General features: G+C 34.3%; 6 protein-coding genes and 1 long non-coding RNA gene across 8 annotated transcripts; 6 read left to right on the top strand and 1 right to left on the bottom strand.

Annotated features, from left to right (window-relative positions):
- Window positions 1-10,753: 10,753 nt before the first annotated feature.
- Window positions 10,754-18,600, top strand: LOC138307318 (uncharacterized). Of its 2 annotated transcripts, none has more exons than XM_069247995.1 (4): window positions 10,754-10,989; window positions 13,896-14,569; window positions 15,922-16,033; window positions 16,496-18,600. In XM_069247995.1, exons 2-4 carry the CDS (start codon window positions 13,970-13,972, stop codon window positions 16,831-16,833), a joined length of 1,050 nt encoding a protein of 349 aa, XP_069104096.1. In that variant the 5' UTR covers window positions 10,754-10,989; window positions 13,896-13,969; the 3' UTR covers window positions 16,834-18,600. The 2 variants fall into 2 exon arrangements, with proteins under 2 accessions (XP_069104096.1, XP_069104097.1); XM_069247996.1 differs by lacking the exon at window positions 10,754-10,989 and adding an exon at window positions 11,482-11,503.
- Window positions 18,601-23,024: 4,424 nt separating this feature from the next.
- On the top strand, window positions 23,025-28,166 carry LOC138307345 (uncharacterized). Its single transcript, XM_069248042.1, has 4 exons — window positions 23,025-23,483; window positions 23,907-25,135; window positions 25,600-25,702; window positions 26,143-28,166. Exons 2-4 carry the CDS (start codon window positions 23,933-23,935, stop codon window positions 26,538-26,540), a joined length of 1,704 nt encoding a protein of 567 aa, XP_069104143.1. The 5' UTR covers window positions 23,025-23,483; window positions 23,907-23,932; the 3' UTR covers window positions 26,541-28,166.
- A 2,612-nt stretch (window positions 28,167-30,778) lies between these two features.
- On the top strand, window positions 30,779-34,037 carry LOC138307951 (uncharacterized). The gene is made up of 2 exons (XM_069248890.1): window positions 30,779-31,394; window positions 32,267-34,037. The coding sequence occupies exons 1-2, from the start codon at window positions 31,389-31,391 to the stop codon at window positions 33,293-33,295; spliced, it is 1,035 nt and encodes a 344-aa protein (XP_069104991.1). The 5' UTR covers window positions 30,779-31,388; the 3' UTR covers window positions 33,296-34,037.
- A 3,286-nt stretch (window positions 34,038-37,323) lies between these two features.
- On the top strand, window positions 37,324-39,063 carry LOC138307560 (uncharacterized). Its single transcript, XM_069248362.1, has 4 exons — window positions 37,324-37,709; window positions 38,088-38,133; window positions 38,428-38,499; window positions 38,621-39,063. Exons 1-4 carry the CDS (start codon window positions 37,398-37,400, stop codon window positions 39,052-39,054), a joined length of 864 nt encoding a protein of 287 aa, XP_069104463.1. The 5' UTR covers window positions 37,324-37,397; the 3' UTR covers window positions 39,055-39,063.
- A 14,881-nt stretch (window positions 39,064-53,944) lies between these two features.
- Window positions 53,945-57,607, top strand: LOC138307420 (uncharacterized). Its single transcript, XM_069248162.1, has 4 exons — window positions 53,945-54,427; window positions 54,575-54,623; window positions 55,505-55,570; window positions 55,868-57,607. Exons 1-4 carry the CDS (start codon window positions 54,110-54,112, stop codon window positions 56,302-56,304), a joined length of 870 nt encoding a protein of 289 aa, XP_069104263.1. The 5' UTR covers window positions 53,945-54,109; the 3' UTR covers window positions 56,305-57,607.
- A 2,422-nt stretch (window positions 57,608-60,029) lies between these two features.
- On the bottom strand, window positions 60,030-63,834 carry LOC138307837 (uncharacterized). The gene is made up of 3 exons (XR_011206048.1): window positions 63,741-63,834; window positions 63,151-63,201; window positions 60,030-60,698 (listed from the first exon to the last, which is right to left on the bottom strand). It is a non-coding gene; the product is annotated as an uncharacterized lncRNA (long non-coding RNA).
- Window positions 61,735-66,384, top strand: LOC138307836 (uncharacterized). The gene is made up of 3 exons (XM_069248740.1): window positions 61,735-62,132; window positions 63,494-64,025; window positions 64,608-66,384. Exons 2-3 carry the CDS (start codon window positions 63,990-63,992, stop codon window positions 65,181-65,183), a joined length of 612 nt encoding a protein of 203 aa, XP_069104841.1. The 5' UTR covers window positions 61,735-62,132; window positions 63,494-63,989; the 3' UTR covers window positions 65,184-66,384.
- Window positions 66,385-72,089: the final 5,705 nt, after the last annotated feature.

The raw sequence follows: 72,089 nt of genomic DNA on the forward strand, positions 1-72,089 counted from the left end.
ACAAAACAATTATTTTGTATCTATCACGTTATAAATTTCACAATTAAAAACTAAGAAATAAAAACAATGAAACTTACTGCATTGATACTTTAATAATGTGTAACATTTGTAAATCTGCTGTAAACACCCCTAGTTATATTAGGCCAAAAAATATGTCTGTTTAAATTTACCCGACCGACCCTAATTTTTTACCCCCGACCCTTATATTTTTTCTACTTTTTCTACAAAATAAAATTAAAAAGACCGGATTTCGAATCAATTCAATATTTGATGAAACAAATTCTTATGACAATAGGTATAATCCATATATCAATATATAACATAAGAAGAGCTGAACATGTTTACTGTGTTCATAATATTTCATACTGCCACAAATAAGTGCTAACAAAATCTGTTTTCAGTGATTCGCAGCAATCAATTTCATAACACATTTCAAGTAAATTAGTATTAGTCCAAAATAAATCTATAGTTGTAAAGCATGATGTAGTTTATTTGGACATTTTTAATTCATTTAATAACATTTTACAAAATTTTATAAACCAATATCTATGCATAATCAATATAGCAATATCAGTATGCAACAATTTCATGTTGAAAAAGAACTGCAGGAAAGTGTTCTACTGTGCGTAAAGAAATCCAGGAATGGAATAATCCGTTCAATAATATGTCAAAACTTCCATTTAAAGATGTATAATGTTTCCCCTTCCACATGCTAGCAAATACAGCCTCCATTTCGGATTGTAACTGTTCTGCCGGGAAATATATATAGAAGTCACGTAACTCATGTGGTCATGTGACAAGTCAAATATTTTCATTCATTTCCAAGAATTTAAATGAATATCAGTCATGTATAAAACTCCATGGATAATTCTTGACATATTGATCATGAACAATCTTGAATGTTTCATGGATTCATAAAACTTCATGAAGAGTTCATGACAGTCATTTGATGAATACTCATGAACTTTTTTTCATGAACCACAATCTGCTAATATTCTTGAAAATTCATGAATCATTCATGAATATTCATGATGTCATGATACAATCTCGCAGGGGTCCACCGAATAGTATAAAACAATCTAATTTTTTCGTGCATGCGTAATCATTATTCCAGTTCATAAAGGTAATGATATCACGGATTTTTTTCGGGCGCATTTAATTATTTTCATACTTTTATCTTGTTGTTGTATCAAAATATTAAATGAGAAGCTTAAACTTTTCAATGGAGGCAATGATGTAATGTAAGTAATTTTTTGTAATTGAAATATATTAATTCATCTGCTCCTGTTTTTGATAGAGAAAAGATGTCATTTGTCAGCGGTGTAACATCTTCAATAATATTTCCAAACATTCCAAAAACAAAACATCAATAAACATTCTATTGCTTATTGCTCAATGTTCACCTACTATTTATATGTAACGAGTTCTTCTCTGAATGTATGATAACTGTATTCCCTACGATTGGGTGCCGAACAACTTTCACTTTAATGTTCAGGACTGTTAAATATACAGAAAAAATATCAACCACATCTTGACAACAAATAAATGCATACTCCCGTTGTCAAAACATACGAACTGCACAAGGTCTGCTGAATGGGCCTTGAGGGTATACATAGAAAACAAAATATGTATTTGTCCTTAATTATCTCTGTTGCTGTTTGCAAAAAAAAAACAGGTGTGCATTTATCCGTCATTCCCGAAGCTGCTGTACTACGACCTCGAACGGGTGGAGAGTGTGTATACAACCTGGGAGACGTATCTATATATATATATATATAACTATAGATTGGGTATGCTGAATGTCGAGGACATTCCAGGAAATATGTGTCACTAGGTATAGCTGCCGACTTAACCCTTTAAACCGTGCACTGTAAACAGTATTTGATAAGATATCAGTGATAGTGGTAATGAGTCATCTAACACGCTATGTATAACAAGCACAGTGGGTGCTTTATTAAGCGTCATGTTTTTACCTGGACAGGAGAAGTACCCTGGACAATAGCCCGATGCTCTACCAAATGTGCAATCTGGTCTCCGACGATCGAGTCGGATCACTTTGGCCTACACTACTATCAACATACATGGGAAGGATATATATATAGTCTCTGATGTATTGAGTCATTGTTTCAGACATCATTTCAAATTCACCAATTCCTTACGTGTCATTTTTATTTTGATTTGCGGTTATTACAAATATGTGATTAAAGGTGAAATTAGCAAAGTATTGTAGCGATTTTCACAACTATATTTTCTGGTTTGTGTGAAAGCCATTTGTTTCTAAAAAGTTGTTGTTTCGCAGATCTATGGCAAGGGTCTAAAAACCTAATGATGAATTTCATATTATCTATAACATACGAAGAGGTATCATAAGTAACATCTTTACATTGTACCGCTCTACAGTGATCAAATGGAACATTTTATATTATACATTTATTGCCGCCCTGGCGGTAGGAAGACATGACGATTTGTTTACCCAAGGCATGTCATATTTACAGAGGACTGTCTAAAGAATTAATAATGTATATAAACACACGTAAATGTTTTTACACCCCAGATAGGTCATACAAAACATTTTGTGGCACAGCAAGAAGAAATCATTTATGTAGTGACTTACCAAATCATCATAACATTGCGATTTATTTAGAGAGTTTGATATCAAATACACTGTATTTCTAATTCGGGATAGCATTGGTATGAAATTCCAGTGTTTACCTTATAATGTACTTGAACGAACTCCTTTCAGTGAATTTTCAGTATAGCTTTATTTCAAAGAAAACCATATCATTTGTAACTAAAATGTCTGTATTGACCTTACTGGTGTAGTAAATGACAAGGAAAACTCAGTGAGTTTTCAGTACAGGCCTCTCTCTTTATATTGTAAGTGAACAAGTGTATTGAGTTCCGGGAGCGCCACCTGTACTGTACCCTGATTAAATCATATGCAGCAAGGACAAATTAGGAGTGCAGTGGCGTAAAGGAATAAGAACGATAGTATCTATACCAAGTGATCTCGTATATTCTTAAGGGCGATATTCAGTTGTCATTGGGTTTTTTTTCAAATAATTTAATTAGGATCGATGCCACGAGCCGTGCTGAACATATAGTTATGGTGGAGAGTTGATCCATGTAACAGCGAAGATCAGCGAGATCTGATAACTACTTACAATTTATATAATTATGGACCAACATACAACCATTTTAGACGTTTTAGGGGTCTAGATCAAAAATCGATAAAAATCATACTCTACAATATACGTAAAGGGTGGAAAACTCCCCGACTCAAAACTTCTACTCTACCCAGCTTACGCGGCTAAAACTCACATTTCTAACATGTCTTCCTAAAACAGTTACTGCCGTTGGAAAGAGCGATAATGTTCCTTTCAAAATCATCCTTCACAACTACACAAAATGCCGTCACTAAGACGATAGCAGCCCTGTTTCAATAACAATAACACGCAAATGTCTTGTGGAAAATCATACATAAACAACCACTTTCTCATATATTACGCATGTGCCTTTGTTGCGGGTTGTCTCACGTGAGCTTACAATGACAGAGGTGGTCCCGAAAGAGAGCATAATAACTTTTTCATTTCATGTTAGCCGATGGAGAATGCACTGTGAGGTGTCGCCTCATGCATAATCGTAATACAAACCAAATGGCAAGAGTTAATTAATCCACTCCACTGGCCGTGAACAACTTCCATCTTTTTAAAAAAAGTGTTATTGTAGTTTTAAATCTGTTGGATTATTAATTCACAAATTACAGTACCTACCAAATTGACTGTAGCTGACCCTGGTATTGACTAACCCGCAGCTGATAGTTGAGCCATAATCAACAATTTTCCCTACATAATGAAAGATGTTTGTAAAATTTGATATTTTGTTATTTTCAGTAAAATATCAAGTTTTTTCAAGAAGGTGCTCTAGGGATTCTTATACAGTAACGTAGCAAAAAATGGCCAAACCTGTCAAAATCTCCACGTTTTCATAATTCATGCATATTCGGGATGGTAACCATGACAACTAAAGCTGCAAAATTAGAAAACTTGGATGTACTACATAGTTCAAATACAAATATTTAGATACTTAATAACAGTTTTGAAAAATTGAAACGGATTTGGGGGCATAAGCTAAAAAGGGTCAAAACCATACATAATCCTTTGATATAATACATATCTTAGTGAGTAGCATCATAATACCGTTAGGAGCATTAAGCAAAAAATGGCAAGAATATAAAATTATACATACACGTGACCGTACGTGGATATAGCAGAATATACGCCAGTGATGTCTTAAAATATACGTGTTTTTGACAAGGGTACTCTCGAGAAAGACAAAGGATTCTATGTATGGTTTAGACCCTTTTTAGCCCCCAAATCCGTTTCAATTTTTCAAAACTGTTATTAAGTATCTAAAGTGTATATTTGTATTTGAACTATGTATAGTTACATCCAAGTTGTTTTGCTATTATTTTTAGCAGCTTTAGTTGTCATGGTTACCATCCCGAATATGCATGAATTATGAAAACGTGGAGATTTTGACAGGTGTTGGCCATTTTTTGCTACGTTACTGTATAAGAAACCCTAGAGCGCCTTCTTGAACAAACTTGATATTTACTGAAAATAACAAAATATCAAATTTTACACATTTTCATAATGTATGCAAATTTGGAATGGCATACTACAGCTGCGAAATTAGAAAACAGTCATTACAGGTAAATTAGGTATGTACTACATTTGTTAATTAAATCCAACGATTTAATAACTAAATAACACTTTTAAAAATTGGAAGTTGTTCACGGCCAGTGAGTGGAAATTAATCATGCCATTTGTTTATACATTAAGCATGAGCGAGACCTCCAGTGCAATCTCATCGGCTAACTGAAATGAAAAGTTATTATGCTCCTTTCGGGACACCTCTGGCATTAAGCTCACGACAGAGACACCCGCAACAATAGAACGAATATACGTACCCGGCCTTCTATACCTTTCGGCCGGGTACGAATAGGTTCCTATGTCTCGTAGTGGAGCACTGCCTCCGAAAATCACTCGGGCACAGTTTTCTATACTTTTTTGTAGGTTTCCAATTATTTTAAGCGTATACATGCATTTACATATTATTTTTGTCTAAAACAAACATAACTACCATTTTTAATATATACCGTACCGCTCACAAGACGTCAAATTCACAACTTGTGGAATTGCCGTATAAATTCCCTTCAGAATGACCTTCATATGTATTATGTAAAAAAAATAATGATCGATGAGAATTTGATATTTTATATAGCTCAGTTCTATTCCCTAGTAGGTAAGCGATATCAAAAAAGTACGATAAAATGCAAAAGAAACGTTTTATAATGGTTTGTATAATCATTACTTTGCTCCATTAGCAGTAATAGGCACCAATTGCAGCTCTAAAGACGACACCATTTTCTGTCTAAAAGTCTTTTGAGCTACAATATTGCAGCTACCGCAACAAAGGCATGAGTAATATATGAGAAAGTGTTGTTATGATGATTTTCCACAAGACATTTGCGTGTTATTGTTATTGAAACAGGGCTGCTATCGTCTTAGTGACGGCATTTTGTGTAGTTGTGAAGGATGATTTTGAAAGGAACATTATCGCTCTTTCCAACGGCAGTAACTGTTTTAGGAAGACATGTTAGAAATGTGAGTTTTAGCCGCGTAAGCTGGGTATGTAGTAAGGAAGTATTTGAGTCGAAGGGGAGATTTTCACCCTTTACGATATTTATGAGCAGTCTGATTTTTATGCGATTTTTGGATCTCTGACCACTAAAACGTCTGTAAAATGGTTTGTATGTTGGTCCTAGTTGTAATTATTAAATTGTAAGTAAGTTAGCCTGTCTCGCTGATCTTGCGCTGTTATATGGAATCAACTCTCCACCATTACTATATGTTCAGCACGGCCTTCGTGGCATCGATCCTTAATTAAATTATTTGAAAAAAACACCCAACGACAACTGAATAATCGCCCTTAACGGCTATACGAGCATCACTTGAGTTATAGATACTATCCGTTCTTATTTCCTTTACGCCACTGCCCTCTAATTTGTCCTTGCTGCATTATGATTTGTTAATCATGGGTACAGTACAGGTGGCACTCATACCGGAACTCAATTACCCATTGTTCACCTTTACAATATAAAGAGAGAGACCTGTACTGAAAACTCACTGAGTTTTCCCTTGTCATTTACTACACCAGTAAGGTCAATACAGACATTTTAGTTACAAATGATATGGTTTTCTTTGAAATAAAGCTATACTGAAAATTCACTGAATGGAGTTCGTTCAAGTACATTATAAGGTAAACACTGGAATTTCATACCAATGCTATCCCGAATTAGAAATACAGTGTATTTGATATCAAACTCTCTAAATAAATCGCAATGTTATGATGATTTGGTAAGTCACTACATAAATGATTTCTTCTTGCTGTACCACAAAATGTTTTGTATGACCTATCTGGGGTGTATAACATTTACGTGTGTTTTATAAATTATTCATTCTGTTGGACACGAGTCTCGCTGTTAATATGACATGCCATTGGGTAAGAACAACATCGTCACTGTCTTACATTCGAGCACTGGGCGGCATTTATTGTATAATTTTAAATTGTTCCATTTGATCACATGTATGAGCGGGGTACTATGGCTTACGAGGGTGATAATCTAGGTTAGCCTCATCGTATGTTATACGATGAAGATTGTTATTAATCTTTAGGTTTTTTGACCCGTTGCCATTGATACTGCGAATAACAAAACTAACTTGTTTATGTAACAACTGGACTTTCACACAAACCATGAATAATATAGTTGTGAAATTCGCTACAATACTGTGCTAATTTCACCTTTAATCACATATTTGTAATAACCGCAAATCAAAATAAAAATGACACGTAAGGAATTGGTGAATTTGAAATGATGTCTGAAACAATGACTCAATACATCAGAGACTATATCCTTCCCATGTATGTTGATAGTAGTGTAGGCCAAAGTGATCCGACTCGATCGTCGGAGACCAGATTGCACATTTGGTAGAGCATCGGGCTATTGTTCGAATATCCAGGGTACTTCTCCTGTCCAGGTAAAAACATGACGCTTAATAAAGCACCCACTGTGCTTGTTATACATAGCGTGTTAGATGACTCATTACCACTATCACTGATATCTTATCAAATACTGTTTACAGTGCACGGTTTAAAGGGTTAAGTCGGCAGCTATACCTAGTGACACATATTTCCTGGAATGTCCTCGACATTCAGCATACCCAATCTATAGTTATATATATATATATAGATACGTCTCCCAGGTTGTATACACACTCTCCACCCGTTCGAGGTCGTAGTACAGCAGCTTCGGGAATGACGGATAAATGCACATCTGGTTGTTTGCAAACAGCAACAGAGATATTTAACGACAAATACATATTTTGTTTTCTATGTAAACCCTCAAGGCCCATTCTGCAGACCTTGTGCAGTTCGTATGTTTTGACAAGGGGAGTATGCATTGATTTGTTGTCAAGCTATGAGTGATTTTTTGCTGTATAACATGTTTAAAAGATAAGACTGATACAATGCAAATACAGCTGATCGTTCATTTAACAGTCCTGAACATTAAAGTGAAAGTTGTTCGGCAACCAATCGTAGGGAAGACAGTTATAATACATTCAGAGAAGAACTCGCATTTCGTTACAAATAATCAGTAGGTAAACAATGAGCAATAAGCAATAGAATGTTTATTGATGTTTTGTTTTCGGAATGTTTGGAATTATTATTAAAGATGTTACACCACATTGTTTCTCAATCAAAAACAGGAGCAGAGGAATTAGTATCTTTCAGTTGCAAAAGTTACTTACTTAAACATTGAAAAGTTTAAGCTTCTAATTAAGTTTTTGATAAAATAGATATATAGAAATATTAAAAACAATCAATTGCGAATGATAGAAATCGCATTTAATCAAGACTACTGTTAACATGATATTCAGATATAACATCAATACACATTCATACAAATCTAACATTTTTTTTTTTTTCAAATTCTAATTTCTCGGTTATCTTTTCTGCAATCATACATACTGACGGATAACAAACATATACACCAATAAATAAAAAAAAACAAAAAAAAAACAGAGATATACAGTGAGGTTGGGCTTAAGATGTACTGGATGAGGTGGAGGAGGCGGAGGAGTTATATAACTTTGTCAAATACGGTATCGTTGGCAATATTGATAATCATTTAAAGCTTGAAACAGAGTTAAGACTGCTCACTTATTCAACAAACATTGATAGATGTACAAGAACATTAAATTAAAACCAGTTATTGTTTATATGTACTGACATATTACCACATGATTTCCACCTTTGGGTCGCGAGTTCGAATCCTATGTGGGGCAGTTGCCAGGTACTGGCCGCTGGTCGGTGGATTTTCTCCGGGTACTCCAGCTTTCCTCCACCAACAAACCTGGCACGTCCGTAAATGACCCTGGCTGTTTATAGGACGTTAAATTAATCAAACCAAAACCAAATATTGTTTTTAAAATGTGGCGTGTAGGTACTAAGGAACATGAAGAAATTATCGGGAAATGAAATTGAACCTGCGAAAGGTCAGTTTGTGTTTGTGTTTTTACGAATAATATAAACAAAGATAACTTTGGTAAATACAGGACAATAGACCACTTCATAACGCGCAAAGAGTTATAGCTCTTCCGTACCTAGATAGGCAATACTCGAGATAACCAAAGCATTGATAACAGCGATGACAATGCGATGACGCCGCATCTGTCAATGACTTACTCTCCAGTGTGTACGATGGAGCTTCCCTAGTAACCACAAGATATATGTATGACATATTGGAGAACTTATTTAGAGTATGTAGACGGTATTAATTGTCGAAAGAGAAATGGCCTTTATTCAAGACAAATATAGACTATAAAAGTGGCGGTTCCTATTCCTGCTCAGCGCTACAATGACGGTGTGGGAAGACTGATCACGACTGATCACCGACACAGATTGTAAATGGCGCCTGTTTCATACTCTTTCATATGACAATACCATGAAATCGACATTCACAAGACATTCACGATCACAATTCAACATTGAATGTATGAAATTACGTAATCTTGATATAAGGTAAAACTCAAGAGGACGTGAGAAAATGCGCAATATTTGCAATACAGCAGGTAAGAAATCTGGATACAACGAAATTGTTTTAGTAGGAACACTGTTAAGGGGATCAGCGAATTCGCATATATATATAAAAGGAAACAAATTCACCGCCCTTTTTCATAATTCTAACTAGCTTTGTTTTGAGTGAATGAAGACACTTAAAGGACACAACAATCAAGCATTTCTCTTTCGAAAATTGATACTATCTAGTTACGCTAAAGGGATTGAATAAAATACGACCCTTCTCAAAGTGGCGAACCCTCAACTCTAGGCCAACGTGAGAACGACAAAAATGATATTCCGATTTTTGTCTCTTTCTATGGTGATTCCGTTATACCAAGGATAAAACACGAACATATCACTATCTCAAAAACTTACATACACGAATGAACAATACGATATTATGAAACAAACACATAAATAAACTGTTTGTTAAGTGTTTGCATCCCAAGTTGTAGGGTATGTTTCTTAGTTTTGTGTTTATTATTTAATCATTATTTCTCTTTGTTTTTATACTAAATCTTGGTTTCTGATTGGCCGATTCTTTTTTAATATCACTATGAAAAACAATCCGAGAACTGCGCGAAAAACAATATTAACATGACATCACAATAGAACGTCAATAGAATAGTACGTGTAAATATATTTTATTTCATCACGTAGTCCAGAAAATTAATTATAAGCATTGAAGTCACTATTTTCTATTTTCACCGGGCTATGAAATAAATTTTGTTTGCAAACTTTTGTAAGAATCCGCTACACGGATTCTCAGTTTCATATCCTGATGAAATTGAAAAAAAGTGATATCAATGCTTAAATATATTGACGTTGAGGAGAATCTTTTATAAAAATATATAGGTTATTTGAGATCATTATTCAGTATGTGTCCTTTATATAACCAAGGGTGTCTGCAGCAGAGTTACAAATGTTATATATGCACATTATTGAAGCACCAATGCAGTAAGATTATTTTTTGTGTTTTTTGTTTTGTTTTTAATAGTGAAGTTATAACGTGATAGATACAAAATAAATAAAAACTTTTTTTCAAAGTTTACCTCTGTGTGATTTTGTTGATCTCGCGTAGCAATCAATTTGAACTATTATATGTTATGTATTTTCGCTTTGTACTTTCCTTTTATTAATCAATAACTGATGATGTTTATGAATATTATATTTGCAACCCAACAGCGGTTAGCCCAAATATTTTCATACACATGTATTATGTTATGTCATTTTGTATTTTGTGTGGCTTGTATGAAGTATTTTATTTTTACATACAATAACATTTGTGTCATATTATGATGCTCATTTTAATTCAATTCTGTACTGTTATAGCCATTTGTTGTTTGGAGACCTGCATTTCATATTTATCTATTGTATCTAGCAAAACTAAGGCTTCTGTTATCTTTAATTTATGTAATACTATATACAGCTTAAAACGATAAAGAACGTTAACTGTTAAGTTATCGTTCCGTAGAAAACTACAAAAATGACTTCGATATGTGAAACTGTCTAAGATCACAGTTCTCCGAAATCCTCTATTTATAACCTGTAGTCAGTACTGTACTGAGGAAATACTAATTAAATGTCTTGGTCTACGTACGGAATACAAATACTTCGGTACTTCTCTACTTTAACTTATGTTCGAATAAAAAGTTTGTTGTGCAAGTGTAACTTCAATGGTGCATCCGGCCCTTTTGTTAATTACAACTGGTGAATTAAATGTGTATGTGCTAAAACGAAAGTGGATTTTCCAGGTATCACGTAACCATATTGTTTGTGTCGCACATAAACAGAAGACACCAGGTGAGTCTAATTAATGTATTGTAACACATGCCATTTAATGCAATTTATTTCATCATGTTTACCTTAATCAGTTACAACAAATATAAACAGTTAAACGTCGATATTTGAATGGAACATTATACAAGTATACTGTATCAGCCAAATACTATCTCTGTGGCCCTGTTTAAACTAACAGTGTGAAGATTAGCGCAAAGTTTGTTAATATGGCATTAAATGATAGCGAATCAAATAGATCTTACTTTTAAATAAGTATAATAATATTTGATATATAATAATGTTTAGAAGTTATATTACATTAAATTGTGTCACATACACGTGTTTACAAAAGTGTCAGGTATCTATACATTGTATGTAACATTTAACCAGTGTTTAGATCTTAACTTACCTGTGTACTATACAATCTTCAACAGTCTATTACTTTGTATGTATGTGATAATATAATAACTACACACTCCGCACAGGTACAATAATAATACAAATTAATATTCTTTTCTAGCTAATACTTTATATTACGGTAATGGTGTACCATTTTCTTTCATATTAAAAATAAACTTGTATTGCCAGCTTGATAGTGAAAGATATGTTTTTCGTATGTAGCCTATTACTAAACTGCTTACTTTCTTCGCCCATTCGGCTACAGTAATTAGTTACCAAATAATGTGGTTGTCTGGCATATTGCGATGTATGAGTAGCTTAGATACATAGATAGCTTACCTTCTCTGACATAACGCCTTGTAATGCTAACAGTAGTGTGCTTCTTCAGAGTAACAAATTTAATGCTGCAAGTGCTAGCTAGATTTCCAGGAAAGTCAACTCTCTTGGATATGACATATTTTAGAGATAGCATGATGACTGATAGTTTGACTGGACTTGAGCTATACCAGAAATAAGTGTATACGAATTTTGTGATTTCTGTGTAATATCTACAGAACGTATTATGACCTAGTAATTAGAAATATTCAAGTTGTAGTAAAACATCACAATTAACAACAAAACATATGATACATTGGTACATTAAACTCTACAATATTTCTATAATGCCAATAACACACATCATGTTTTATACTAAATACGACTTTCTGATTGGCAGAAGTTTTTCTTCATATACTATGAAGAAAAAATCCAAGAATGGCGCGATAACGCGATGTTTTCATGACATCACAATAGAGACGTTGACGTTGCGTATTGACAAAGAAAAAATAATCCTTTGGAAAATCAATGGCATCGTACGTTCAAACGTATTTTTTGTTATCAAGTAGACTGAAAAATTAATTATAAGCATACGCGGATTCACACAGTATGCAAACAAATTTCTTTCACACACGATGAAGGTTAAAAATAGTCAATGCTTAAAAACTGATGTCTGAATCGTAGGCGACTTCATTTCACGTTCCCATGCCTTACGGTGTTTACGGCGAACAACCAACTAAATTCTTTTACATAGACTACAGTGTTTAAGTTTGTTAAAGTTTTGTAATGTATTATTAAAACAACTGAATATAAGTTAGCTACTGTGTTCTATAATCAAAGTCTAGGTTCTCATACTAGATAGAAAAAAAGTTTGGGTTCTTCAGTTCCAATTCCATCAAAAATCAGGAGCAGTTCGCACTAAAAAATCCTAAAATTTTAACTCTTTTACCTATTCATTATCATAATTGATATCTTGAACCTAAATTTCTATCTGAATTTCCAAATTCATACCATGGTTATCTAGGAATAATTACCTGTCAGAAAATATTTTTACTTTCAAAATTCATATTTAGTCAGCCAATCAGCGGCCGGGTCAAAATTGTATCCTGGACTCAATCAAGGGCCATTTCGAAGGTCTTTTTTCGTTAAGTTGAATGTTCCCTTTAGAAGCTGAGTTGTAATCGTTTCCGCGGTCATAACTGCTCGCGAATTTAAATCGAACTTGAAATGTGGTCACACAAGTTGGTTAACAGTACCGCGTCAGTATTGAACATCATTTGAAGACACGATTAGATCAATCATGGGATTAGGATGGCCATATTGGGCCGCGGTGGATGAGTGATATCTCGACATAATATACCACAAGCCTTCCACCTCGGGGTCGCGAATTCGAATCCCATATGGGACAATTGCCAGGAACTGATCGCTGGTCGATGTTTTTTTTCACCGTGTTCTCCGTGTAATACGAGTTAGGGGCTATCAAATAGATATACTTCGTAAACTTGGCCGTAAGCTTTGACGTAAACTAGTGTACATAACCCTGCATGTTGAAAATGGTCAAGATATGAATGGCTTGTGGTGTGTTCAAGATTAGTATACGTACACAATGTATTGGTATTTAACTACAACTTGCTATAAAGAACAGCTCTAAAACACAGACTCAAAATAATATACGAATTTATCAGTTTTAACCACAATGCTGTATTAAAACATAACATACGTCTCTATGTTTGTGATGTATGCGTTGTGAATAAACATTGAGGAAGTGATTCGACACAAGTTACCATGAAATGACATAATGGAGATATTCCTATTTTAGGACATGTATTTGTTGTAATTACTGACCTGGTTTTCGGCTCTATGTATTTATTACATATAAATGTATAAATCACATAAATTACGTTACAGTTATAATTGATATTAGATAAGGGTATTTCTCTTTTTAAGAATTGTTTTAATTTTAAAAATTATTACTGTTATAGTGAGTTATTTAGGTGCTTCAGTGTGCCGGATGTGTATATTATTTGTGTATATTTTTATGATTATTTTGAGTTTGTTATCTTATGTGATCGCCTTTATGTTCTTCTTGAATTGATTGCCCACCTTGTCATTTGAATAATATGTGAAATTATCATCAATATCTAAACTTCTTAATTGATTCAGCGTGCAAGAATTTATCATTGTAGTAAACTAGCGTTATTGTTTTGTTTTTGCAGTGCCAAGAACTCAATCGAACTTCGGTTGTTATTCTTATTCTAAATGATAGAAACAATGGATACCACGCAGCATAATGTACGACATAGTTGATGAAGAACACACTGATTTTCCAGACGCACAGTTGCCTCGATCCCATGGTACACAACGTCAGCACCATAGGGACAATACATATCTCCAACCCATTTACACCGAACCACATACGAATATACAACCACCACAAGTTTGTACGAATTTTTCATTAAGTCAACGAGAGACAAACACAACAAATGGTTTATTGGACTCCGGCTTCAATGGATACCTCACACCTACACATAAAAACCGACGACGACGTTGCAATGTAAAGACAAATACTCTTCTTTATAAATTCCTGATATCATTATTGCTAAATGTTGCATTTATAGCTGTTTTTACTACTTCGTTATACGATTTCTTAAATTGTTGCACTGGAAACTCGCCGCCGAATCATCAACCTCATACACAGCTTCCACAAGTTGTGTCTCAAGGATACGATATATGTTTCTTCAACCAAGGTGGGCGATGTACTGGTGAGATTCCCACACAGGGAATGCGGGCCTGGTATGCAAATGGCTACTCAGACATCACACATCAGGACGACCACCCAACATTGTGCTGTTATAAAAAATCAAAGGCTATTAAGCAGCTTACATATCTTGTAAGTATGGCATACAATATGATCATAGGAATACATTAATGGTATGAAATATATACGTGTGATAAGATGTTCTGTCTGAACTAATAATAATGAATACTTTAGAAATGTATAATTTAAAGATGCTTCACCACCGACAGAACATAAGCAATACCCATTATTTGAACAATAATTGGCACACAAAAATACTATAAAATAATTTGTTCTGCTTTTGGTGCATGTTCAATGAGCACGTCCTTCCATTTAGGACATAGTGTCATGATTCCTTAGGGACACAATTAATTTTATGGTATAGAGTAAGTGCAAGTAACTTTTGAAACTGAAGAAAAATAATACTTGGCCTGCTATTGTTTTTGATAAAGAAAGATACCATTTGTCAGCGGGGTAGCATCTTTAATAATATTTCCAAAAAATAAAACATCAATAACAATTTCAGTTGCATTTCATGGTATACTGATTTAATTCAGAATATATATGAATGGGTGCAACTAAGTTGATATTAACGTGTTTTAAAACAAAACGCTATATTTTATGAGTTATCGATCTGATTAGGAACAGTAAAATCGTTTGTTCTCGAGTGGTGCAGTGGTTACACTACTTGCCTTTCACTTAGCCGGCCGGGGTTCGATTCCCGACACGGGCGTAAAATGTCAGGGGTCACCTGCTCGATCACGTGGGTTTTACCCAGACACTCCTGTACCGTCCACTCTAATACCTCTCGTGCTTTCAACCGGTCCACCAAAGTGATTTGTTTAAGATATATAATTTTTTTCGCAACCAATATAAAATATATACAGTTAAACTTATATTTGGCGTATTTTTCATACTCACAAATCAAGATGAGCTTACAATATCTTGTTCAATATTCACCGTTTAATGCTACCAACATTTTGAGAGTGACAATACTTTTAATGCTTAGGTTTTAATTTTACAAGTACAAATCAAATATCAAAATTATCTTTGGCAGTACTGCCAAAAATGATTATAACTGCGTCTATAGTGAGGAGGAATGAGTACATACGATAAGAAAATCAAGCCAAGCTGTGGTCTACAATTTCGTGAACATTTTATAGTGTTATTAGTAATCGAAAGTGATTTCTGCTGTTATTTTTCCATCTAAACATACGTAAAGGCATAAAAACATCTATTTTGAAGTTCATATTTTTTGTGTTGTAACTCTAGAATATAAGGCATCTGAAGTCATTTGAATGATTTTCGTAGCTTAATCCACCAAACTTTATGGTATTCATTAGATTAATGAAGACACAATGATTAGTCAACATGTTCGCCCAGTTATTTTACATATAACTTTAAATATTTGAATTGAATCAATTGATGGTGATATTGTCTTCCAGATGTTGTTAGTAAAAGCCCACAACAAAGTACGGAGGGTATGTCTGAATTGTTCTACACAACATATCGCCCGATCAAGTGACTTATCTACTGCGTGCAGTATTAAGGCTTCAGGTAATTTATATACTGTGGTACAAAGTCAATCAGCATCACATTTGTATACCTTCGCTTAAATGTTAAGATGTGTTCCTACATACATGTATATAGGTGTTTTTTCAACCATTATCCCGGAAATTGTGACACCATGTGCCAGAACAAAATACTGCGGAACTAACAAATGCTTACATATTTCATTTTAATCGTTCTTGTTTTTATTACTTGGTAAATTTCCCACAACACGAACTTGCAATTTCTTTCTTTAGGCTGTAAGGGGAAATGTAATTTTCGTTATCCTTGTGTGCCAAATATACTTAAATATTATTTAGATGTAAAAAACAATATCTTATCTAATTTCTAGAATATATATTTACCATAGAAGAGAACTAGCATAGGCTGTCGCTAAATGAAACTTGTGAATGGATTCTTTTTAAGGTATCGAAGATTTGTATATATTACTGTATTGTTTATGTCTCACAGAGGAGAAGTTGAAACTGATCGTTGATGATTATTCTAACAACGTCTGTCATCAAGGGGGCATACGAGTGAAGAGGACACGAGTACATTTCATGTATCTGTATTTGGCGATAAATTGCAGCCTCCATGGAAATAATGTCATCAAAGCCGGGGTTAAAGTTCAGGATCAACTCATTGCAGAGACTGATATGAAATGTGACACAAATATAGGTGTAATGACCATTTCTTTGTTTTCGTTTCGAAACCTAGAAGAGGAGACAGTACTTGTTCCATACGTATCACATACAAAGTGTGTTCAATCCGATACAAAGAGTAATAGATTCGAAATATTAGCTGTATAGTTGAACCGAGGAACGAAGAATATAATGCTACATTTAATTCAGACACAAAGTACATAAGTAAGACACTATCAGAACAGTCATACTCGATACTCCAGAGTTTACTATTACTATTTAGCCCTGGACTATCTAAAAGTAAAGCTGGAGGCAATAGAACAGACCGGGTGATTTAGTTCTTCGATGTACATCAAAATATTTATATAGCGGCACATCGTATGTGGTTGACTGTGTGGCTTTGATGTTGGACGTCATTTTCTTTTTTTTTTCTTCTGAACTGCTTTCATTCAGTTTCCCTATGATATAGTCCAGGAGTGGACATAACGTCAGTAATAGTAACCCCTGGAGTATCGAGGGTGCAGAACTGTATGCCTTTTTTTAAACCTACCAATATGGATTGCCGCATATATACAAATGTTTTATGTATGTAACTACGAATCTGGAAAATTTGGTACTACGAGCCACAACAGCAACTTTTGCATTAAGCTTAGAATAAAGTTCTAAATGCCATTGCATTTATGGTTGTAACGGTACGGGTATCGATATTATTAGATTGACTATGACATGGCTGACATGGCAATAGCGCTCGTGCTCCAGTGTATATAATGTTAATCTAATTATCGGAACCCCGTGAGAAGAGGCAGACTAACTCATTCTTATTCATGCATCTTTTAACATTTATCTGCTTGAAATTGAATGTGCATGCAATACTATGAATGATACTCTTGTTCAATAGTGTTCCTGAATATGATAATAATGATATAATCTTTTATAGACATTTCACCATTGAAAAGAGGACATGCTATGTATACTGTACATGTAGGTAAAACACTTATTCAGTGCGATTGAGCTCGAAAGGCCTTCCATTGAAGAGCAAATGTATATATATAATGAATAAAGAACATACCATCAATGGAATTATGAACTACATAAATACAAAATAATAAATGTAAATGTTAATATAAATCCGCCTCCATATATATATATATATCACATATTGTATGGTATTATTTCGTGTGGACTGATAAAAATGGCAGACGTAGACGTTATTAAATTCAGTGCCATATTTTTCTTTACACTTACATTGTACATGTACTGTATTACTAACAAGTAATTTTATATAATGTAAATCATTTTATTCGTGTAAATAAGAACTCGAATGCTTAATCAGATGTTTCGTGAATGTCAGTTATTGCCTCTGATCACGGATAGGCTGACAATAAGGAAGACTTGTATGTATGGATTTAAAACATCCGTTCTGCATACATGTTATTTAATTTCTTTTGCAAAAATGCTCAACAAATATCGATGTTTTACATATCCTACTACTTGTTATACTGTATAACATATCGGTTCAAGTATTGTATTGATATTACCCGATGTACATCTCATTTTACACAGAATAAGGTACTGTAAACGTCCTTGTTTAAGTGGTAGTTTTATTTTAGCGTTCTCGTCCATTACTTCTAATCGCGAAGTCATGTACGTTATGTACACCACTAAATTAAAATGGCTGTTTTCTAATATACATCCGGGCTAATAAAGCATGATTGACGAATTTTCGAATTTGCACTAAAATTTGACTATGATGACCTAAGTACGTTTACGGTGCGTTGAATGATATTTTCTCAATATTTGTATGTATTCATATTTTACCCAAGGAACATGCGAACCTATCTGAAAATGCTTTTTATGATATTTGAAAAAAATGGTTCGATTATACATTTGTATCTCCTTTGAAACCTTTATGTAATAAAATGAGTTTCGTTTAAATTCTTAATTGTCAATTATTTTTTTCGTTACTTCATTTCAAAACGAACTAAGGATCATTATGGCTTATGTTTTACAAAAAAAACTTATTTATTCATTAATTTATTCATTCATTACCAATAAAGACTTAAAATTTCACAAAAAACTGACGAGGACATAAACAATAGAATAAGCACCAACAATATCACATTTAACAGATTGTTTTATATAAATTACACATCTCCTAAGAAATAAACATGCACGTATATAACTAATTTGATTAATGCACATGCACTCAATGATGATATGATTGCAGTATGTACCTGATAACCTTTTGAGTTAGATGTATCTCGTAGACTTGTTACCACATGCACTGTTTCACTCTAGCCGTGACATTTACTGTTGTGTTGACACCCCCGGGAGATTTTCATGTGGAAACACTAACCATCCTAGTAGCTCAGTCACAGACGGAATCGTGTCTATTACATTTTCATAGTTTATACAGTGTTTTATGTATGTGTACTCACTCATTAAGGTTTTTTTTACATATTCCAGAATACAATTTTTAAACGGATTTATTAAATCATTAATATCAGTAATGATGTCCAAATAAATTATCAAATACGTGTGTTGTGAGATACATCGTAAATAGCCCAATACATTGTATTTCAATGAGACATGCATTTATTTGCAATCATTTAATTTAAATAGAATAAACCGATTGCACAATTCCGAGTCATTTTTTACTGTATATACATGGTTTTCTTTCTGTACAATGTAATCTGAAGATTTGTATTACGAGAACTACTTATGTAAATATAATGTCATTGAGGATTTTGCTTTGTTATATTTCAAGTGATCTGTTATTTCCATATTATCTAGACTGTTATATGTAAGAGGTTCTTTCTCCGTCCTAAAGTGACACTTCCGTCAAAACGCTTTACGTAGTAAGTGTACTGACACACATTTCTGTTTTTCTCTATTGCATAACATTTTTCTAGCCTTCTAATATTTCAAATAAGTACACTATTCAACATTCACCAATCAGAATTGGTTTTACATGATATTTTTGGTGTCTAATGCAGCACTTATCCTTGCGAGATGTTGGAATTTGAATTTTCAAGGCCAGATTTAGAAAACCTCATATAAAATGAGCGCATACATATAGCGTTTTTATTACATAACTTCAGTATCTCGCTTCCTGATAGATCTCGGAAGACAAAACAATATATTACTAGTGCGCAGGCAATGCCATTCGCAAATCCGTACGGCTTGTTATTGTAATTATTCTGATATCACAGTCAGGGAATATCGAATAAAGCCTTCTAGTAAGTAACGTTATCCATGTGAAATACATCTGCGCTTTCTCTAAGTGTGAATGTACACGTATGGTAATTTCCCCCTGGTTGTAACTGAAGCAGGGTCGTTCCACGAAAGAGAAAACATCTTTCAAATCATGGTCTCAGTGACATATTTAATCAATCTTCCATTGCCGTTTGTGCGTGCGTTTTAAGTCAACAACGATTATGGGAACATATTTGTAGTGGGAAATACCACATTAGACACATTATATGTAGACAAATTCCTTGATGTGTCCATTTTACATTCTTCTCACATGGCATGACTTACTTTCATTGACCAGTTGTGTGGATTTATTCGGCTCAAAATTCTAGATATCTAAACCTAATCGAAATATCATTAGCTGTTTTGATGAGATAATTTTTTGCAAATAAAGATTCTATCACGTTCGATTTTCGCGGATTTTGCAGTCAACCTAAATTCACCAAAGGTTCTTTTCGCGAATTTATATCTATCAGATTTATTTTAATAAATAGCTTAATCGTGCATATCATTTTTTGTGAAGTTGAGCTATTATGGTGTTGATTGGATTGCCATTTTAACCCATACAATGCTTTGTAAAATACCCACTATCTGCGCAAACCTTTACCCACACGCATATCTGAGCCAAGATTGTGTTATTAAAATACGCGGAAAAATCTGTTTAATAAGGAATTATCACTTCATGATTAAATATCTGTTTTGCCTAGAGTACCCTATATCAGTTACATCTTTTCCTCGAAACACAAGGCAAATGCTGACAGATAGATGTCACCAAACACCAAATGGAAGTAACACAACATTCATATTCCGAGGAATAATCAGCAGTATCATATGACGAAAACAAGCTTACATATTGTACATAGACAACGAGATTTTTCATACATTATCAGGAAGATCATTGTTAAATAGAATATCCATAACTTACAATACAATTACTACTACCTATCGTCACTTTAAAAACCGGGACCGCATGTACACAATAGGAAATTCGTAAGTCATTAACTCCTTTGTGTCTACCAAGGAAATTGTGTTTCACATTGTATAATCGGCATAACGACACTGACAACAAACAGTAAAAGTTTTATGTCAGGTATCCGTATCATACTGGACATTGCATGTATCTGATTAGTTCAAAATATAGTGACAACGGTTATGTAAATACAACAAACGGATACTGGACGAATTTACAGTAAAACAGTTTGTTTATATACCTACATTGTATGTATAGTATAATCGTTACTAATTTTAATTGCAAAGCACCTCGGAATTTACAAATTTAGTTCATTACGTGCTTTATCAGGAAGTTCTTTAACCACACGATTAACATATATATACCTGACTACATGGTGATATATAATACAGTATCCGGGGTGAATAGTTCCTAGAAAAAAAAACCTTTGTGGTCATGGTCTGTGAGAGCAAATCTTAAACGAACGTGAAGCTTGGACCAATCGTGGAATAGTAGAATGACTCATATGAGCTCAAATAGACAGCTGTACTAAATAATCCTTTTTTTTTTTCATTTTCTTGTTACATATCTGAAATCCGAGGTCGGGTACTTTTTTACCATTTGGTATCATTTTGTATTTGAACTAAAAAAATCTTTATCATCATGCCGTGCATTTTATGTTAAATACAGTCCATTACCTGCGTTATTTTTTTTTCAAAAGAGTCATTAAATACTTGAACACTTTTGTACCTTGTGTTTGCTATGATAAAGCGTTATATAAATATTGATATACAGGATCTGGGGTAGACTTTAAACACTGAGTCATGCCAGGTAGATATCACCAGTTGTATGACATGTCTCCCTAGCTACACTACTGACACTGTCTATTGATAGAGCGTCTGTCAGTAAATGACTTAACTGTCAGAGAAAAGCAAAACACACAGGCATGATATTTGGATATATATTTTTGTATATTCTAAATTTAAGAAATACCAATAAAGTATATTGACGTACACTTGTGTTTGAAGAGTGTCTATAAGTAAATAATTCCCTACAACATTCAGAGATGTAAGTATCAGCAATGACATGTGAATACACTTCTGATCGATTATACTTAAACATATGTCTGGTTAAAATATATTTTCTACGCTTCTCATGTCAAACTAGATTACTTATATTTTCTTAAGTTTAGTAAACGTATGCAAGCTCATTGAAAAATCAAAATTATCTAAAGAATGATAAAAGTTATTTGACAATCGCATTATTCAATTTTACATGCACCTTGCAGAACTTCGAGGAAGTTCTATGAGAGTGTAAATACGTATGTAGTAATTCATCCATCGCTTCACCTAGGTATCCGTATGCTTATTATACCTACATGACACCTATAAAGACTATGGGATCCGTACCTGGTTATCTATTATAATATAATTAATTTTTCTTTGTTTTCATTCCAAATCTGGCTTTCTGATTGGCCAATAATTTTTTTGCATACCACTATGAAAAAAAAAATCCGAGAATGGCGCGAAACCCCGACGTTATCGTGACGTCACAATAGAGACATTGACGTTGCGTATTGATTCGGAAAAAATAATCTCTTAAAAAAACCACTATAATGTTACATTTAAACATACTTCATTTCATCAAATAGAGTATAAGATTAATTATAAGTATTGATGTCACTATTTTTTAATTTTATCGGGTTATGAAAAAATTAAAAAATAGTGACATCAATGCTTAAGTGAAAATACTGTATATCATAAACAACGTGATCTTCATTTTATATTGTGTGTATAATGGAATTATTTTTTAAAAAAAAAACCACTATTTTATATTGTATATTAACAAAATATTCATCGATATAAATGAAATACTCTCTACATAAACGTTACTAAAAGCTATGATAATACGTAATCTGATATTATATCATGTACATTTTATATATATAAACATTAATTATCAACAGGTAGAAAACGGTGACAGGTCATATATTTAACATGTGATTGTATTCAGATACATTTAAAGCGAACTAAGATTCCATTCGGCCATATATTATACACATTGATATACACAAGGTATGAATATGGGGTTTACACATGTGATATTATGTGTGTATTTATACAGGCAAACATATGATGTCTATATATAACAAGTTCAAATTTCACATGTCTACATCGTTATTGTGAGACTTTAACTGTAAAAGACAGATATAGTCGATGTTACGGTCTATGGGTTTATGAGTGAAGCACTAAACGTAGTGGATATGAACGTGAGTGTTATGATACAGAACGACCTTGAGGTGGGTAGTCTATTTGTATACACGCTTGTGTTGATAAAGAATTAGGCCACATGCACTGACTGCAGTTGTAAACATTGAACATTATACCAAAACATTGCGTTTGTGGCTTTGTTTGATGGGATGGAATATTGATGAATTGTGGATTTCACGGTGATTTTACACTTTAATTCCTAATCTGTACTTACTCGTCGAACAAAGACTGGGGCCAGGATTTCCAGATTTGTTCTGTGACGTCAGATTGTCGGTAGGAATTTAGTTCAGGGGAAGACCGCCACATGAAGGATCGTCGCGAGGCCGATCTGCTCCATATATCTGTCTGTGAGTATAAGCGACACTTCTTATTGCATCAATTGATTTTTGTTTTAAATTGCCAAACCCGGAGATTTGCAAAAATGATGATATTACGGTGATTTTGATTGTAATAGAATTAACAGACAGCGGGTCTTTACATACATATACATACGTATACAATGCCCGATGCCGAAAACGAAAGTAATATGTTTAAACTACCATTCACGCGATATATGTTAACAATATATAGTAAAGATAAATGTAATGTAATGTTGTATATGTGTACATCTACACATACAACCACATTGTCTTAAACTTACTGTGATTTGATATTCAATTTTCCGAGAATTCAACTTTCATTTTGTCTTCATTAAACTGAACGTTCTGTTAACATATCTTTTATGAGAAGAAGCGATGCTGTTTATGACTAGGAACTCGTTTCTTTTGTAGAATGTAAAGATGCTAAGGAAAATCCGATGATAGGTGCTACTACAATGACGCATCCACTTCCCAGATATGCTAATGTCGCACCAAAGATACACGGTGAAAGGGAGAGAAAAACATCAGCTTGTGAACAGAAATTTAACCCGCCGACATGTGAAAGGGAGAGAAAAACATCAGCTTGTGAACAGAAATTCAACCCGCCGGCATGTGAAAGGGAGAGAAAAACATCAGCTTGTGAACAGAAATTAAACCTATCGGCGTGCCAAAGTGAGACAGTTCCATCTGTTTGTGGTAGTGGCAGCACACCATCGGTTAGTGGATCTTGTAAATGCAGCAACTGTCATGATTCTGAATCATGTAGTAGCTGTTCAATTGCAAACGGCGGTTACCTACGAGCAGCCCCCGAGGATAGACCGCCAGTACCATGCAGACAAAGACGGTTCACGGATGATTTTTCTCCAGAAAAATATTTCAATGAAAGTAATATCATACAACACGATACTAAACGATTAAAAGCGCTTGATATTCCACTTCCGTTGCCATCGGATCTGAACAATGATTCTGTGTTTCTGAACGAGCCATTCCCTAACCGTCACGGCCCTCAGATTGGGCCACCGCCACTACCAATACAACCACATGTTACATCAAGTCATAAAAGGTTTAGAGAGCCTCACCCCACCCCAGCACCCCCTGCACAACGAGGATTATCCTCAAGTCAGTTTTACAGAAAACCTTCTGATGAGTTACCTGTTCCTAACCGATCACTGTCCACTCAACCTCTCATCCACGATCACTCTATTGAAGTGACAGGGAAACCTAACCTTGAACATAAACTGGACGACCTCTCTCATCTCACTGTAACGTTACCAAAGAAGAAAAGTGATCATAAAAAACTAAACAGACAAAAACATGAACCAAGTAAAAACAATGTACTGATTAAAATCGGAACAATTATTTCGTCAGTATTGCTCATAGGGTTAATGTATATGGTCGCAAAAAGTGTCAGGGAAATGTTCTTCGTATCTCGTCATCACATTAGTCGTCCACAACATCTATGGAACTATTCAGAGCCAGCCGATTCGAAGCTCGACACCACTATATGTTTTTCATGTGAAACTATGAAGGAGTTTGAGAGACACCAGAGTCGGTTCGATTTATATGGTTTTAAATCGGGCGATAAAACACGACACTGTTGTGTAGACCAATTAGGTCACTTGAAGTGGTTAGTTAGCATGGTAAGTACAAATGTTTACCTCCGGTTAGTAAAGTAATTAGTTTCTATATTAAAGTCTTTATCATGTTTATAATTAAACTTCTAATAGACGATAGTAACTGAGGTTGTAGATCTGTAATTGTTTTCTCATCTTTTTATTTTTCTTTATTATTATTTTTTCTTTTATTAACGATTGCTTTATATCACCTGTGCTGTTTTTGTGTATGGTGAATATTCATATAGCTTAGATTAAAGGGAGATAATACGTCGGACTAGACATCGTAACAGACAAAACCTATTGTTGGCTAAACAACGTGTGAATGACACTTGATTTGTAAAGGAATAGTACCCATAGCTAAATATCATTTCGTAATTCGTTACGTTAAAACAAAACTATAATCCAGTTATTGCCTCCCATCTAATGTAACACATGTTTCGCTATCTTTCAAAGACATCTATTCCAAATATGTTTGATTATTCTTGTAGATGAAAACAAATGAGATTTTGAAACAAAAGGAGACAAGCAAAAATACAACTTCAAAGTCAAGTTGCTCAGTAAAAGTTACCATGGTGCAAATCACCAATGATGGTAAGTACAAAGGACTATCATTTCTTATATATTCGAAAGACATTTGATCTTGAAAATAGTACTGATTAATGAATGGGTTATTATTCAAAATGCTTTTTGTAAAACTTTGCTGAAAGCTTTCAAACTCATACACATATTGAATTGTACCATCTAGCCCTTATATTATAGTAAATTCCGATGATTGTGGGTTCCTTCATCTTTTCATGATATTCATTATATGATTACTACATATATCATTGCTTTACATAGTGTCCATTAAGTGAACGTTAATATCTTTCTGGAATACACTTAATTAACAAATGTCTTTTACATTTACATATTGATAATAAGAACGTTTTCTGTTAAGTAGCATACCGGTCCCATTCTTAATGAATATTGTTTGCTTATTTTCTGAGTATCATTATTTTATACATGTATATGTTTTTCCCTTTTTATTTCAGGCAAAACAAGCTTGACATTAAACAACACAAGAATGAAAACGTTTTGTAAAGGTGCTCCAATAAATGTGACAAAGAACTCGTTAATGGTTAAGAAAGAAGGCATGTATATGCTGTATATGACTATGTCGGTAGTCCTTAATCCTGACAAAGTCAACGAGGCTACAGGACATAAGGTACTTAAAGCATACATTTCGTGTAGTAAATCTAAAAAGGGAAAATGCATTGAAGTAGAAACTTTGAATAAAACACAACCATTGGTGGACACACAATACCACGTGTTTAATATTTACACCGTGAAGCAATTCACAAGTGGAGAAAGATTCTACCCTGTGTTGTCAGAGCCAAAATATATCTATCCGTCCGAATTAGGTAATTTTATTGGTGTCGTTGAACTATGACATTAAAGTTAGATTAATAAACTCTGTTATTATTCATTTTTCCATTCAAAAGCTCGGACAAATTCAATATGAGAAAGGTTCAATGGGAACTATGCATTTGTCTTATAAGACATCGGAAAGGAGAAAAAGTACATCTTATGTCGTACTACAAATGTGAGAAAGGTATTTAAAATGTAAGCCGAAAAAGAGAAATACATCATTATTTGATGGCTATACAATGAGAAAGATGTTTGTTTTAATACCCATTCATAAATGTACCCATATTGCAGAATATTAGTCAATAATTGAAGTGTTTCTTACAATTAACAAGTGAACTACAACATTGTTGATATTGTGATATATAATACATATGTGCCAATACTGTTTTTCTATTATCGTCAACATTTAACTATGACATGAACTGTATCAAACTGCTTAAATGTAAGTAATTACATTTTGCAATTTCAAATGGTCCCTATGGCTATGCATAGAGTTAAAAAATATTTGCGATTCATATGTTACCGTTTGCTAAAGGTTTATAGTCATATTTTAATTCCTTTTGTCAAAAACAAAAGTGTTATGTACTTTTACCGCATAACAAGAACAGTGACCCCCTCAAGTTATAAAAAATGGCTTATTTACAAAATGTTCGTGTCTTAAATCTGCGTTTGTTTATTGATATAGTGAAAAAAGAGAGTGAATAAATGATGTACTTTATGATTACTTTGTACGTATGTTCAGCCACTACTGGGTGCTTCTGTTGCTCAATAGACTTTCAGATTAGGTGCCATCTACACCTCTACTACAAGAGAAGTGGTTTAGCCAGTGTCACATGTGGCATATTTATGGAATACACTAGTGGTCTTGACAATCAGTGTGATATATAAATATGATACAGATAAAACGCATGTTTTTGTTTATTTTTATACAATGGTTTACTAGTAGAACAATAAGCCAATATTACATGTACATAATTCACACAATAATAGATATTGGTCGAAAATCCTTAAAATATTTTTATTGTACGGTATTAAAGAACAAAGTTCTTATATCTCATCTTCATCTCTTTGCTACATCTCATTCATGATAAGTATGAAATACATACATAATGTATATATATATAATATCAAATGCAAATTGCATGCTCTAAACATTAGTTCATTATGTCAATATTTATTTATTTTTATATTTATGTTATATTATGAAAGCGATAACAAAATTGATAATTGACACAATTCTAAATTTTAATAACAATTTATTTTGCTCAATAAAAAATATTCTTTCACACACTAAAAATTTCTTACTTTCAACTTCATTCAACTTCATATATCAATGAATTAGTGTATACGTATAATGTGAAGTTCTCACTCAGCAGTGAACCGTCCTAGTCATATGGTTGTGTCCAATCACATTACACACATATATATAGTGCCAACCAGCAGACCGTCTGTTAATAATTAGCCAATCATAATCCACCGTATGTTTTAATTAGTACTGTAAAAAATTCGCTCCACTACATCTACGTTTATACGTGTGCCTGTTAATTGTTTTTTTTAGTTAACTCCCTTGTTCATGGCCTACGCCAAACGTTATACATGTAACACATTTGTAAAATACAGTGAATAAAATATCACTTTTCTACTCGTTACATGTTTGTTTGATTCAATGTTAGTATGGTATCTGCGTTTTATTTGCATCAATTAAGACTGGTAAAATATGAATCAAGTATTCGATCCTCTTATTACAATCGATAATGTGATATACCAGATAGGTTTAACTAATTAAACTAAAAAGTTCTTTATTTTTAATGTTTAGTAATGCATAAACAAACACAAGGGAAAAAGAACAACTAAAAAATCACACCTCAAAGATAATTTTCTTTTACGACCTTGTAGTTATAGGGTCAAATAAAGGAGCCTTGTTTGAAAAAATCTACCGTACAGCGCACAGAAGACAAGAGACTAGCTCCGTACCTAGCGATATATATATATATATATATCTATTCTGGGTATACCGTGATCACATGTAGTAGTAAGGGTTAAAGCACAGGTACTCGTTTCTAATATAAGTATAATACTGGGTCAAGGTCTATAACTCGGCCGGCCATATAACACTACCCAATTTCAGAAAAAGTATGATTATTAACCAACCGTATAGGATATAATAATAGGAATACTCTCAATCGACAGCCAGATAATTTATCTTTAATTTGGTATATGATACAATATATATCATGCCGTATAAATGTCACTAGGAATCCAGAAACATCGGAAAACAGCCAGATTTACACTGGTCGGACACTGTGGTGTCCTCCGATAAACACGCCAGGGCTCTAATGGGTAGCTCAAAAACCACTGCATGTCAACATTTCAGCTTCATAGGAATTAAAGTTTGGTAAAAAACAAACTTACAGGTATGTTAGTGTTTATCTATATACCATCCATTTCCTCAATACAGCCTTTTGAAATTTCCGATTGAAAAAATGTGTGTCTCTAGCCGTCATGTTGATATGTGTGTAGTACATTTGTTTTCTCGGCGTTGATTGGTCAATTAATTTTCGAAAGCCAATCAACGCCGACAAAACAAATCTACTGCACACATACTTACATGGCGGCTATAGACATAATTTTTCAATCGGAAATTTCAAAGGGCTACGTTTGGCAAATGGATGGTATTTATCCAAGGATTTACTAACCGGTAAGTTTGTTTTCTACCAAACTTTCATTCTTATGACGCTGAAGTGTTGACATGCAGTGGTTTTTGAGCTACCCATTAGAGCCCTGGCGTGTTTATCGGAGGACACCACAGTGTCCGACCAGAGTAAATCTGGCTGTTTTCCGATGTTTCTGGATACCTAGTGACATTTATACGGCATGATATATATTGTATCATATACCAAATTAAAGATAAATTATCTGGCTGTCGATTGAGAGTATTCCTATTATTATATCCTATACGGTTGGTTAATAATCATACTTTTTTTCTGAAATTGGGTAGTGTTATATGGCCGGCCGAGTTATAGACCTTGACCCAGTATTATACTTATACTTATATTAGAAACGAGTACCTGTGGTTAAAGGGCATATTATAACTCTGCTCACCTCGGTCGGCTGTTGTTGTTCTGAGAAGTTCTAAAACCTGCTTTCACTTTTGTTAGTTACCATGCACTTGATATATGACTGTCGCTGTAGGCGTGATCGTTAAATGAGACCTCCTAATAGCTGAATTTAATCTTGATTAAATACTCAGTTTTGTTCGTATCCATTGTTAATTTGTCGTTAAAACATATTACAAAGAATAACAAATATTACTCAATAGCTCATCTGCCTTGCTTATTTAAAAACATCGCCTACAATGGGATACCCGGACAGGAAATATCTCGAGAATCAACAGAGCACATATGAAAGAAAACACATCTTGTGAATATCCAAGTCTTTTCTATACAACATGTATCATATCACCAATAAGTAGGTCAGTTAGTGTTCTAGCACTAGTAAGTGTGTATCAACGACCAATTATGTTTGTGTCTCGGCCACAGGGGTTATGTGACACTTTTTGGAGTATGTCATATCAAAACATTGTGGTACAGTATTCCCGCTTATTTATTAAAAAAAATTGGCCGTCTGTATTATGGAAACCTATTATACATTCACATTAAGCTCAAGCGGTGTAATAACAAGTTGACCTATTGCTCAGTGCATTTTACTTCAAAAGCTTTATGTATGAAACACTAGCCTCCGTGCTATAGTAATACATTAGTTTGGCTGCGGCTAACCGCAGACACTAAATATAATCAATCTTGTTTCCCGCCTATAGCACTTATAACGCCTAGTGAGCCACAAAACCACAATATTTATCCTTCCTTTGAGCAGGCATCAAATGTGATTATCGGAATAACCACATAGATATAAGAAAAAAAAAGTTTATTTATGCGGGAATTTTTAAAGAGCTTAATAAAGTAAATAAACAAATAATCACAAAAATGGCAGTGCAGATATATATCCAGATGAAGTATATTACTTATTTGGGATATATACATGAAAAATACATTTGTAATATGTCTAAACATGTACCAAAGTGTAACATATGACAGAACCAGCGTCGTAATAGGAACAATTACGTGACGTCAATAATTCACGAATGTGACCAATGTGCTGCTGACCGGTTTTTAGTAAATATATCAATAAGTGTGATCGGGTGGTGTGTAGTAGTGATGCCGCTCGCTTTTCGCCTAGCTGACCAAGGTTAGATACATATACCCGGCACGGACGTGAAAAGGTTATGAATCACCTGCCCGATCAAGTGGGTTTTCTCCGGACACTCCAGTTTCCTCCCACACTAAGACCATCGCGCGATTACATTCAGGCAGTTTGGAAATATGAAGTAAGTGTTGTCCCTGTTAGATTAAATGTAGTGGTCGCAGTTCTTCGTCGATAACTTGCAGTGGTATCACAAAGTAATATCTCAGGTGTGTGAGTCATACTGTAAAGTTGTTTAGACAAGGTGATTTGACAGGCATATAATATGTGGATATGTATATTTATATATCATTATTTACCTAAATATCCGTATGTTACGCTACATCATAATAGAATAACTTTTTATTAGTATGTATGTAGTAACCCATTGCTATCCTAGAAAGAGAACATGCCACGGACTTCATCAGTATATGTAATCATGTAGTTTCATTATAACTTAAGCGATTTGAAATAAATCGTTTTACGGGTATGAATGCAGTGCCAGTTATAATCATTTGTATACAAAATGAACTGTGCAAAGGTATGTCTCATATAATCTGGGAATACCATGACGTCAGTAAACCGGCTTCCGGGAGGTGCTAGGACTCTTTGGAGGTTTAAAGCAATGTGAATGCAGGTATGAATACATTTGATTAATTCTGTACAAAAACTTCGCTTAAAGGTACGATAGCAGTTTAAGTGAGCCGTTTTGACGCTATGTAGATAGATACACATGTACTTGTTATACAAACATATTTTCATGTTTATATCTCGGGCAGATTGCAGGTATTGTAACGTTAGGTAAAAAGAAAGTAAAACTATGTTGTGATTTACAAGCAAGTGTTTCAAAGTGCTGTATCGTGTTTATTTTTATTGCTATGGCGACAACTTTTATATAATCATATAATTATATGTTGTATGTGTCCGAATTGGCGGAAAACTGACATGTTATTTTGTCAACTGTAATCTATTGAAAACCATGGGGTTTAACGAATGATGTAAACACAAATGATGCCTTATTAACGTTATTAAAAACACAAACATTATGCAATGTAAATTTTTTGTTGTTATGCCAGATGTAGTTTAGATGGAAACATACCTGCAAAAACACTCTACAATTACTAATAACACTGTAAAAATGTTCCATGAAAATGCAGAAAACAGTTTGGCTTCATGGTCTGACCGTATGTACTCATTGTAGTGCACTGTATATGTTATATAATGAATTTGGCAGTTAATCATTTTCTTTGTACTTGTACATTTGTACTTGTAACATTAAAAACTATGCATTGAAAGTATTGTAATTTTCAGAATGTTGTTAACTTTTTGTGGTGAAGAACATATTAAAAACTTATTTGTAAGTATGCGAAATATGTCACATATAACTTAAACATTTTGAAAGGAGAAGTTAATCAGTGAGTTAATCATTCAATGAAAACATTACGTGAATATTCCTTACACATTAATATTTTTATTGACAGTTTAGTAACTCATTTATTTATTTCACAGAAATCATATATCAGTTTTAAAACGATGATGGCCTATTCTGACGAATGCTATTTGAGTCCGGAGTCACCTGGGGCTGAACGCCAGCATGTATGTAACTGTCCATATTGCCTCGACGAAAGAGGCGAGTCCAGCACTCGCTCCCCTCTAGAACTTCCTCCAGCTGCCTGTCACAGCAGTTCCGACTTCTTTTCACCAGAGGAAAACTTTGTCGATAGAAACATACAACTCACTGCGTCAGAGGTAGAAAGTTGTGAAATGATCGAGCAAGAACCAATTACACCTCGCTCTTGTCGTCCTAATGCATTCCATTCTGAAGATGTCCTAATTGAAAGACATCTTCAAGATATTCAATTGAATCTGGTAAGACATTTTAGTGAAAATGAACAAAATCCGCAACATGTGTCACAACATCATGTACTCCAAGTGTTTGGGACGAATGTCACGATGACAAGAGAACAGACAACACCGATTTGTGACCATAACAACATTTCACGACATAAGAATGTTGCAACACAAACACCGTCATGTCGACTAAATCATATTAATTCGAACGTATCGTCTAAATCATTTTATAGACATGTTACAAAGAGTTTCGAGAGACGGTTCGCAAACTTGCGCCCAGCAAGCCGGCATCAGCTGTCGGCAAATGAAGAGGCGTGTGATACATATAGTGAGGCTTCAAATGGGGATTTCTTTACGTGGAGGTTGCCTTTTCGAAAATACAATGTCCTTCCACCGTCTCGACATGTTTATGGAGATTGTGTTCGGTGTCAGTCCACTGATGCGCCATCAATAGGTACACAAACAATTCGCTCCTGTCAGTGCTGCCATTGTAGATCATCACGTGGGGGAACATCTAATTCAGGTTCAATGCTTCGGCCTCTGGTGTCTTACCATGACTATGAAGTTAAACGGGGAAGGGCATGTATGACTATGTGGCAAAAGATAGGATTATGTATCCCGATTATAATGATTTTGTGGCTTTTGTTTTTCGTCGCGGAAAATACCTTTAAAAAGTTTTACTCATGATATATCTTTTTTCATTGTAGTAATAGAGTTGGAAAAACATTATTGATTTTTCCCGCATCTTCTTAACTGTTGGCAACAATGATCCTTACCTACGATATCAGGTATATTTTTGAATAAGGACACGTAATTCAGATAAACATAATGGTTATCTAAAACTAGAACTTACAATTCAATTTGTGAAGAAAAGAATGTGATCATTATTTTTATATCGCTGAATATATTTATTTATTTATTTTTATGAAGAATAAAAATGTGCTAACTATTAAGAAAATATGTAAATGTTGTTTTTGTGTCATCATTCAGCATTTCTGTTTGAACTGTTTACATTGACATTCATGTATAAATAACAATATTAATCATATACAATAGCATGAAAATCAAAACGTTTGGTGATCGAGTGGTTTACTAATGGTGAATGCCTTTCACCTAGCCGACCGGGTTCGATTTCCGGTACGAACGCGGAAAGGGCCACCTGCCCGAAACGTGGGCGTTCTCCGGACAATCAAGTTTCCTACCATCGTAAAAGCCTTTGCGAGCTTATATCATCGCCAACAAAAAGTTAATGTTTTGTGAAGGTAATTACTTGAATATGTATTTGTCGTTTCTGTTTCCTATCCCGATCCAAAACAAAACATGGCGACAAGATGTCGACATTATTGCAAATATGTTTGTCTTTCGACGCATATGCTGAAAAGCGATCTGTTTTCTCTCAGTGTCTATTACAGTAAAACCATACGGGATACTTGGCTGCAAGACAAATAAACATCACAGCTAATTAATGTCAATTGTGATAATAAAATGATTTATTTGTTCATGCTTCTTCTATTATATCAGAATTGAAGGAATAATGAAAAACTGTTCCTAACTTTATAGTTAAACCTCGATGTTTCGAAGTTCAAAGGACCGACTTTTTTATCGTGATGCAATTCATCGAGTGTCAATTACCTATGGTTCGTAACAATTGCCCCGTAAAGAAACTTCGATTCACATAAAACTTGGATTCATACATTGGTTTGTTAGTAATATTAAGTAGTAAAGAACCTATTCGGAACCAAGCAAAAAGTTCGATACAGCGAGAAATTCAATTCACTGGAGATCGAATCATGGAGGAATGACTGTATATTGAAACATTAAGTATGGCTTCTACTTCAAACCTTTATCAAATATGGTAGAAACACTAAACCTTGAATTACGTAAATTCGTTAAAATGGAGTATTATAATTATTCCGAGTGTTAAAAGCCCTATATCTATAAATGGCATGATAACGTATAGAAGTACAGATATTTTAGACGAAGAAGGAGACAATGATGATGATAATGGTGATGATTATGATGTTGATGTCAATCTTGATTATAACTGAATTTATAATATGTAATAATTAATGTTTATTTGTTTTCATACTAAATCCGACTTTCTGATTGACATATTCTTTTTCGAAAACCTCCAAGACTGGCGCGAAAACACGACGTTATTATGACGTCACAATAGTGACGTCGACGTTGCGTATTGATTCAGAAAAAAAAATCCATTTGAAAATAAATGGAATCGTACGTTTAAACGTATTTCATATTATCAAGTAGTCTGAAAAATCAATTATAAGAATAGATTTAACTATTTTTGACTTCATCGGGTTATGAAATAAATTTTGTTTGCAAATTTTTGTGAGAATCCGCTACTCGGATTCACACAGTTTGCAAACAAAATGTCTTTCATACCCCGATGGAGTTAAAAATGCTTACATCAGTTCTTGAATAAAGATTAAAACAATAAATTGTGACATACCATTTCAGCCTATCACTGCTCTTTAAATGTAGTGTTTGAACTCACAACAATGTACACCAAAATGACCAGTTGACCCCCAATATGAAGGAGATGAAAAGAAGACTTGGTAATAAAATCAACATAATGCTAGGTTTACACTATGTTCTCGGCGATCACGGTAGCCCCGTTTGCCCGAAACGTGGTGCGCCGTGGAATTTTGGCTATTTTTGTCTCTGTATTCAAGTTGAGCTAGGTCTTGTGAAGTTTTGCCACGGTCTTTTACGGATGACGTCATGGACCGTGGATATTCGGGAAAGTGCTGTTCCGGGAGGTTAAAGGTACACTACGGCTTTAGCACGGTCTATCAAGGATACCACTACGTTCTCACTAGGCCTGTTACGATCTGATGAGGTCTGCTACGTTTTACACGTTTTGATCAAGCTCCGATACGTTTTTCATGGTCCGCCAAGGCTTACTAGGGATGAAAGTCTGATACCGGGATTTTTTTGAAGCAAATGAAACAATATTTATTGCCGAAAATGTCATTTCAAACACATTTTAATTAGAAATTAAATTTGGTATGAATATATAAATATTATAGCCAAGTGTTTTTACGCCATTGTTTTCTGTAATGGTTAATCACTTAATCTGTCTTTTGCAATAATAGCTTTTGTATAATTTGATGGTTTTAATGTGTTTGATAATGACTATTTCTGTTTAATAATACAAATAATCCATGAAGTAGCAAATATGTACCAGGCCAGGCAATGATACTTCATCAGATATTGGTTGCAACGTAAAACCGTAATAAGACGTAACACGCCGTATCACGTCGGGCTTTCAATCGCTACAAGCCGTGATGTGCCTTGACAGAACGTATCGAAACGGTTATCATCCACCTTAGCTTTCCGTCAAAACCTTGACAAACCTTGACAAAACGGCACAAAACGTGCAGCCAATCTGCATCAACCGTGATAAAACGTGGAAAAAACGCAACAGAATGTCACAAAACTTGAAATCACCGTTAGATTCCGGGAAACGTGCTTGCTGCCCGTTCCACCACGGACCGTCTGGAAGTTTTGTTACGGCCTCACACGCATTGTTACGTTTTGTTACGTCAATCCCGTTTTATGACGTCCTGTGGCGTTTACCATCTGTACCGTGACTGCCGTGGCAAATTTTTTGACAGTTTAAAAATCTGGCACGGCATCCAAGGTAATCACGACCGCTCACGTTTGTCTATCACGTCCTTCTGCGTTGTCTCAAGTTGTCTCGCGGTCACCACGTTTTGTCCACGGTGGCCCGAAACGGGGCTGCCGTGGCCGCCGGGAACATAGTGTAAACCTAGCATAAACATTCCATATCAGTTTAGACACGTATATAGTCGTCAGTCATCTTCAACATAACAGAAACTTCATATAGCAGAACAGCCACTCTCAAATCACACTTTGTTTTATTGTTACAAATGATTAATTGCATTGGTTTAAAACGTTAAATTTGTTTTTAACAATGAAATTACGGTCAAATAGAACAAGCAATATATATATGTATCTTTCCTGTCAGACGACGGTGAGTCAAACCAAGTACAAGTTCACGTGATTTACCTCCCTTGATAGTCATTATATTAGAACGTCAGGATGTCTAGCAGTAATTTAAATGGAGATACAGTCGATTTTGTGTCATACGTTCTGTTACTGTTTTCCCAGTTTGAAGCCTTTCGAATCATTTGTTTTATTTATTAATTGATGTGTGTAATTTGTTTTACCAGTATCAGGAACAAAATACATTGTTGTAACATATGAAATGAACAGATGTTATATCATAATTTCTAATATTTTTCATTACATTGTAGTATGACTAATTCCAGAAATGACAAAACCATAACATATAGTAATAGTTACACACTTTTAACCCGTTGTATTCACTCAGAACAGAAGCTTATGATACCATTTTAACATAAACATTGCAACCGAAAGATAATGTCTGGAAATATGAGTCCAAATCTCTTCATGTTACAATCTTTATTTGCACAACATCGGACTCAACATTCTTGTGTAATAAACAAACAGACGTTGTATAATTTCGATAATCTTTATATTTTACCCTTATTATCTACAGACAATGCTTAAGTACCCCGACAGGTCATTGTCATGACGTCGACAAAATGACATCATACACACTTGTGTATTATTTTTATAATATTATCATTCCCGGAATTACATAATGACCTCGTTTCCCGGTATTTTTAGCAGCCTTATACTTAAAATGCTTGCACCATACCTCACTGAGCAGAACAATTATACACAGAGAGAAACAATTTCCTGGTTGATAACATGAAACATGTCCAAAGCGGTACAGAGTCGTTTAACTCGCGTCTTTCATGTTAGTGTTTTAACAAATTTCGTGTTACTAGCTGCATTAGTTGTACTATATATAGTTCGTCAGACAGTCAACAATCGGTCGCCACCGGACGCAACAGCGGCGCCGGAAATTGGCGCCCAAACAGAAATTGCGGGGCAAATATGTCTGCCGTGTGACTTCCGGGGAAAGGAGACAGTTGCTACGCTGTATGAGTTTGTACTGAAGACTGAAGACAATGATACCCTTTGTTGTTTACAGTCTGACGACCGTCTCCAGGAAGTTATCCTACAGGTGAGTGGATCAGGAGGATATAAAACATTACCCTAACAACTCAAAACATGTATCGAGGATAATTGTATACATTGCTGATACATTTAATAAAGAGATTGTCGACATTTAAAATGTTTCTGAAAATAGTCATCAGATTTAAAATAAATTATGAGTTTCTTATAGTCTACATGTAAATTAAACTATGTTGATATGCTCACCATTAAGCCTTGATACAGTATAACCGCTTATGTCTTACCTAGATCCCAGTCAATTTCGGCATAAAGGTATGGTATTTTACTTCTTGTACAAATTCAACATTTTTTTTAATAATTTAAATTTTATTTTATTTACACTAAACGTTTTGTTTAGTTTACGCTCTATGTGTTTGCACTTGTATAGCTAGAAGATCGCAACAGATACGGACGGCGTCCTAATCAAGACGAGCGTAAGTTTCCATTTTATTCACATGTCTTGATCTTTTGTATTTCTATATCATGAATTTCAAACTAAACTTTCTTATAGCTAAAATTGAAGTACACATCTTACCTTATATTTCCTGCATCACAGCATGCATTTCAACGTCTGGCAAAAATATTTGATATGACCAGCTACTAAGATTGATCTACTATAGTTATTATTTCCTTATTTTTTTTTTTTTTTTTTTTTACTTTATTTCTAAATATTGCTTTGATATTTGTGGATGGATTTAAAATCATCAAAACGCTGTCTTTAATTCCAGGGCCACTCCACTGGTGGACGGGGAGAAATTTCGCCGCACATCTTTACGCTAATGATATCCACCCTGGTCAAAGTAAGTACATTGTAGATCTCTCTCTAGGTCTCACTTCAGTTTATCCCTGATTATGCTAATAGCATGTTGATACGAAATTAAAAACAAATATATTTTGTAATGATTACTGTTATTTCCATAGATGTATCATGGAGCCTGCGGGACAGCAGTACCTCGTTCCTACGGAACCTGACATTGAGTACTGACGGGAGGAAGCTCTCTGTTCCTGCCATGGCAGGTGCAGGAATGTACTTCGTCTATGCTCTGTATACATTTGACTTCAGGACCGCCGCCACCACCGTTCCAGCCCCAACAGGTGTCCACAACATCTACAAGGATCGTCCCAGTATCATCAACAGTGAGAGGAAGAGGCTCTGGACCGCCAAGTTCGGAGGAGATACCACAGAGAGACGTCAGACAAGCTTCCTCTGTGGAATTATCCACCTGAACATGTATGATACCATAGAAACCGAGGCCATCTCATTCGTACCTGGACAAGATTGTACAACTAAATATATCGACAGATCGCCGTATTCTAACTATTTTGGAATGTTTAAACTATTAGATTTGTCATGACTCTCAAAATTGATGTTATTTTTTGTTTCCTTTGTATTGAAAAATCTGAATTCATTAAAAATAGGTATATACCGAATTTAGTTTTTTTTGTCTAAAACAGCTATATTTTAGAACTGGATCTTTTATTTTTTTTAAATCATTCAACTAATTTTAGTTCACATTCTAAAATTACATCAAATAAATGAGAGAAAGCGATAATGAATGCAGGTTTTTACTTTTACAAGACTTTTGCATTTTTCATTAAAGCAACATACAAAGAAAATAAGAACTCAATCATATTGGATATTTCATGCACTCACATATATAGCACCGAGTTATTGCAAATATTGAGACTACAGAAGTCGCCAACGTAATACAATTTATACTTTAAAACACAAATGTAAATAAATGTATATGGTTTTCGTTGATATCTTCTTTAAAATTTTCACATCTCTCAAGTTCACAAAATTAAAAATCAACATGCATTAAGATTTTAACGTCCACAGTTCATTATTATCAATTCGCCATCAGAAAGTACGGTGAGAGTGTTCCTCAGTCGACGGTACATTACAACTGCCACATTCAAATTTTGTTTTTTAACTCTTATAACGTAAACTGTGAGCGATAATGATTGTTCTATTTAAAACATCACTTGCAAATCTGAGAAAAGAACAAATAAAGGCAAAAATAACATTCAATCATAGAAATGAATATCACTGAAAATTAAAATAGGTCAGGCGTACGTTCTAAGGATTTCTGATCTCACATATCATTCGTGGTTTAGAACTGACAAAAGAAATGCATGTTCAGATACAGAATCTACTTACAATACTATGGAATATGTACATTTTTTGATTATGTGTAATTCGATAAATACATACTTGCATACGGTAGTTATACAAACTATACAACTTAAAATATATTTCAATATTTATTTTTTTATTGTTTACACCAATTTACAAAATATACATAATATTATAATTAGCCTAACTAACGATCAGAACTTATTATTGATTGGTTGAAATATTCAGAAATTGATATATCAATTAATTAAAAACCAAAAACAGTGAATGATTTATATACTAAACAGACAATTCAATAAGTTTAAACTGAGTTCATCAAAACATAATTTTGTTGCGGGTAGTATTAAAATGTTTTGATATCTTGTATGTATAATTATTTCTGGCATGAAGCAATGCATTGGTGCGTTATTGTTACGCATTGCACATTTAATGTATCGCTTTTTCTAACATTAGTCAACATTAGATCTAGCATTGTTATAAATAAAACCACGTAAAGATTACATTACATGTCATTGTTGCCTACATCGTATACACAGACATTACGTGTTAGCATGAAGTGTTCTATTTCTTATTCGCCGTAAAGATATTTTTAGAACATATTCGTGGAAATGCTTTATCTAAAATGAGATAAAAAGTCCGAAAGATTCGACCACCAAGTGCATATATTATCACGATGATCTAAGGTCAAGGTCAAAACTCTCGAGTACTTAGGAACATATTGTTAACATTGATTAGTGTGAACCCATTTCACTAACGTATAGATCTATAAGCGCACAGTCTTAATATAACGAGCTTTCGAAATATGATTATGAGTTCCATTTCTATGCTATATATACCCGTACATACCCGTATATACCTATGAGACTTAACAGAGCCTACCATGTCAGATTTGATTGCATGCGAGTCCGAATCCCTAGGATCCTGCCACAAGAGAAGTTTCGACTGTTATTCTGACCTTTTCAACTTCCTCATGCCTAATTGTACATTCAAACTTGTCTAGGATATGAAACTTCTTGGTGACGCAGAAATATAAATACACTGAGAGAAACAGTTTCCTGGGTGATAACATTAATCATGTCCAAAGCGGTACAGAGTCGTTTGACTCGCGTCTTTCAAATTAGTGTTTTAACAAATTTCGTGTTACTAGCTGCATTAGTTGTACTATATATATTTCGTTAGACAGTCAGCAATATGCATATTATGTACTACGGTATATATGAATAGGGACTATTTCGTGACCTTGACATTTGACGAGTCAATGGGTATAAAATAGTGGGAGATGATAACTGTACATCATAAACCGCTAATATGGCCGTTCCAGTTCCTCGGGATGAATGCAAGAAAACTAATGGCATATTCGTTTCTTTTGAGCGTTTAACGTTTATTACCGTTTTACTCTTGCTCCTTTTTTACCTGTGTGTGACAGTGGCTCTTCCAACACTAGTACCTAGCATTGTATCATCTTCTTCATTGGATATAATGGAACTTAAGAAGGTAAGTGGCATTATATATTCTCCTCAAATACTGACATTTAATTATGAATCGGTATGGTCTATAGTTTTTTGATAATATGCCAACATTCACGGTTACCTTCGACACTATCCCCGAGATTTAAAACCCCTATAGTAATCCCCGTGTTCGTTTGTATATCTACATGTCCGTCTGTTTGCCCACAATACGAGGGTTCCTCGATCCCAAAAAGACGTAAATAATGTATGATGCACCGTCGATCAAGTGTCCCGCATACTTTGACGTAATCTCATGATGTCACATTTACCAGAAAGTGGGACTTGTCGACGATATATGGTATTCTACCTCATCGGTTTATCGAAATCCCGTAATAGTTTCCAAATATTTTCTCCAGGCCATTAGTTTTAAACAGCAAACAGTATTTACCAAAGGAATTTTATTCTTTCAACAAGAATTCCTAGATGGCCGCAAAACTGTATACATGTACATTAAACCCCTGAAGGAGCCAACGTTTGTAACCTGCACGATGTCAATAAAATGTGATGAGTGTCCATACACATTTAGTGTTCAAGGATATATTCAAAACGCCTAAATTTCCCTCGACAATAAGAATGGTACAATTCCAAAGACAATTGGTATACTGGTACATTAGCTTTTAGGGACAATGAATATCTTGATTATAATTTTGAAGAGGTCACAAAATGTACAAAAATATCGACAGTTGCATTTAAATGAGTCAAAATGTAAATGAAGATCATCACAATTCAGTGAAAATTGAAATACAGAAATTTGTGAGGGCATTTAATTCCATATTTGGAAGAAATCTGAATAAATATTTTTTTTTACTTCAGCTATGTGTCAGCTTAACGGGTTAATTTCTAACAGATGTTAGTTTTACTAATCTAAATTGAGTTTGTATTAGAGAAAGTATCTGTCAACACAAAGCTCTGCAAATGACAAAAGTGCATTTAGCGTTGTTATCACCACAATGCAATTTGCACGGCCTTCACATTGTAAGTTACCTGGAAATGAGCCAACCTTCCTTCATACGGACGTAAACGCGGTCTCTCATACCTTTGTGACGTAAGATACAAAGAAAGAACAAAACAAGACACGCGATTCGTAACAGTACTAGGGACATGATTAAAATATTATGATATTATTCAATTCCCAAGATATGTTTTATAGTTATTTAAAGGTCCATAACATATATCGGATGGGGATAAACGGTCTAATACTTTAGTAAAACTGAATATTTCAATGTGTAAATATATACCAGCCTTTTTTAACCTATCATACACTTGTACTTGTTGTTCACATGGATTGTTAGGATACTACATGTTGCTGTTATTCATTTCAACAAGTATATGAAATGTTACTATGTCTTATTTAAATCTTAATAATGACTGCAGCTTACTTGATCGAATTAAGATTTTGGAGAATATTTTAATAGAGTAAAATATCAAAAGATAACATATCGTGCAACCGGATACGCCTAGAATTATTATATGTTAGGCTGCAGTGTGTTATAGAGTCAACGATATTTCATTTTTTGGTGGAAAAGTGTTACAAAACTTATCTAAAGTATCATAATTATTGATATATGTTTAAGGAATGCCACTGAATATAAATCATATAATGTTAGTAGATGCCTTTCCTGCATTATATCAACCATTTATGCATATCACCAAAGCGACATCAAGTTACAGTACTAAAGATAACAGTGAAGTTCAAGTTTCTAAAATCATATTTAAGTGAGTTAAACTTCCTCTTTGGGACATATGTGTCCCTGAGTGTATTTATATGATTAAACAATGTTCGCCTAGAATGCGGTGTGTGTCTCATTGAAATTTAATCAGATAAATAGATCTATTTATGAATAGGGGCTATTTCGTGACCTTGACATTTGACAAGTCAATGGGTATAAAATAGTGGGAGATGATACACTGTACATCATAAACCGCTAATATGGCCGTTCCAGTTCCTCGGGATGAATGCAAGCAAACTAATGGCATATTCGTTTCTTTTGAGCGTCTAACGTTAATTGCCGTTTTACTCTTGCTCTTTTTTTCCTTATGTGTGACAGTGGCTATTCATATACTAGTATCAAGTATTGTATCATCTTGTTCATTGGATATAATGGAATTTAAGAAGGTAAGTGGCATTATATATTCTCCTCAAATACTGACATTTAATTATGAGACGGTACGGTCTATAGTTTTAGGTCACCTGAGACGAAGTCTTTTGATGGAACCAGATACTCTTCATAGATAAAAAGGTCTCAAGGCTCTCTAAAAATGTGAATTATATGACTCTGAGGTCTCAGAGGGGAGGGGGTTAAGTTTACTATAGTTTATATAAGGAAAACACATTTTTGAGTATTAATTGGTCATTTATAATAGGAAATTATCCAAATGTTGTCAGAATTATCCCTAACAGTTGACCATTGCATCCTATTAACACATTTTCCATGACTGATCCCCAGGGGCTTAGGGGCGAGGCCAAAATGGGTCAAATAGGCCATAATGGGTCAATAAGGCCAAACATTCAAATACTTCTCTGAAATTCTGGAACTGGTAGAAAAAAATGTTAAAATATGGCCTTGGGATCTCAGATTTTCCTCTGGGGGAGGGGGTAAAATTTACTATAGTTTATATAGGAAAATCACATTTATGAACATTATTTGCTTATTTTTCATAAGAAATTAGTCAAAATGAGTTAGAATTATTAGCCTGAGATATCATTTTAGTAACGTCATATCCATATTGATCCTGGCCGACCCCCAGGGGCCAGAAGGCCGGGACCAGAATCGGTCAAAATGAATAACATTTCAAAAATCTTTCTTCTGAATTCACAGATTTGATGGAACCAAATACTCTTCATAGATTAAAAAGTCAAATTTATAAAATCACTGACTGACTTCAAGGGCCTGATAGGTCAATATATAGTGGTTATATGTCTTTGTTTCATCCTATATATGAACTCAGGTGACCGTTAAGGCCCATGGGCATCTTTTAGGATAATATGTCGGTACGGTCTATAGTTTTAGGTCACCTGAGACGAAGTCTTTTGATGGAACCAGATACTCTTCATAGATAAAAAGGTCTCAAGGCTCTCTAAAATGTGAATTATATGACTCTGGGGTCTCAGAGGGGAGGGGGTTAAGTTTACTATAGTTTATATAAGGAAAACACATTTTTGAGTATTAACTGGTCATTTATAATAGGAAATTATCCAAATGTTGTCAGAATTATCCCTAACAGTTGGCCATTGCATCCTATTAACACATTTTCCATGACTGATCACCAGGGGCTTAGGGGCGGGGCCAAAATGGGTCAAATAGGCCATAATGGGTCAATAAGGCCAAACATTCAAATACTTCTCTGAAATTCTGGAACTGGTAGAAAAAAATGTTAAAAAATGGCCTTGGGATCTCAGATTTTCCCCTGGGGGAGGGGGTAAAATTTACTATAGTTTATATAGGAAAAAACACATTTATGAACATTATTTGCTTATTTTTCATAAGAAATTAGTCAAAATGAGTTAGAATTATTAGCCTGAGATATCATTTTAGTAACGTCATATCCATATTGATCCTGGCCGACCCCCAGGGGCCAGAAGGCCGGGACCAAAATCGGTCAAAATGGATAACATTTCAAAAATCTTTCTTCTGAATTCACAGATTTGATGGAACCAGATACTCTTCATAGATTAAAAAGTCAAATGTATTAAATCACTGACTGACTTCAAGGGCCTAATGGGTCAATATATAGTGGTTATATGTCTTTGTTTCATCCTATATATGAACTCAGGTGACCATTACGGCCCATGGGCATCTTTTTGGATAATATGTCAACATTCACGGTTACCTTCGACACCATCCCCGAGATATAAAACCCCTATAGTAATCCCCGTGTTCGTTTGTATATCTACATGTCCGTCTGTTGGCCCATAATACGAAGGTTCCTCGATCCCAAAAAGACGAAAATCATGTATGATGCACCGTCGATCAAGTGTCCCGCATAGTTTGACGTGATTTCATGATGCCAATTCACCAGAAAGTGGGACTTGTCGACGTTACATCATACTTTACCACATCGGGTTATCGACATCCCATAATGATTTCCAGATATTTTCTCCAGAACGAATTGGCCATTGGTTTTAAAAAGCAGATAGTATTTACTAAAAGAGTTTTATTTTTCCACAAGAATTCCTAGATGGCCGCAATACTGTATACATGAAACCCCAGAAGGGGTCACAATTTGTATCTTGCACGATGTCAATAAAATGCGATGACTGTCCATTCACATTAAGTGTTCAAGGATATATTCAAAACACCAATTTGGCAATTTGTCTTAAAACTGCACATGGTTATTACAGATAGTATGTACTTTTTTAGAGGTATAATAGGTTTCTAAATTTCCATTAACATTAGAAATGGTACAATTCCAAAGAAAATTGGTATACTGGTACATTAGCTTGTAGAGACAACAGATATCTTGATTATGATTTTGAAGAGGTCACGAAATGTCAAAATAGCGACGGTTGCATCTAAATGAGTCAAAATGTAAAAGAAGATCATCAAATTAAGTGAAAATTGAAATACAGAAATTTGTGAGGGCATTTAATGCCATATTTGGAAGAAATCTGAATAAATAAGTCAATGAGTTGGGTTCACCAGTTTTTTACTTCAGCTATGTGTCAGCTTAGCGGATTAATTTCAAACAGATGTTAGTTTTACTAATCTAAATTGAATTTGTATTAGAGAAAGTATCTGTCAACACAAAGCTCTGCAAATGACCAAAGTGCATTTAGTGTTGTTATCACCATAATGCAATTTGCACCGACTCTTGTAACGGCCTTCACATTGTAAGTTACCTGGAAATGAGCCAACCTTCTTTCATACGGACGTAAACGCGGTCTCTCATACCTTTGTGACGTAAGATACAAAGAAAGAACAAAACAAGACACGCGATTCGTAACAGTACTAGGGACATGATTAAAATATTATGATATTATTCAATTCCCAAGATATATTTTGTAGTTATATAAAGGTCGATAACAGATATCGGATGGGGATAAACGGTCTAATACTTTAGTAATACTGAATATTTCAATGTGTAAATATATACCAGCCTTTTTTAACCTATCATACACTTGTACTTGTTGTTCACATGGATTGTAAGGATACTACATGTTGATTGTTATTCATTCCAACAAGTATATAAAATGTTATTATGTCTTATTTAAATCGTAATAATGACTGCAGCTTACTTGATCGAATTAAGATTTTGGAGAATATTTTAATAGAGTAAAATATCAAAAGATAACATATCGTGCAACGGATACGCCTATAATTATTATATGTTAGGACTGCAGTGTGTTATAGAGTCAACGATATTTCATTTTTGGTGGAAAAGTGCTACAAAACTTATCTCAAGTATCATAAGTATTGATATATGTTTAAGGAATGCCACTGAATATAAATCATATGATGTTATTAGATGCGTTTACTGCAGTAGATCAACTTTTCATGTATATCACCAAAGAGACAGCAAGTTACTACAGATATCAGTGAAGCTCAAGTTTCTAAAATCATATTTAAGTGAGTTAAACTTCCTCTTTGGGACATATATTTCCCTGAGTGTATTTATATGATTAAACAATGTTCGCCTAGAATGCGACGTATGTCTCATTGGAATTAAATAGATCTATTTTTGAATAGGGGCAATTTTTTGACCTTGACATTTGACAAGTCAATGGGTATAAAATAGTGGGAGATGATACACTTTACATCATAAACCGCTAATATGGCCGTTCCAGTTCCTCGGGATGAATGCAAGAAAACTAATGGCATAATCGTTTCTTTTGAGCGTCTAACGTTAATTGCCGTTTTACTCTTGCTCTTTTTTTCCTTATGTGTGACAGTGGCTATTCATATACTAGTATCAAGTATTGTATCATCTTGTTGATTGGATATAATGGAATTTAAGAAGGTAAGTGGCATTATATATTCTCCTCAAATACTGACATTTAATTATGAGACGGTACGGTCTATAGTTTTAGGTCACCTGAGACGAAGTCTTTTGATGGAACCAGATACTCTTCATAGATGAAAAGGTCTCAAGGCTCTCTAAAAATGTGAATTATATGACTCTGGGGTCTCAGAGGGGAGGGGGTTAAGTTTACTATAGTTTATATAAGGAAAACACATTTTTGAGTATTAATTGGTCATTTATAACAGGAAATTATCCAAATGTTGTCAGAATTATCCCTAACAGTTGGCCATTGCATCCTATTAACACATTTTCCATGACTGACTCCAGGGCTTAGGGGCGGGGCCAAAATGGGTCAAATAGGCCATAATGGGTCAATAAGGCCAAACATTCAAATACTTCTCTGAAATTCTGGAACTGGTAGAAAAAAATGTTAAAAAAATGGCCTTGGATCTTAGATTTTCCCCTGGGGGAGGGGGTAAAATTTACTATAGTTTATATAGGAAAATCACATTTATGAACATTATTTGCTTATTTTTTCATAAGAAATTAGTCAAAATGAGTTAGAATTATTAGCCTGAGATATCATTTTAGTAACGTCATATCCATATTGATCCTGGCCGACCCCCAGGGGCCAGAAGGCCGGGACCAGAATCGGTCAAAATGAATAACATTTCAAAAATCTTTCTTCTGAATTCACAGATTTGATGGAACCAGATACTCTTCATAGATTAAAAAGTCAAATGTATTAAATCACTGACTGACTTCAAGGGCCTGATAGGTCAATATATAGTGGTTATATGTCTTTGTTTCATCCTATATATGAACTCAGGTGACCGTTAAGGCCCATGGGCATCTTTTAGGATAATATGTCGGTACGGTCTATAGTTTTAGGTCACCTGAGACGAAGTCTTTTTTGATGGAACCAGATACTCTTCATAGATAAAAAGGTCTCAAGGGCTCTCTAAAATGTGAATTATATGAGTCTGGGGTCTCAGAGGGGAGGGGGTTAAGTTTACTATAGTTTATATAATGAAAACACATTTTTGAGTATTAATTGATCATTTAATAAATAGGAAATTATCCAAATGTTGTCAGAATTATCCTTACAGTTGGCCATAGAAATCCTATTCACACATTTTCTCCAAGACTGCTCACCAGGGGCTTAGGGGCTGGGGCCAAAATGGGTCAAATAGGCAAGAATGGGTAAATAAGAGCACAAACATTCCAAAAAACTTCCTCCTCTGAATTCTGAACCTGGTAGAAAAAAATGTTAAAAAATAATGGCCTTGGGATATCAAGCCTTTTCCCCTGGGGGAGGGGAGTAAAATTTCTACTTATCCAGTTCATAATAGGAAAAACAACACATTCTATGAACATTAATTACTTATTATATTTCATAAGAAATAATTCCAAAATGCGTTAGACTCTATCGAGCCTAGACGAAACTCGCTATCAATTTATTAGCTAACGGGTCTTCATCCCTTATTGATCCTAGAGCCGACCCCATGGGGCCCAGAAGGCCGGGACCAAAATCGGTCAAAATGGATAACATTTCAAAAATCTTTCTTCTGAATTTCACAGATTTGATGGAACCAGATACTCTTCATAGATTAAAAAGTCAAATGTATTAAATCACTGACTGACTTCAAGGCCTAATGGGTCAATATATAGTGGTTATATGTCTTTGTTTCATCCTATATATGAACTCAGGTGACCATTACGGCCCATGGGCATCTTTTTGGATAATATGTCAACATTCACGGTTACCTTCGACACCATCCCCGAGATATAAAAACCCCTATAGTAATCCCCGTGTTCGTTTGTATATCTACATGTCCGTCTGTTGGCCCATAATACGAAGGGTTCCTCGATCCCAAAAAGACGAAAATCATGTATGATGCACCGTCGATCAAGTGTCCCGCATAGTTTGACGTGATTTCATGATGCCAATTCACCAGAAAGTGGGACTTGTCGACGTTACATCATACTTTACCACATCGGGTTATCGACATCCCATAATGATTTCCAGATATTTTCTCCAGAACGAATTGGCCATTGGTTTTAAAAAGCAGATAGTATTTACTAAAAGAGTTTTTATTTTTCCACAAGAATTCCTAGATGGCCGCAATACTGTATACATGAAACCCCAGAAGGGGTCAACATTTGTATCTTGCACGATGTCAATAAAATGCGATGACTGTCCATTCACATTAAGTGTTCAAGGATATATTCAAAACACCAATTTGGCAATTTGTCTTAAAACTGCACATGGTTATTACAGATAGTATGTACTTTTTTAGAGGTATAATAGGTTTCTAAATTTCCATTAACATTAGAAATGGTACAATTCCAAAGAAAATTGGTATACTGGTACATTAGCTTGTAGAGACAACAGATATCTTGATTATGATTTTGAAGAGGTCACGAAATGTCAAAATAGCGACGGTTGCATCTAAATGAGTCAAAATGTAAAAGAAGATCATCAAATTAAGTGAAAATTGAAATACAGAAATTTGTGAGGGCATTTAATGCCATATTTGGAAGAAATCTGAATAAATAAGTCAATGAGTTGGGTTCACCAGTTTTTTTACTTCAGCTATGTGTCAGCTTAGCGGATTAATTTCAAACAGATGTTAGTTTTACTAATCTAAATTGAATTTGTATTAGAGAAAGTATCTGTCAACACAAAGCTCTGCAAATGACCAAAGTGCATTTAGTGTTGTTATCACCATAATGCAATTTGCACCGACTCTTGTAACGGCCTTCACATTGTAAGTTACCTGGAAATGAGCCAACCTTCTTTCATACGGACGTAAACGCGGTCTCTCATACCTTTGTGACGTAAGATACAAACAAAGAACAAAACAAGACACGGGATTCGTAATAGTACGAGGGACATGTTTGAAAATGTGTATAATGTTATTCAATGCCCAAGATATATTTTGAAGTTATATATAAAGGTCGATAACAGATATCGGATGGGGATAAACGGTATAATACTTTAGTAATACTGAATATTTCAATGTGTAAATATATACCAGCCTTTTTTAACCTATCATACACTTGTACTTGTTGTTCACATGGATTGTAAGGATACTACATGTTGATTGTTATTCATTCCAACAAGTATATAAAATGTTATTATGTCTTATTTAAATCGTAATAATGACTGCAGCTTACTTGATCGAATTAAGATTTTGGAGAATATTTTAATAGAGTAAAATATCAAAAGATAACATATCGTGCAACCGGATACGCCTATAATTATTATATGTTAGGACTGCAGTGTGTTATAGAGTCAACGATATTTCATTTTTGGTGGAAAAGTGCTACAAAACTTATCTCAAGTATCATAAGTATTGATATATGTTTAAGGAATGCCACTGAATATAAATCATATGATGTTAGTAGATGCGTTTACTGCAGTAGATCAACTTTTCATGTATATCACCAAAGAGACAGCAAGTTACTACAGATATCAGTGAAGCTCAAGTTTCTAAAATCATATTTAAGTGAGTTAAACTTCCTCTTTGGGACATATATTTCCCTGAGTGTATTTATATGATTAAACAATGTTCGCCTAGAATGCGGCGTATGTCTCATTGGAATTAAATAGATCTATTTTTGAATAGGGGCAATTTTTTGACCTTGACATTTGACAAGTCAATGGGTATAAAATAGTGGGAGATGATACACTGTACATCATAAACCGCTAATATGGCCGTTCCAGTTCCTCGGGATGAATGCAAGCAAACTAATGGCATAATCGTTTCTTTTGAGCGTCTAACGTTAATTGCCGTTTTACTCTTGCTCTTTTTTTCCTTATGTGTGACAGTGGCTATTCATATACTAGTATCAAGTATTGTATCATCTTGTTGATTGGATATAATGGAATTTAAGAAGGTAAGTGGCATTATATATTCTCCTCAAATACTGACATTTAATTATGAGACGGTACGGTCTATAGTTTTAGGTCACCTGAGACGAAGTCTTTTGATGGAACCAGATACTCTTCATAGATGAAAAGGTCTCAAGGCTCTCTAAAAATGTGAATTATATGACTCTGGGGTCTCAGAGGGGAGGGGGTTAAGTTTACTATAGTTTATATAAGGAAAACACATTTTTGAGTATTAATTGGTCATTTATAATAGGAAATTATCCAAATGTTGTCAGAATTATCCCTAACAGTTGGCCATTGCATCCTATTAACACATTTTCCATGACTGACTCCAGGGGCTTAGGGGCGGGGCCAAAATGGGTCAAATAGGCCATAATGGGTCAATAAGGCCAAACATTCAAATACTTCTCTGAAATTCTGGAACTGGTAGAAAAAAATGTTAAAAAATGGCCTTGGGATCTTAGATTTTCCCCTGGGGGAGGGGGTAAAATTTACTATAGTTTATATAGGAAAATCACATTTTATGAACATTATTTGCTTATTTTTCATAAGAAATTAGTCAAAATGAGTTAGAATTATTAGCCTGAGATATCATTTTAGTAACGTCATATCCATATTGATCCTGGCCGACCCCCAGGGGCCAGAAGGCCGGGACCAGAATCGGTCAAAATGGATAACATTTCAAAAATCTTTCTTCTGAATTCACAGATTTGATGGAACCAGATACTCTTCATAGATTAAAAAGTCAAATGTATTAAATCACTGACTGACTTCAAGGGCCTGATAGGTCAATATATAGTGGTTATATGTCTTTGTTTCATCCTATATATGAACTCAGGTGACCGTTAAGGCCCATGGGCATCTTTTAGGATAATATGTCAACATTCATATTTGCCTTCGACACCATCCCCGAGATTTAAAACCCCTATAGTAATCCCATGTTCATTTGTATATCTACATGTCCGTCTGTTGGCCCATAATACGAGGGTTCCTCGATCCCAAAAAGACGAAAATCATGTATGATGCACCGTCGATCAAGTGTCCCGCATACTTTGACGTGATTTCATGATGCCACATTCACCAGAAAGTGGACTTGTCGACGTTACATCATACTTTACCACATCGGGTTATCGACATCCCATAATGATTTCCAGATATTTTTCTCCAGAACGAATTGGCCATTGGTTTTAAAAAGCAGATAGTATTTACTAAAAGAGTTTTATTTTTCCACAAGAATTCCTAGATGGCCGCAATACTGTATACATGAAACCCCTGAAGGGGTCAACATTTGTATCTTGCACGATGTCAATAAAATGCGATGAGTGTCCCATTCACATTAAGTGTTCAAGGATATATTCAAAACACCAATTTGGCAATTTGTCTTAAAACTGCACATGGTTATTGCAGATAGTATGGACTTTTTTAGAGGTATAAAAGGTTTCTAAATTTCCATTAACATTAAAAATGGTACAATTCCAAAGAAAATTGGTATACTGGTACATTAGCTTGTAGAGACAACAAATATCTTGATTATGATTTTGAAGAGGTCACAAAATGTCAAAATAGCGACGGTTGCATCTAAATGAGTCAAAATGTAAAAGAAGATCATCAAATTAAGTGAAAATTGAAATACAGAAATTTGTGAGGGCATTTAATTCCATATTTGGATGAAATCTGAATAAATAAGTCAATGAGTTGGGTTCACCAGTTTTTTACTTCAGCTATGTGTCAGCTTAGCGGAATAATTTCTAACAGATGTTAGTTATACTAATCTAAATTGAATTTGTATTAGAGAAAGTATCTGTCAACACAAAGCTCTGCAAATGACAAAAGTGCATTTAGTGTTGTTATCACCATAATGCAATTTGCACCGACTCTTGTAACGGCCTTCACATTGTAAGTTACCTGGAAATGAGCCAACCTTCTTTCATACGGACGTAAACGCGGTCTCTCATACCTTTGTGACGTAAGATACAAACAAATAACAAAACAAGACACGCGATTCGTAATAGCACGAGGGACATGTTTGAAAATGTGTATAATGTTATTCAATGCCCAAGATATATTTTGAAGTTATATAAAGGTCGATAACAGGTATCGGATGGGGATAAACGGTCTAATACTTTAGTAAAACTGAATATTTCAATGTGTAAATATATACCAGCCTTGTTTAACCTATCATACAATTGTACTTGGATTGTTAGGATACTACATGTTGATTGTTATTCATTCCAACAAGAATATAAAATGTTATTATGTCTTATTTAAATCGTAATAATGACTGCAGCTTACTTGATCGAATTAAGATTTTGGAGAATATTTTGATAGAGTAAAATATCAAAAGATAACATATCGTGCAACCGGATACGCCTAGAATTATTATATGTTAGGACTGCAGTGTGTTATAGAGTCCACGACATTTCATTTTTGGTGGAAAAGTGTTACAAAACTTATCTACAGTATCATGGCTATTAATATATGTTTAAGGAATGCCACTGAATATAAATCATATAATGTTAGTAGATGTCTTTACTGCATTATATTAACAGCATATCACCAAAGCGACATCAAGTTACTACAGATATCAGTGAAGCTCAAGATTTTAAAATAATATTTAAGTGAGTTAAACTTCCTCTTTGGGACGTATATTTGCCTGTATTTATATGATTAAGCAATGTTCGCCGACAGTGCGGTATATCATTCATTGGAAATTTTCAGTGGTCTATAAATAGATGATTGTGTCAGTTGAAAATCCGGGTGGACCTGTACAGGTATCGGGTAGTACGACTAACACACTGCCTGCTGGTCTTTACTAAAATGTTATCTTCATTGATATAGGAGTATTAGTTCAGTACAGGATGTAAAGCACAGATTGTTATGTTGTAATACGACTGTTTCCCATCAACATGGATAGAAAAGAGCAATGCTTAAAACGTGCCTTCCATATCACTGTAGCTGTCAATATTGCACTACTACTTGCGTTAGTAGCCCTCTTTATTGTTCGTCAGACACACCGAAACCAAGACACCACGGACAACATTGTCCCGACAATAGGGACAGCGCCTTTGTCAGATTATCGTGGACCGATTTGTCTTCCATGTGATGAACGGGAAACCATTGATGCACGTACGTTTTACGAGTTCCATCTGACGGTAGACGAGGACAACCGTCTGTGTTGTCTACATCCGGACAACGACACCGCTATCCACGACACAGTCCTAGAAGTATGAAGATTTTATAGAATGACAGGAAATGTCACCTTCGTGTGTGTTATATGTATTTGTTCTATTTTATTATTATTTCATTCTAATGGTTTTCTGTGTATATTCACTGTACGAGTAATTACAGCCATGCCGTTTTTATTTTTGTAGCTACTGAACTTGCAGCGTCGGCAGCTCTTGAATACAGATGGAGGACACGGTAAGTTCATATTTTTTACCTGTTCAAAACGAAAATATAAGTCCTAGTCGCTCAGGTATGTTAAAATGATGACGGAAGTTAAGATATTTCCTAACAATTGTGAATAGAATAGAGTTTTTTTATCATGTATGCTAATAATCATTTACTAGTAATAAAATTATATAAAATTTACAAAATAAACGGACTAGCTAAAAGATATAACCTGGTTAGCGTATCATGATGATACAGGAAAGGGATACGATTTTAGTAGAATATTTCCTTATTTAGAATAAATGAGAGAGTATTAAAGAAACTTTTAAGTTGTTATCAAATTTATTTCTACATAGAAGGGAGGGGTGTGTGGGCCCTTTTGCGCCCATGGCCGATTCTAGAAGCATTATTGTTTTTGTTTATCGATACAGTGTACCAGCGGGTTAGGACATCATGATACATTTATGATATATGATTAAGGACAGATCGAAGTCCCTTGAGAGTTACATTATATGGGGGGTTTGTATACAGGATGGTCTTTGTTTTGTTTTGTTTTGTCCAGTTTTGCTGGAGCCAAATAATACTTTTTAATATTTGTTCATGAACTATAATGTATTTTTATGTTTGAATTATTTTATATATTGGAAAGTATAACTTAGCGTCAAAAAGGTCACAGTTTGTAAAATGTCAATAATCTGGTGCCATAATATACCAGAAATAAATATTAGATATCATATCAGATTGCATTGATCAATATATCTGTATGTTATAAATTATTTTGTCCTTATAATACAAAAAGACGTTAAAATAAGCACACGCAAATATGCTTTGAAGTTTTTGCGTCTTGAATTCAGAAGACAGATTTAATTGAATTGATAAAGCTGTTTCTCATTTTTTCTTGTTGGAACCAGAGGCTTTGCATTGGTGGCGAGAGCGAAATCATGCTGCCCATCTATACGCCAAATTCACTAGTAAAGGTATTAAAATTAATCATAATTAATACTAGATTAATACACACAGATATGTTATGTATCATTTTTGAAAATATCAATGTTAGCTTCATGTAGCTAATATGAATTAAGGATGCTGTCTAATATAACGGTATATTCATATATTAATATGACTTTGCCCCCCCCCCCAAAAAAAAAAAAAAACAAAAAAAAAATGCTATCAGCAATGAAATAAAGTTTTTTGGGAAAAAAATCTTATTAGTTTGATAAATTGAAGTAAATATGACCTTATATGTATATAATCCATGTTCTATTTAACTTAAGGGATTTCCTGGACGGAGAAGGCCCATTCAACTGCATTCTTACGAAATCTTACATTGTCCGACGATGGACGTCATCTGCAGATGGACTCCGCCTCCACCGGAGCCGGGATGTACTTGATATATTCCTTCTATACATTTAACTTCCGCGCCGTGGCCGGTGACAAACCAACAGGGTCACACAATCTATACAAATACAGATCATCTATCCTGGGTGGCAACGGAGAGCTTTTGTGGACAGCCAAGGTTGGTGGGAAGCACCAACAAACACACCAGACGAGCTTCCTCTGTGGTGTTACATACATGAACCCGAAGGACAAAATAGAAGTCGAGGCTGTCACAGATGTAGGCGGGAAACAATCACCGTATCATGTTGATCACAAGCCGTTTTCTCATTTCTTCGGCATGTTCAAAATCATTGAATATAACACTACCCACTGACAAAAACACCATGTGTGTATGTTTGTTTATTATTATCATTTTTTTTTTATTATTTCTTATCGATTTTGCATACCATATAAAAAGCTGAGTGCCGAATGTTGTTGACTTTTCCCAGAGGGATTTACTATTATAATCGTTTGCATCTTATTCACATTTCCCTAAAACAGCAGCACATTTTAATCTTCATAAATGTACAATATCTGTATTATTCTAGTTAACAACGCTATTTAAATTTGTATTTTCAAACGGTTCTTGACCGGTTCTAATGTACACGTAACAAGTGTCAGCGCTACGCAACTACACAATGTACAGCTACATGTGCGCATGTCTGGCTACTTTGTTTCGTTCTGCATACATTGTGCCTGTATTTACCTTTCATTTACTTCTATCGAATATGTCTTGAATTCTAGATGCAAATCAGATGATAAATAGTATGTTTTACAAAGGTGGCATATTGGTCATACAAATGAACAAGCCTCATATATTAATGTTATACATCTACATCACTCTGACTAAAGGACACGACTGAAGCTAAGTTTTTAGATATATTATATATAAATAACAACAGAGAATGATAATGTCCAGTTAATGTCATTTTTTATTAAATGACGAGTAATAACATGGCAGACATGGTAACAACAATGTCAACCATGCTGCATAAACATTTATACAACTTAAGTAATATATCAATTTAACCAAAAAGGTGTTTTACTGTGACCCCCCAAAACATGTAATGGGCAATTATGACAATCATGTACATATTTGTACCTATTTCAGCTTATATGTGTTTGCTATCAACTTCAACTGTATTAATATCCCTTGACGGTTTTTACCAAACATCTGTAATCATATTGTGTAGATACATCTAATGCTGTGTGATACTGACGACAAAAGTAACTACTAACGTAACCTCAACTTAACCTATCATCGATTCCAAATGTTATAAGCGATCAATATGGTGATTAATTAAACCTGTTGTAAATAAAACAAATACTTTATAACATTGACAATATAGTCTGATTGCTTTATTTATATCTTTAATTTAAATATTTAATCGTTTGTTCCCCATTATATTTACTGCCTAAAGTTATTTTTTTAAAATGGCAAACATGAATCCAACGAATTATGTCCATGATAGGATCGAATAAATCATCCATTCCAAGTGAGTATCTGTTGTAAGTTATGACCAATTAAACAGCATTACGTCACCATCATGATGCCTTATACCTTCCAATTCAAGTGTTTCAATCGTGAATCCAAACCAGGACTCCGCTCACGTACCGCGAGGTTCGTTTCATTCAACAATCCGTTATAACGCTTGTATTTTCATATAATAGAATAAATACTGTTTGTGTGGTTTTCTAGTTTTTATTTAATCAGAAAAAAAGTGAAAGTTTTCTCTAGGACAATAGCACATGCATGATCACACTAGAAATAAAACCAGAAGGAAACATTTGATGAAAGATATAAAATAGACGTTCGTTGTTCTGTTAGTAAATTAGTGATAAAATAGGTATAACATTAGGTTTGGTGTAAGGGCAATATAGGAATAAATAAAAATACACCCGTTTTATATTGGAATGATATAGGGACGTTACTGCTTATATAGTACATGCTTTTCTGGAATTACAAATATTATAGTAACTAACTAATGATAACATTACTATATCGCAACAGTAGTGTATCATTTAAATGAAATCACTCCGTTTGAAAGGTAGATTGAAAAACTCGAAACTCATGTGGAAAAAAAAATAAGTATCGTTCGTACAACTTTAGCATTATCTGCTTCATCAGAACGGTACTTTGAACGATACCGAGACAACATGAACACAATTATATATAAGCAGTTTCATTAACTTAGTATACATATATATTTCTAATTGACAAGGGTGAGGATTAGTGTTGTGTAATGTTAGATCTTTATATAAAAAAATATCTTTTGTAAATTAAAATCCCTGTAAGTGTGATATTTACGTTATGCGATGTATGATGCAGCTGTTATTTAACGATTTTTGTTTATACCACACATGGTATAAACTCTGTATGCATTCTGAATGGCTGCCACGGTGAACTTTGACCGAACTACTTATTTCGTAGTGCAACGTCGTCATTTGTCGACGTCATCAATAATCGAGTGACGTCACGCTACAATGTATAATGTGATCGCCGTCTGACGTCAAAACTGCTGTTGGAAAGCGTACAGTATGCGTCGACGTGACGTTTTTATGTGAAGTATGATAATATGTGTAACTCATTTTGACGGAAAAGGATCTTAATACTGTTGAGTTTGGTAGATTAAACTAGACCTGAAACGGACCTGAACCTGATTACAATGGCTTGATGATTATTTGGCGGAAAGTAAACGGCACGGCTCTGCCGTGCGCATGTTTTTTGTAGTCCGACAAAGAGTGTTATATTTTAAGTAACCTTGAAAAAATAACTTTAATAATACAATAAATGAGAAATATTTCATCATCAAGTTTTGAATATTAATTAGTGCCTTTCTCCTGATGAAAATATCACTACATCTTATTTGCATATCTTGACAAACACACGTTACCTTATCCTCGTCGTATTTCTATCGACTAAAAAACGGATATAATTGTGATAAAAACAGGTCACACACGACTTGTGATAATTGGATATAGAATTTATTCCACACTCATAAGTCATTTTTTAAAGTTACAAAAGACACTCTCTAAAGCTCGTGTCTTTTGTAACTTTTAAAACAAAACTTACTCACGTGGAATCAATTCCACATCCAACAACTACTCGTTGTGTAATCTCTATTTAATCACCTCTCATTTGTAAATGTTAATTCGTATAGTGTCACCATTGCACAGTTATATTTATATTGAAGGTTTTCGACACAGCATACGTTCAATAGATATCATATTAGTATTGGCTACCTTTTGGTATCTGATGACGGTCAAATGTTAGAAGAAATATCAAACAAACATTTAAAACTGATAATGGCAAAGTATCTACATTTCACAATACTTTGCTGTCTTCGTCGGATCGGAATTAATCTCCACTTTATGGATAATATCGTCAAAATAAAGTAATATCTTCGTATAACATGAACTATATGTGGATCATTGAAGAAATGTTGTACTTTGAGAAGCACAAAAATGATGAGCTTGGCTAGAAGAGGAGATGAATACACAGTAATTTGAATATCATACCTGAATATATGTCCATGTACATGGATCATAATTTGTTTTGGTTTGTAATATTGACCATTTGGGCGTGCGGATATGATGTCTCACAATAAACAAACCATTTAAGAAAACCTTACCAATGGATATGGAAATGATTGTACATAGGAAGCATAAAATGGTGTCTTCCAAAGAATAACATGAGTATCATTTTATCATACTATTTAATAACATCGTCTCGACAAATAATAGAAAAAAAACATTGACGTATTATGATGTCAGTGCGTTCTATAAGAGTCATTTTTTCTTAATTACGTTATACAGCTGCAATAAGACTCCCGGGACGTCGTCCGCGCATTCCGTCCAGCGTCAAAGAGATGTTAATTTCCAAACATGACCTATATCGTTTTGATATAATCCCTCAGCATTGGTGACAGAAGAATCCCGAGAGAGTACAAACAGCTCAACCTTAAAGGTTATATTTACTTACATACAAAGAAAGACCTCGTATAAAGTTAAATAAATTTTATTATAATATTGAATATATAATACACATGTAAAACACGTCGCATACATGGGAGGCCGTCCTTACATGACCATAGCTGTTAATAGGACGTTAATTAATCAAACAAACAAACAAACAAACAAACAATAACAAGTATACAAAATATAAGTAATTACAGAGAGTACGCAACCATAATACATGAGTTCCTGCTGAGAGCTCAACGATCAATACCCCTCAGCTCCACAAATTACGTTTTACACCGTAAGTGTTCTAACGTGTACGTACATAAAGTATGCTGCTATCAACACTGTGTACGCTTTTTAAGTAATTTGTCTCCTCGCAAAATTCAGTAAAGCTGTTGTAAGGAATGAAACAAAGACCGAACCGATGATACCTTTCGCCGATGTATAATGAGTATATACCCACTGTATTATTCCTTGCTCTTTGAATGACCATTCGATCTCGCCATTATCTTTTCTTATCACTACTAATGTATTTTTACAATTACCGGATATAAGACATATGGTGATATTAACAAAATACATTGTAAGTTTACAGTTCTGCATGGTGCCACTTAGCTCTTTAATTGCCAAACCTTGAGCTGTCCGCAACATCGCCCTTTCTTCGACACTAAGTCTTTGCGCATTTTTCTTTAACACAAAGTTGATTGAACTATCATCGATTATGTTACATCTGTAACAGAGATCACAATCTCCCGTAGGTGGTTTTGTCTGAAAAACAATTTAAAACGTGTTTATAACTATTCACTTTTAATATTTAGGATCCATAGAAGCGTTTAAAAACAAATTATACATCAATTCTTGTCAAATATCAAACTGTATCGATTATTATGAAGCCATGGTGGATTCGCTGGAATATGGATGTATCTTATCATAATTTGTACTATAAAAAAACGTATCTTTGTCAGTAGTATTGTTTTAATGGATCGATAATATTTTTTTGTTTAATCGAATATATAATGTAACGAGGGAGGAAAACATGTAGTCGCCCGATCGATACATTATCGATATATTTTGCTGGAAATACTGTACATTTTATATGTTCGACCACATGTGAGAAGAGTCTTAGACTCAATGTGCAATCGAATGAAAATTAAGTCAATTATTATAATTAATATATAACAATGCAACTGATTTGACTAATCCAAAGCATTTGTTATGGGGGATACACAAGATGTGATAACACATTTAGAGTGCAGTCAGAGCTTAATCATTAGCATCAATTCAGTCAATGTTACCGTTTATATAGGGATTGGATTGCGCTTTTATGTTAACCATGCTTGTATGGTGCAATTCCTCTAAGAATATATTCTATGGGGCGCGTTAGCGCCCCTTATTGAATATATTCTTAGAGGAATTGACCATACAAGCATGGTTAACATAAAAGCGAAATCCAGTCCCTATATTTACACGCGTAAGACTTTTTTTATTTATATTTTATACTATAAAATCGTCATTTGCATTTGACGTAATTATTCAATAAAAGTCGGTCAAAAGTGGGAGGAGCTTACTCAATTGAAGAGCGAAAGATGACTCTTCACGTTAGGTAGAATTATTCATCCGCGACGACAATAAAGTTCAATATTTCATTGTAAAATAAACATGACAAACAAAGTAAATTTCAGAGAAAATTTTATTTCATAAGATTAGAACTTTAAATATATATTAAATTTTGCTAAAAGTTAATATATAGCGTAATAACATAAATAATTTGTCTCGGCCAGATGTGTGAACCCGGTGACCGTTTTTGTGCAGCGAGGCGAAGCTGACGCACGCTTACACACTGGAGTTTGCCGAAATTGTAAAACACCGATGTTAAAGTAGTCCTAGCTCAACTTTTTTGAGATTGTCGTCTGACTTGACGATATTTCATTCTTGGGAGCCATGTGATTAAATAATCTACGCTTAGATCCATCGCCATCTACAGATGGAACATTTTCACTTGTGTTCGATGGGTTACAATGAATTTGTGGTGACGCGTAACTGTCAATACGTGGATTACTAGCGGTGCATGTTTTATAATACACATGATTAAATTCTCAAAGAACAAAGACAAGAGGATATGTTTATAACTGACCTCTGTCAGGGGGTCTCACGCCCGTCCACCCCCAAAAACGCGATCGTAGGATGAACACAGACACAGAGGTAATGTTTACATTTGACAGTACTGCACGTCGCCCCGGTCGGCATATTTTTTCCCGTTTCTTTATATAATTGTTAATTTGAAAAATGTTGGTATCATATATAAATATAAAACTTATATGTATTGTTTACATTTTCCCAAAATTCTATGAAAAACAGCAATACACGTAATGTTGTGTCAAAACGTAAACAAAGCCATGTGTTTCTTTAAAAAAAAGTAGCCCCTTTACGTTGCATAGAACATTTTCATACGCAAGTTCAAAGTTCAATGTTACCATGCAGTTATGGTAAACAAAATCGACTAGTACTTGCGTATAGTGAACAAGCCTAGCAAGTGTAAATATAGTTAATTATCTGTTGGTCTGGTCCCTTGATTGAAGTTAATTATATACTAAGTCACCGTCCATATAATCAGGTATATAAAGTCGTATCACTTTGCATGCACCACACTGATGCAACAAATATATAAACGATATTATAATAATAAAACCTGTTTGGATACAAAATAAAACAAAACACTACTATTTATATAGAAAATACATATCTTTGTTCGTTCCTGAATTAGCTGCGCTGTGCAATTACCGTGGCCGGGTATTGATTGCAAATAAAAGAATATATTTATCTACATGGCAGCCATTGGTTAGGTATGCCATCTAAAAACACTGATTGCACATTATCTCCTCCTAAGAATTGTATTTTGGCACAACATAGACGGTGCTATAGACTCCTTGTATATATGTCATTTGAAGCAGTTATAAACCTTTTTTGCCAATATCTTAAATTATGTCGACGATTAAATTATGATATATAATGTTATCTTATATGAATCTACCGAATATTAGATCATGGATTATAGTTTTATCATGCATAGGGTTAACTACAACATGTGCTAACGGCAAAGACCCGAGTTAGATTGCTTGACTTTCAATTGTCTATAGCTGTATACATTCAGTTTTAAAATGTAAACTTGACTCAAACTTGATTTAATAGAAAACTTCGTCTATAAAATGTAATATATTACCTCTACAGGATCACTGTATGAAACAGAATTCCCCATAATTAATATGGATGTCTGTAAGAAAAGGAAAAGCACACTTATATAAGGTTTGTCTGAGTGGCGTAGAATAATTTATTTGTATATATAAATATATCATACGTCATCTATATTTCGCTATATATCGGCTTATAATACCAATTGTAAAATCATACAACTCCATATTTTATCACTAAAGCATTTAATGCATATTTACCTGATATTACCTTGTAAAGTCAGGGAATACACTTCCAACTGACCCAAGAACAGAACATGTACCAAATGTGATAATGTACATTTATCTGATGAAAGAGTTGTTTTCTATTTTCAGTTTTACACGGCATTGGATGACAATGGAACGTAAAAACTTGTGACAAAATTGATACGGTCAGGATTGGTATAGGCATTCAAATGTATAACAGTAATGAAAGTAACCGAAATTAGTTGATGGACTGTTTCAAATTATATTCATATAAATATTACTACTGACTAGGATAAAAATACAGACAGACCTATTGTACAAAAGAACTTGCTAGGTATAGTGTGTATAAGGTATTATTAACAATAGCACTACCTACCTTTGCAATGTTGTTCTTTGCCAGGGTAGATTTGTAATAAGGAGGTTACACGTATTTTATATGAACTTACAAGACAATGACATCACGTGGACATGGGCGTTCCTGTTATTCACCATGGTTTCTTGGCATCCGATCAATGACGACATTTTGTTTATAAACTTGGAACCATAGAGGGTGCTCTTCATATCAGCGACGAATTCGTAATAGATTTAGAGAGAAATCATTGGATAGATTTGAGGATTAACAATAATGAATCTCAGTGATGACCATGGACTAATTGTAAAGGTTAGTAAATGTATACCCCTTATTCTTCGAACAGAAATATATCGCCGATTCATCAAAAACATAGTATTATACTATGTTTTCATCGAATAGTTTTCAACCATTGAGAACTTTTCAAAAGCTTATTTTTTTGTAATACCTGTTTTCAATTTGATATTGCTATCATAAACCACTTTCATAAAAATACAAAATGCTGAAAATTACGATAATTAAATGTCATTGCCATGCATGGTTTTTCATAGTTTGGTACATTTTAACTATCGATGATCGAATGTGTCCAACCTAGGGTTAGTTGAATACCCTTCATTCCTCAAAATATTGATCTGGTACCCTGCTTGTTCAAGTTACATGGGGTTTTACTGGATCTATATAATCTGCACTTTACACTTAATCCAGTATCAGTGTTGAAATATAAATGACCATCTACAGACAGAAATAGTTGTGTTTCTGAAGATATCAACGTTGTTGAACAAATGAAATTTACATATCACCAATAACTTATTATTCCATAACTATATTTTATCAAATGTGTAAGGCTTGTGTGCTTTGGAATTGTTGGCTATGTTATCGTTTTATTTTTTACAGGATGACGTCATCCAGATAAAGAATTTCAATAAGAGAGCAATAGGCCGCATCATAATCAAACAATGTGGAAATGAAGGTTGTATAGACAACGACGAGAAAACGAGTATGCGCAGACTACTACAGGAAGTGATCGATTACCTACCAAAACAGAGTAATCGAGTATGGGAAAATGCTACAGTAACCATTTACGACATCAACGGCAATACACTAAAAATAACAAGTGGAAAGGGGGGAAATCAGTTCTTTGTTAACCACAATGATAAAGGTGCAACAACCGTATATCCAAAACGATTAGAATGGCGGAGCATTCTCTACAAGTCCTTTGAAAGTTTTCAACGATTCTTGCTCTTCACCCAGAATAAATTTAACAACACTCCATCTTCATCTGAATCAACCGTAAATAAATACACATCAGGATGGATGAAAATTCCCGTCAAGATCATAGAAATTGGTTGCCAATTGTTATACTCAGTCAGGAATAAATGTAAATCGTCTACATCTGAAGATGATAACAAAACTGACACCGAAGACAGTCCAAGTCTTTATTATGATGATGAACTTATTCTTATGCACTAAGCGGCATATTTGCTTGAATATAGATCAACTACATGTTTGATTATTCTATTGAATATGAAATATTGTCCATGTGTTCATTGTGATATTTGTGGTTAACCGGCCGAAACTCTGTAATATTAACATTATGTGACATTAAATATTGCATTCGGTACATACATGATCTGTTGCTTTTTTATTATTTAGTCTAGAGAACAACTCATGCTCATGTTAAGTACATCGGTGATGCTCCGTAAATCTAGTAAATTACGCGGTAGTTTGGGTAATTTGAGCTAAATGAAAGATTTAATGATATATTTACATATGCCCCTATATAGTCAACGGGAGGGGAGTTGCGTTCAAATTAGCGTAAACGCAATGACGTATGAATACAAACGCAGTGCAGGTTCGGACTACTTCAAGTTCACGCTTCGATAAGATTTTGCGTCATAAGTTGACGGATTTTAAAATAACAATAAAGAGTTTTTATTAGATCCAATTAAATATGTATTTGACATCAAAACAAAACATGTGTTCAAGCATTGTAACGGTTATAAACTACAAAATGAATCGCTGGTCGGGGCTACAACAGGGGGGCTTTCCTCAGGATGTTCGGGGAATCCCATATGCATAGTTACGTCAGATGCACATGTGTGTACGGTCACTCCTCTCACCTAAATATACAGAACATCTGATTGTCTGTGAATAATTCTGGGAGCGTCTAAGCGAACAATAGGTTAACGGATCATGCAACAACCGTATATCCAAAACGATTAGAATGGCGGAGCATTCTCTACAAGTCCTTTGAAAGTTTTCAACGATTCTTGCTCTTCACCCAGAATAAATTTAACAACACTCCATCTTCATCTGAATCAACCGTAAATAAATACACATCAGGATGGATGAAAATTCCCGTCAAGATCATAGAAACTGGTTGCCAATTGTTATACTCAGTCAGGAATAAATGTAAATCGTCTACATCTGAAGATGATAACAAAACTGACCACCGAAGACAGTCCAAGTCCTTATTATGATGATGAACTTATTCTTTTGTACTAAGCGGCATATTTGCTTGAATATAGATCAACTACATGTTTGATTATTCTATTGAATATGAAATATTGTCCATGTGTTCATTGTGATATTTGTGGTTAACCGGCCGAAACTCTGTAATATTAACATTATGTGACATTAAATATTGCATTCGGTACATACATGATCTGTTGCTTTTTTTATTATTTAGTCTAGAGAACAACTCATGCTCATGTTTAGTACATCGGTGATGCTCCGTAAATCTAGTAAATTACGCGGTAGTTTGGGTAATTTGAGCTAAATGAAAGATTTAATGATATATTTACATATGCCCCTATATAGTCAACGGGAGGGGAGTTGCGTTCAAATTAGCGTAAACGCAATGACGTATGAATACAAACGCAGTGCAGGTTCGGACTACTTCAAGTTCACGCTTCGATAAGATTTTGCGTCATAAGTTGACGGATTTTAAAATAACAATAAAGAGTTTTTATTAGATCCAATTAAATATGTATTTGACATCAAAACAAAACATGTGTTCAAGCATTGTAACGGTTATAAACTACAAAATGAATCGCTGGTCGGGGCTACAACAGGGGGGCTTTCCTCAGGAATGTTCGGGGAATCCCATATGCATAGTTACGTCAGATGCACATGTGTGTACGGTCACTCATCTCACCTAAATATACAGAACATCTGATTGTCTGTGAATAATTCTGGGAGCGTCTAAGCGAACAATAGGTTAACGGATCATATACAGGTTTCCAGAAAAAAAAACAACATTACAGGTAGCCTATCCGAAACAGTATCATCAGCTAAATGGCCCCGTCTTTGCATTCAAAATAGACCTACACACACGCAAACACTTGTCTATCCTCCGTACAATAAAATAAAAGTCATGACATATGAAGAATTTAGTGTATATCGCGTTCTTAGACCGATACATATACATGACAAACATTCAACAGCTCAACGGTCATACCATCAATAGGCTTTATCACAGTCACTTTCCTCGGTTGAAAATCAAATATGGCGGCTCGCTCCACTTCGGACCGCATCACTACCCTGACAACGATACATACCGGTAGACTTTCCGCCTTGGTTATCTAAATTTTTATTCGAAATGGACATTATTCATATATATTATCAAATTGAGAAAAAAATATATGTTGAAAATCATTGAAAAGTGTCATTGTTGTATTTCAACCCAAACTGCATATGTCTGTACCCCATTGCGTTCATACCACCTTTAACGCAATCAAAACACTGTTCAATCTCTATATAAATCAGTGTTGTATCATTAGAAGATCACAGTTTCCTTACATATATCACTTCACACTGGAAAGTGTCTGAGGTCCCTGTGTGTGTTTTGAAGGTTACGGATGGCCCTGAGGGTGTGGCGTTAGAATAGTATCTGCTCCCCCTATGGCATGAAAGGCGACCACTTCCTAACTGAAAAAATGAAATTGATATACAGTGGGAACCTCCTGAAACCGATCATGGTCGGTGCATATAATTTTCGGCCGGTTTAGAGAGGGTTCGGTTTGGAGAAGTGAACCGAATACCGATCATCACGATCCGGATTTTAATCGATCGGAAGTCGTTTTTTTTACATTAGTGCACCGCATCTATGCCTAGTGTTCGTTTAAACCGACCGATATTGATTGTTAATGTGAATGTTATCACAAAAAGAGAGAATCATACGTTTAAAAGGAATGGATTACAGCAAAACTTGACTTTGTTACCGCTTAAAATAAACGTAGTTTAGTTAGTTAGTTGCGTGAATGTTCTTGAGGATGTTCTCGGTCTGCAACCTACATACGACCTATCGCTTCCGGTTAGGTCAAGAATCAAATTATAATATGGTCTAATTACAACAACACGATGATCAGTCGATGCTGGTCATTATATGACATAGTTCATTTTCTCTAAAACAATACATGGCTTCGGCTTCTTCATACAGATAATTTACGTTATCCGACAACTACATATGTAAAATAAAAAAAAAATCGTGTGATTTGAATACGAAACTTTTCTCTTTATTACTAGTCCTCTGCTTCTTTTCCTACAGTAAACAAACTCGCGTGCACATGGTAGACCTTCGTTAGATATCTAAACAATAGGCATGATTTAAATAATTACACACCACCATATCGGGAATAATTACCGTGTACCTATAGCCTTCACAGCTGTATACATGCCCAAGGACATGGTATGCAACAACTATGGTACAGGTACATGTACGTGTGTATTTCACGGTCGGTTGATCAGACCTCAATGCAATCTATCGGTGTCGCTCAGGTAAGGCCGGTTTTCAGCAGTGTATTTTAGTTACCTTTGGACTATTCCGATCTCAAAATCGGTCCGGTATTCGGAATTGGGAGGGATCGGTTTTGGGAAGTTTTATATACTATTAATAAAGAGGGAATTCATTCCGTACATGACATCCATGTTCGGTTTCTAGAGGTGATCGGTTTTGGGAAGTTCGCACTGTACTATGTTAATTTCAACTTCATTTTCCAACTACAATGGTAATAGATTGTTATATTTTTTTATAAATTAAATAATGAACTACTAAAACCAAGTACGCTTTTTTATGCACAATGACTGTTTACATATTTGCCAGCAAAGAATAAACATGCACATTTAGTTTGATGTTTTCGAAAGCACTGGACTAAGATGATTTACTCTCAAAACATAAATAGTATTTTTTAATATTTGATTTGATAAAAGAAAACTTTAAATTGGAAATGAGTCCATGTATGATTTAAATATTTCAGGACAAGTTGCTGTTTGTTCAATATACTAAGTTTTAAATAGTCATAGATTTAATGAGTTTGCGATCATTTATTTTTGTTTCCGTGTTATCACTTTGAAGTACAGTATTAATTACCTACAATTGCTATTAACACCGTTTTACGACACAATGGACATACACATAACGTATGTTATATGTAGCATGAGAGGTGAAATTGTTGCGGCCCGGACCGATGGTTTTAACACATGATACATCTGCGCGATGATCTATCCGACCAGCTACCTGGACGCCGATGACTTAGACAGTCCAGTTCCTTTACATTATACACACTACAGAACGTGATGATAACTTTTATTGACCACAATTATTCTCTTAATTTTTAGATAATTTCCTTGGATGTAAAAACCGAGGCTTACTTTTCAAGTGCGCGCGGCTATTTTTAAAACTGACATATTTTCAAGATAAATTTGACTGTAAGATGCCGCAAGGCTTATTTTAAAAAAAAACTTGCCGATTTAGGCTTATTATCGAGGCCCTTTTAGGCTATCCAATACAGTTTCCAAACTTCTGTATTAATCTACAAAATACCGGGATTCATGTTCATGGAGGACAACCATTCTAAAAAACATAGTTACATGCAATTTACATAATAATAGATATATAAGATGTGCCAATATATAAACCGTTTATAATATTTTTTTGAGATGTACAAATCGAAATAACTTAACAATACAATTGGTTATTCGCCATAGTGTTTACATAAAAAAAAAACTAATCTAAATATTCGTAAGGTTATGTGTCCATTACTGCTATGTATGGTGTTTGGGGTAATCTCTTAATATACATTTGTATGCGGTATTAAGGTAGGTCAGATTATATTCAACACATATTTTATTAGAAAACGCTGTGCTTACGTGGAAATTCAAAATATACTACCATTATCGAAACGTGACCTTGAACCCTATATAAATGTAAAGGCAGGCTCATGGTTTGTTGTGATTTCCTAGTAAAGATACCCTGCATTCACTGAACTAATGAATAAATTACTATGCACTCAATACTGCAACAACGAAAACTGCCACCCTAAACCTCGCTATGTTTTATGTTTGGCATTTTCTCATTTCGTTTTTTTAAATGTTCCTTCTCTTGCCATTCAAACGTTTTTTGTTTTTCAACTATGCATTTTTTTTTCAAGGCCCTATATCAGCCAATGAATAGCAAACCAGTATAAAACACTTTGATTGACAGAATTAAGTCATTTGCAAATACGTTTATATAAAAGAATACGCAAAATATTGGTTTGACTTGTGTTTGTCGGTAATTTGGTCCAGAGCAGCCTTGTCCTTTCGATACTACTTGTTTCGTGGAAGTCATAAAACACAATGAAAATATAGTTTGTAAGGTTTTAGTTAAAACTATTGATATTTTACTCCCTCAGGTTCTATATCAGCAAAAGCGTTATAAATATATGAAACAATTTGTTGTCCGTTTGAAAGAGTTGTATTATACATAGGACATTTCCATTTCTGTCATTTACCTTCTTTAAATTGTTCATCTGATATCAAACTTGGTATATTGACTAGGACTATACTATTGAGAATCAACTAAGGAATGCAAAAGAAGGAAAAAAATGTGTTTTTAACAAAAACGCATGATTTCTTAATTACGGGACCCAGGGTGATATTTAGTTATGTCCTCAGAAGAGAGTACTCTTTGTGACCAGAATGTATTGACAATTTGCTGATCCATTCAGTTCATACATGACCATATATGAAATCCAGAATGTATCACATTGCAGAATGATGTACCATTAAGAATATGAGGACATCCGCATGTTTTGGGGTGTTTTTAGAAACTTTAGAAGATGATAAATGCAACATAAGCCTTCAGATGGAGTAACAATAGACTTAACATGGTTGTTTTTTCAAAAAGTATAGATCTTCTCCATTTTTAATATTTTACCCCCGAGAGAAAAACGAATATTTAAGCATTAATTCTTTCAATATATGCTAAATTATAATACCATTATTCTTCATATTCTTTTTGAGGTTAATGAACACATAAGACAAAACAGAAGCGAATCGAGCAGTTTACATATGAATTAAATATTTATATGTGTGTATTATCTTTCTAGAGAATGTTAAAGTCATCGTCGAAACATAAGTGATGATGTTTGAATACCCTGTCGGCTCTCTTTCATTAAATGATAGGTTTTGAGTGATCCAGAGAGGATTGAGTTTTAATATTTTAAGAACATACTTACAGATATAATGTAAGATTTAATAAAGTCCAAGTCCAATCATAGATATCTTCTTTTATGATATTTGAAACTAGAATCATATATGTAGCAACAGCCCCCTCCTGTAATTTTGTCCTAAGCCTTTGCTAGCAGATGGATTTAAATCAAGGGTAAAGTTGGCCAACGTTCGGGAGAAGACTCAATTAACGGAGTACACTATTTAGCAGTTATTAACTAGAAATAATTAAAACCCCCTAAAAAAAAAAAAAAGGATAACCATGACGTTTTTTTTAAAAACCCAACATTAGCAATAAGGATTCTAATATTTTCTAAGAAAATAAATTTGAATAATGGAGTGAACAAGTCAAATATGTTTTGAGGGAAAATTCCTGTGTTATTTAAGTCGAGGACAATAAAGAAAATGGAAACGAAAATAACCCTGTTTGAGATTTGGAATGGTTTAGGGGACTTTGCTGCTTCTGTCGAATTTAAGCACAAACATTAATCTTGTTAAAACTAATTAATCAAAACTTAACTCAACTACATTGCAAGCAGTACTATATTATATAAATGTAAATTGAAAATCACTTCGTTTCGATGCGAGAGATATTTTAGGAAAAACCTCGAAACTCGTCTGGAATATATATCGATCGGACAATTATCCAACATTTTTGCATTATCTACGTCATCCGAACGGTAATGAGCAGGGTACACCAACCCAAGAAAACACAAGAAAACAATTTTCTGTGGAAATCAAACAAAATTACAAACAATATTTATAAATTATTACCTTGCGGGCGTGATGACTAGTTGAATAGGTAATAATGTAAGGTGTTCATCCGCGGATAATTCGCCCCTTTTAATGGCAAACAGGTGTGTGTACAATTTAACTTGAGTATAA

Source organism: Argopecten irradians, chromosome 14, assembly GCF_041381155.1.
Source record: "Argopecten irradians isolate NY chromosome 14, Ai_NY, whole genome shotgun sequence".
NCBI classification, from domain to species: domain Eukaryota; kingdom Metazoa; phylum Mollusca; class Bivalvia; order Pectinida; family Pectinidae; genus Argopecten; species Argopecten irradians.

What these genes read in the sequence shown, in the direction of transcription:
- LOC138307318 (XM_069247995.1), top strand. Translation starts at nt 13,970, where the DNA reads ATGTACGACATAGTTGATGAAGAACACACTGATTTTCCAGACGCACAG. An exon ending in TTAAGCAGCTTACATATCTT is followed by an intron (nt 14,570 to 15,921) that starts GTAAGTATGGCA and finishes ATTGTCTTCCAG; the next exon opens with ATGTTGTTAGTAAAAGCCCA. An exon ending in GTGCAGTATTAAGGCTTCAG is followed by an intron (nt 16,034 to 16,495) that starts GTAATTTATATA and finishes TATGTCTCACAG; the next exon opens with AGGAGAAGTTGAAACTGATC.
- LOC138307345 (XM_069248042.1), top strand. Translation starts at nt 23,933, where the DNA reads ATGATAGGTGCTACTACAATGACGCATCCACTTCCCAGATATGCTAAT. An exon ending in TGAAGTGGTTAGTTAGCATG is followed by an intron (nt 25,136 to 25,599) that starts GTAAGTACAAAT and finishes TTATTCTTGTAG; the next exon opens with ATGAAAACAAATGAGATTTT. An exon ending in GGTGCAAATCACCAATGATG is followed by an intron (nt 25,703 to 26,142) that starts GTAAGTACAAAG and finishes TTTTTATTTCAG; the next exon opens with GCAAAACAAGCTTGACATTA.
- LOC138307560 (XM_069248362.1), top strand. Translation starts at nt 37,398, where the DNA reads ATGTCCAAAGCGGTACAGAGTCGTTTAACTCGCGTCTTTCATGTTAGT. An exon ending in TCCAGGAAGTTATCCTACAG is followed by an intron (nt 37,710 to 38,087) that starts GTGAGTGGATCA and finishes GCACTTGTATAG; the next exon opens with CTAGAAGATCGCAACAGATA. An exon ending in TGATATCCACCCTGGTCAAA is followed by an intron (nt 38,500 to 38,620) that starts GTAAGTACATTG and finishes TTATTTCCATAG; the next exon opens with ATGTATCATGGAGCCTGCGG.
- LOC138307420 (XM_069248162.1), top strand. Translation starts at nt 54,110, where the DNA reads ATGGATAGAAAAGAGCAATGCTTAAAACGTGCCTTCCATATCACTGTA. An exon ending in TCCACGACACAGTCCTAGAA is followed by an intron (nt 54,428 to 54,574) that starts GTATGAAGATTT and finishes TTATTTTTGTAG; the next exon opens with CTACTGAACTTGCAGCGTCG. An exon ending in GAATACAGATGGAGGACACG is followed by an intron (nt 54,624 to 55,504) that starts GTAAGTTCATAT and finishes TGTTGGAACCAG; the next exon opens with AGGCTTTGCATTGGTGGCGA.
- LOC138307836 (XM_069248740.1), top strand. Translation starts at nt 63,990, where the DNA reads ATGAATCTCAGTGATGACCATGGACTAATTGTAAAG. An exon ending in ACCATGGACTAATTGTAAAG is followed by an intron (nt 64,026 to 64,607) that starts GTTAGTAAATGT and finishes TATTTTTTACAG; the next exon opens with GATGACGTCATCCAGATAAA.